Source organism: Molothrus aeneus, chromosome 3 (assembly GCF_037042795.1).
Source record: "Molothrus aeneus isolate 106 chromosome 3, BPBGC_Maene_1.0, whole genome shotgun sequence".
NCBI classification, from domain to species: Eukaryota; Metazoa; Chordata; class Aves; order Passeriformes; family Icteridae; genus Molothrus; species Molothrus aeneus.
The window spans coordinates 58,313,249-58,385,337 of NC_089648.1; the positions used below are offsets into that span (position 1 = coordinate 58,313,249).

The window sequence follows — 72,089 nt, forward strand, 5'->3', positions numbered from 1 at the left end:
CCATACCAATCTGAATTCCACCCAGCACTTTTCATCCTTCACAGGCACTCCTGTTCTTTGGTTCATGCTTCAGGGTCTGGGAAGGATTTGCATTTCTTGCCACTTTCAGACTATGGTAAGGAAAGTCAAGCCAGTAGTGTTCACTTCTTCCTCCCCAGGGAAATTGTGGTGGGATGGGCAAGTGGTGCTCTAAGAGAACACTTCTGAGCCTCCACTTTTCTCAAGACTTTGGCTCCAGAGGCATGATAGATTTGCTTGCTTTCCTATTGATAGCCTGTCACCCAAAGGTAGTAACTCCCTCACTGCACAGTAAGGACAGGAAAAAAAATCTGTACTTACACACAATTGCACGTGAAAAATCCCATCATCCTACGTACAAACATTGCAGGACCAGTGCAGGAGGTAATTTTTTAAAACAGCCCTTTCAATATTTATCCATTGACACTTAAGGGAGGATGTCCAAGGTAAAGGGTATTCTGTGCCACTTCAATGTCTGCTCTGAGCTTTGAAACTACTTCAGGGAGGTACTGACAAAAAGCTAGTGGTCTCTATAATAAATATTAAGTGAACAAAAAAGGTTTGTTTTATATGGTGACAGTCTCACAGAGCCAGGGTGTGGTGTTAGGGAAACAGTAGCACTTAGTAAAAAAACCCCATCAATTAAGCTTTTCCTTGCTCTGCCTTTTCTGGGGCAGGATAGGCTGTTTCCCTTGCCTAGTTTCTATCATTATTACTTGGCCTTGCTACAGAGAAAAGACTACATATAGGTAGTGCCAAGTTTCTATATTTGCTTAGAGATTTGGTTCTAATACTCTAAAATTTAAAGGACCCAAGCATAAGAGAGGGAAGCAGCAAGGTTCTCCAGAACTCAGATTTTCAATGTCTACAGGAGCACTCAGTTTTTTTAGCTTAAATAATGGTCTATGGAAAATCATGTTTTACAGGATTTACATTTTTAATTCTCACATGGAAGGTGGCTCAGAGAGCAGAGACTTGGCAATATCTGCTTTTGCAGTCAGCAGATTAATTTGTGGCTTTTCCACTGCAGCTTTGGGAGTTTCAGAATTGGCTGAAAAACACAGAAACAAAGGGCTTACCAGTTTGGAAAAGCAATACTCACATCCCCTAGGAAACAGACATCTGAAATATCCAGAAACAGCATAATTTCCTAAATCTCAGGACAAAGCAGAATGATTACCAAAGAATGATTATGTTTTTAAATTAAATATTATGTGTTTATTTTGTGTTTTCTATTTGTTGTTACTTTAACTTTTGAATTTTTCAGCATTTCAGAGTAAAATAACCCAAATCTATTTTATACGTTTAATCAGTATTCTTTTGTCCCACTCTTCTACTGTGAGAGTGTAGATTTTTTTACTTGAGTTTGGGTATGATTTACCACAAAGTGAAAAAAGAGTCATGTTCTTAATTGGGGCAGTTTAGCAGAAGTCTCTGATTTAGGTGGGCAGACTTAAGATGTCAAAACATTGTAGGGTGGTGAACTGCAACTCCATGATGGTGTAATGGTTTCACTGAGATAAAAATCTTTATGTTCAGCTTGGTCCCACATCATGATTTTAAGATCAATATTGCTAAACTCTGTCTGGTGTGTGGGCATATACTGATCATCTTGAAGACTTTGGGAAATGTAGCGTCCTGTGGTGGGTTTGGATTCTTGGTGCTGAAAAGTTTGGAAGTTTAAAGTTTCATTCTTTAGGCAGACATAGCTCCTTCAGTCCACAGTTAATTTTTATAGATTCAAACATGCTTTGACATGTTTCTTTAAAATGCCCTCACTGTGCCTATAAATCAAATCATCAATTTTTTGCTGTATTCATTCATGATTATTTGTAAATGCACTTGGCAAGATTTGTAGTAGGGTAGTTCATCTCAACACTCTATTATGGGTGACATTTTTGTATTAGGATAATCTGGAAATTTCCACTGTCTTGTCCTACTTACCTGTCCTCAGCAATTATTTATATACAGCACAGTGTTACAAAGTATCTGTTTACAAAGTCTCTACAGAAAGAATGACTATCTGTTTTGGATGTTATTACTAATTTTGTGCTGTAATCTCAAGTTTAACTATTTAAAAATAGACACAAACATTTTGTTATCACCAGGCATTTGGAAATCATTGCAAATACAGGTAAATATCAAGACAAAATTCTTCTGTAGAGAATTTCTTTTACCTCTTCATGTTTAGAATGTTTTAAGATTTCTGAAGGGTACAAGAATATAGCTCATTCATTTCACTTGTTGCTAGCATAATTAACTAACACAAGTGGAAAACACAGGTGATGATCACTTGCACTGTATACAAACTTTTTGTGAGTCAGACTGTTTCCATAGGAATTAATAAGTGAGAAAGAGAAATTCAGAATATTTCAGGATGTGCTTGTGTTAGAGAACCATAACCTCTTTGATAAACACAAGGGAAAAACACAGACACTCCTCTCAAAGTGTTTTATTTTTCAACTCCATTGTAGAAATATTTTATATGCAATTCACAGTTCTGATGTCTCTGTAGTATAAAATATGTTCCTTTTGCATTTTTCTCAATCATTACTACTACTACTATTATATATATAATATCACATCTATTATTTCATGTATTTTTAGAGTAATATATTCGTTTTTTCATAATAAAAATATATTCTGTATTTTGAAAGCCTGGCTCAACAATGATGATTTAATTCACTTTAGAAAGTTTTATGTATCATTTTTATTCAAATTTTATTGGTACAAAACACAACTGAAAAACACAAATTTGAAAAGTACTCCCACATTTCCTCCCACATAGGAAATCAGTGAAATCACTGAAATTTTCTTTCTTCCAAGCACTGACCCCTTTTCCAAAGATCATCAGATACTTTCAGTCTCAAATATTGGCAAAAATGTCTTTAGCTTCAAGATCTCAGAAACGGAGTCATTTCTTTCCTGGTAAAAGTCAAGTCCAGCTAGCAACTCCACATCCCGAACACGTGCAGAATGAGCCTGAACTCTTTCTTCAACCCATTCGGAAAGTGTCTTGTTTTCCTGTCAAAACAAGCAAGAACAATGTTCAAACACATAAAAGGCCCTCTTGTTTGGTGGCAGTGTTAGGCAATTGCCAGTGTTTGACCTGGTCTGACAGACTAAAAACCTCCAGTTGGTAAAACTTATTTCAGGCTTTCCAAGGCATCTTTACAGGCTTGCTTTTAGGGATCTCATTTAAATAGAATCAAGCAGATTCTATTTAAATGAATCTCTTCTACTCACCTCTCCACTTCCACAGTGACAGACAAGAAGAATTATGCTGACATAGCAATTGTGACTTTTAAGTACAAAATGCATGAGCCACGTTTCAAACACACACATAAGGATAGTTTTAGTTACAGCACAAATTAGCTGCACTGCTCAGGCCAGTCAAGCAACAGGCACCTGACAACTCACAAAAAGTCCTTACAGCAGCTCATCTTGATTGCTGGACAGCAAGAATAGTTGCTGGTTAGATGAGCAAAACAATGGAAATATAATCACTAATCAATCCAAAATGTTATTTTCTGTTCTTTCACTACAAGGATTGTTTTGCAAACAGCTGGTAATTTGCTTTTTCATTAACAATATCTGCTTCTGAGGCAAACAATTCATTAAATTTATGTTACTGCCAAACATGATGAATATAAAATGAGAAGATTTGAGGTTTACTGCTAAACTTTAGAAATTACAGTCAATTTCTAAACTATAATGACTAATTTGTTCTAATAATTAGTCAACCCTCAACTTCTAAAAAGATCTCACTGGGAAGTTGTGGATTATCCACACTACAAATGGGGAGACACAGAAGTTGTTTCCAAGTAGGGCAAGCTTGCACCAGTCTGGAGTTATGAGTTCAAAGTCATAAATAAACTAAATACTGTCTGTGAAGATCAGTTCAAGTCTGTGCAGCTGTACTTGTGCAATATATATTTATAGTTATAGCTATATTTAATGATATAAATACATATTATATATTATATATAAACACTGAGTTTAGGAACCTTCTGACCCAGAGTTTGTGGAATAGGCACTCAGCTGCCTCAACAATACATATTACACTCAGATAATGTATTTTGTTTGCTACAAGTCATAAGATTCACACTTTTAGTGGTAAGCAGAGATTTCATTTAATTCAAGTATGAATTTTAACTGCAGGACCGTCCATCCAAATGCCTGCTGTCTAATTTCTCATAGAGGTGGAATAAGCAACTGAAGGAATTTTCTATTAACTGAAGGGAATAATACTCAAAGTCTTCTGATACCTCTAAAGTAAGTTTATCCTGCAGTCTTCCAAGAAGATACCTCATGTCCCTGTTGCCTGTGCTGCTGTTCTCAGCCCTTCTCATGTGACAGCATTTCCCAGTCATCTTACCTCCCTTTCTTCTTCCTTGCTTCCTATCAGCTCATTAGTTTCCAGCTACCTCTCTGGACTCCTTGCTCTTCTGGTGATTGCTTTATCTCTCAGCTCACTCCCAGCTCATGGGGAACGAGTTAATTCCAGAGACTGATAAAGATTCTCTGGATGACCAAATTCCAATGGGAATCAGTTCCCAAAGTTCGTCGGCACACAGGAACATAGAACTATACTTACAGCACAGCTTTCAGAGTTGTCAGGTCGATGAGGAATGATAAAAGACAAAGCATCCAAGGACCCTGAACAGTTCAGTGGAGTATAGGATGTGTTGTTGCAGCTTGTCAGAATCACATAGTAATGGGTTGGGACAGGGATTTTTGTATTGCTTACATACCTACAAAACAAACATTAGTTAAGGCATTTTTTTGAGATATCGAGTATTAACACCACTGATACAATTAGAAATCTATAGAGTTTATCTCAATATATATCTTTCAATACTATATGACTTAAATTTCTTTTGTAACTGAAAAAAATACCTGATGGGATACACAACCTTGCCATTTATTTTATGAACATCCAAACATACATGGATTACTCTGTGTGCTACAAGCAGTCTCACTGAAACAGGACTGTTTAATATGGTCAATACTCTATTTTGCCAGAGCCAGAGATCTCTACATCTGGAAGAGTCAGAATAGAGCATCATATTTGCCCTTCATTATATGAAGAATTTCAACCATGTGAATTGGAGGAGAGCGATGAGAAAATTAACTTCTGACTCCTTGCCATTGAGAAATGCCAGAACAGTGATTTGTGGCTGTGTGCTGTAGAAGTCAGTTTAGGATACTCAGTTGAAAATGTGTTTGCTGCTCTTTTCTGACTATTCTGCAAACATGGTCACTCTTGTGTACAAAGAGCTGAATGTTTCCCAGGCTTTTTTGTTGAACAAAACGCTATCACTGAAATTATTATACTTCTTCATATGACTGCCTAACCATGCTGGCTAAAACATGCTTATTCCAAACTGGAGGCAGCATTATGTGGTCAACTGGGTATTACAGCATTTTGTTTGGAAGGAAGTTGTAGTCTCTCCTCCCTTCCACCCTCCTACTACGTGGCAGGCTGATTTTCCCATTCTCAAACCATTTTTGTCAGATGTGGTCAAGTCTAGCCTGAGTATAACATCTCCAGTGATAGATCAGCTGTACAGATTTCCCAGCACCTTTCTACTCCATAAATGCTCTTAGTCTCAGAACGTATTTTCCCTAATCTAAGTTTTCCTAATTCTGTTTTTATTTCCTTGTATCCTTATTCACTGACATAAATAACTGGTCTTTATAATTTATGTGTAAACATGTCAGATGTTGCAGTAAGCTGTGTAAGCCATAGTTATGCAAAGGTACCTCTCAGGAATGTTACATTTTGCACTTCCTGTTATGTGATTCAGTGGAGGCAAACACACAAATCTGACCTTTGGTGAAATACATCAGTTTGAGACAATAGGAAGAAACAACAAACAGGTGAGTGAGCACAACATCAAAGTGAGAAAATCACGATTAAGTACGTCTTCTGCCAGTTTAAAAGTCATATTCTCCCAGCATTTCTGATGCAGAGGCCCAAAATCTAAAATCTAGGCATCATCTTGGGAAACTAATTACTACAGACTAATTACTACTCTGTACCTTTGCTTGTGTACAGAGATACACAAGTAATGTACCTGTGCATGTGTATAGAGATATACATGTAACTACACAGCTTTTTTACTCTTTACTTCAACTTCCATGGGACTGTATCTGTTTGCAAGAGCACTTCCTCTTGTATGAGTAATAGCAGATGTGGGATTATAAAGAGAATACTGCATTCTTCATGATACTTGTTTCTTAGTCTTTCTACATAATAGGGGATTTTTGTGTGGAAACACAGTTGAAATCATATAGAGTTTGACTTCTGGCTTTTCCATGTACTTACTGCTTAATTTCATCAGGGCTATCAAAATGGCCATCATAATTGTAATCAAACACTGGTCCACTGATAACGTTTACCCCATTCCTTTCTCTAGCATACTTCTGAAGAAGCACATTATGGAAATAGTCCCATATGTCTGTCATAAAAAGAAAATAAAAGCAAAATTAATACCAATTTAAAGTAATTTCACCACTGAAGAAAAATAGTGTATTTGTGTTTTCACTGAAGATTAATTTTAAAAAGTTCAGAACTAAACTCTTTGTTACACAAAATTTCGATTTAATCAGAAGGGACATACTCCCACTTGCCATTGAAAGAGGTGCTGTAAATCCTATTATAGTCATGCAAGGCAAATTGCACTACTGGAGTGTATATTGATTTGATCTAAAGCTGAAGCTACAAACCTACAGCTGAGAGGTCACTAATTTCTGGCTGATGTGCCTGATCAGTGTTACAAATAGTAGGAACTGACATAATGCTTTTGTGAGAGGAATACTCACCACCTGAGTGTTAGTTTAACTCTCTAGAACTCATCACTAGACAATTTGGCTTATTTCACAGACGTCAATCAAGAAAATGCAATTCATAGGATATAAAATAGAGAGATTATTCAAATATTTACAACTGGCATGCATAAAAAACCTTATGGGTTTGGAGCATTGAGGGCATCTCCTATTGATTTAGCTGTTGCTTGCAGTCTGTTGAAACTTCTTGTTGTTTTCCTTGAAAAATTGGATTTTTCACAGTCTGTGATTTACTTGGAAGATGAAAGACACTTAGGTCTTCTGGATCTCTGGTTTTTATATGAATGAATGAATAAATGAAGTCCAAATGTATTAGAAAGGTAGTTACATAATCGGGTTTTTTCCAATTTTTTCCTTACACAATTCCTCTTTTTAAGCATTTTCTAAGAAAATTACCCTAGGCCTAAGAATAAAACAGGATCATAAGCAGTTATAGAAAATTTCTTATCAATGATTACAAACAAATGTGAGTCAGGCTGGATGGGAAGACGTTTTATTATTGCATAATAAAAACACCTGTTATAGAAATGGTATTGCAAAATTAATATTGTTGGGGTTTTCCCTTCAGATTTTGAAAAAAAGAAGTGCCATTTTCATTCACCTAGAGCATATTCCCAAGGGAATAAGAGTTTCATAACAAGCATTTTATGTTAGGATAACCCAGAGGAGACAAAGAGCAAATTCAAAATCAAACAGGTAAGCAGGGATAAACAGAATCCAGAGGCCATTATACAAAGAAAAAAAACCCCATGTAATTGTGCTATAAATTTTCAAACATCTATTCCCAAAATGTTTTAGGGATATTTTCACAACATCTGGATATACAGCAGGCCATGCATTAATGATTTAAAATTTTGTGATAGCTTTATTAAATCCAGAACAATAATTATAGAAAATTAATCATAAATAATCAAAATTTTGCAACCTACCTTTGAAAGCTTTATACATGGGAGCAATATTGCTGGTGAGTAAGGCATCATACTGTTCAAGATCAGATGAATTGTAGTCTATATAAAAAGACCAAAATATAAGTGAATGGAATACTATGCAAAGACCAATTGATTCATATATCACTATAAATTGTAGGTGCATGTAGTTCAAATACATGTTACATTTGAGCATGAGTGTATGATCCTATTGCAAACATATCTCCAAATTTGTTCAAGAAATCTACTCAATAAATAATAACTACTACATTTGAAAATAGGAAACGAATATTTATGCAGAGGAAGAGGGAGAGCCTTTCCCTTCCAACCCTCTACATCATTCCAACCGGTTTTCATCACATTCAAGTTGTTCCATATTTTAAAAAAACCCTTTAAGATTCTAAACCGAAAATATTTAGATACAAGTAGCAGCTACCCTACTTTTGGTCAGTCTGCAAACACTGGAAACCTTTTTCTGCCCAACATGCTGATCCAAAGAAGTTTGTTTTGGTGTTTGGGTATACGTTTAAACATAAACCCACATCCAGCTGATTAAGACTTTCTAAGGTCTATAAAAAGAACCATGCTCACTGGGAGGATAGAGGAAACTGTGGGTCAAGGTCAGCCCTTCTGGGTAGTCAGAACAATTTTGGCTCCAAGCAGCAGGGATTCTAACATCAGGCCGCAGACAGTCTGAAACAGTGGGAGGAAGAGGAGATGTGTTTTCCTGTGAAAAGGAAAAACAAATCTTACACCCACGGCTGTGGCTAAGCCAATGCTTTGTATGGTTTTACTTTCTAGAATGGACTTCATTGAATCTTCTCCTATTTTCATAGTGAATCAGGTCAATGCAAGTAATGGACACTAATGTTTTCTGGGTAGTGTTTTTCTTCTACTCCTGTTTTTAGGTAATTCAGGGAAATCCGTATGCACTGTGTAAAACTGTAGCAGCAAAATAAGGTTACACCTTAGGCAAAAACAGATTTCACATTTGACTCATTCGTCACTTTTACATATTTCTGGAAACACAAACTCGATGTCACATCCTCCTGGAAAGCAGCTGTACATAAAAGTGACACTATCACCTCATTTGGCATCTGACAATGCAGTCTCCATAAGAATTTGTGCTGCTGAAGAGTTACAGATAAAGAAATGCACAGTAAATTTGGAACATTTTCCTGGCTTTAGTAACTTCACCAAAATATGCTAACATGCTAAGATCTGGCCAAAAATTATTCTGATGACTATAATTCTTTCTATAACCTTCACTTTTTTTTTTCTAGAACCTTTTCTACACACTTTTTCATAATTTTACAATAACATTAGATCATCTGAATATGCTTTTTTGTGTTTAACTCTTGTTTTCATCCCCCATTACCTGTAACTTATTTTCATTTTGGTAAGACTGGAATATATTTTGCATTATACCCTTATAAATAGAAGATAAACGTCTAATTTAATTTTCAGTACATTGTTTGTTTTGATCAATTAAAACCAAGCAAAAAAAAAAAAGAACTGTAATGCTCCTCTTGTTTTGCCTCTTTTTACTCCTTGATTTAATTTCTTTAGTTACTTTTATCAGAATTCAAGTAGATGCCATATTATGGTCAGGTTGCATATTAATGGAAAACATATATATACCACATGGAATGAAATATAAAAGACAAAAGTCTTCCTTTGACTCCTGAGCAGATCACATGTCAAAAAAACCTAACCAAACAAACAAAAACCAAAAAAAACATTCATCATCAATTTGGCTCCTTCTATTTCAGGTCAAAGAACCATAATGTCTCCTGAAGAAAGCAGTTAAAAGTAAAAATTGTCTGTGCCTATCACATCATGAATTGTCCTTTTCAATGCCATTTATTACTTTTTGATGAGCCAAATTTTGAGTAATTAATGTCAAGAAGCAAAAGTTATTTGCATTGCATAACAGAATTTGAGCATCTGCTGTGGTCTTCTATGTCAAATGCAGCCCCCTTCAGGTGTGTTTGTCTTTTTGCAAGAAAATGTGCCTTCCTCTGTGGAAGATGAGTATAAAGCCTCAAGAAAACTAATGTCCTTCAATCTTAAATTTCTCTTATTCCTGAGAATAAGAAGTAATCAAAATGCTGACATTTTGATTATTTAAGATCTGCAAGTATATGTTATTCAACCAGTTTCAAAACTCCCAAATCATGCAAAAGTCCAGCCTGCATTACCTAGATTAATATTTAAGCACTTCTTTATAGCTATATAATTATGAGATATACCCCAACTTACAAATTGTGTCAAGCATTGCACAGGCTGCATCCAAACATAATTAACCCAGGGTGCAATAAAAATTCTGTAGAAAGGGCAACTTTCTGTCATTCCCAAGTATTGCAGCCAAACCTCACCGTCAAAGGCATTAGCTCTATCCCTCTGTCCTTCCACAGTTGTTATAAATTACAAAGCCTATTCCTCTTGATTAGCACATGTAATGAAAAAATCATAATGTCAGCTTACTGTGCAAGGTAAGTCAGTATGTGAGCTCACACTCAGAGCTGTTGTGCCTCTGACACTATTACAGATGGAATTTATGATTTCCTATTCTTCCTAGAGAAAACATATGTCACTGTCTTGGAGTCTGCTGTGACCTATATCCTCCGATACTTCAGTCTCAGTCATTCACTGCTTCCCACAATGTTGCATAAACTGCTATAAGGTACTCCTGCAAAATATGTATTTCTCTTAAGTTAGATGTTAAGCTGAACAGGAAATTTTCCAGTATCTGAAGGGAACATACAAGAAAGACAGGGAGGGACTCTTGGTCAAGAGCTGTACTGATAAGACGAGGAGCAATGGGTACAAATTGAAAGAGGGGAAATTTAGGTTAGATATTAGGAAGAATTTTTTTCACATAAGGGTTGTGAGACACTGGAACAAGTTGCCAGGGGAGGTTGTGGATGCCCCAACCCTGGCAGTGTTCAAAGCCAGGTTGGATAAGGCCTTGAGCAATCTGGTCTAGTGGGAGATGTCCCTGTCCATGGCAGGGCTGGATTGGAATTAAATTATGTTTAAGGTCCATTTCAACCCTTTAAACTTCTATGATTCTTGGCTGAGAATTTGTTTTTCAACAAAGGAAAACATCTGGAAAGTTATGTGGGTTTTGAGCATTTGTTAAGCTCAATATTAAGAAGACTATAGCTCTGATGGGACTTTTCAATCTTTTTAAAGCAAAATCAGACAAAAAATATGCCCACCATTTACTAGTTTTCAATTGGGTAATGCACTTTCATTGAAAGCTTTAAGGGCAGATCTTCAAATATGAAGTATAAATAGTTCTTGTTGAAATGGACATTTGTTTAAATGATTTTTAGCCTTCTTAGGATTGGATTCATGATACTTCAACCAAGATAGTGAAGAATCAGTAGAAAGCATGGAGTTAAACTTTCTGAAATACTATCATCTTAGCAGCATACATTTGTTTAAAATAATTTCTTCTTATTTCAGTAAGAAATCACTGAAATAAGAAATCACATAGACATCAATAACAGTCCTCTTCAGACAGAAGATTCAATATAGAAGCTATTTCCTCAAGGCAACTTAGAAAAAGGGTCAAATTATAAGGACAAGTAAGCCCATGAATGTCCATTAGTTTACTGACCCTGAAAACTCAAACAATTTATTCTGGATCCACCTACCCTTAAACACTCAGAGGTTCATTCAACCATAATTACATTTTTCAGAAATTATATTGTGTAACAGAGAGCAAAGAACACATATGCACCAGTGCAAACTGTCTTGTGGAATTGCATAGAGGGTATTTAATAGGAAAAAGGTCATGGTACTCATTGGAAAGCTTAAAACTTCTGATTTGGGAAATCACAGCCTCCTTTTCCCCAGGAACTGACTGACAGGAGAGATGGAGAATTGTCTTGACAGCATATCCCTTTTACAGGACAGGCTTAATAGAACCAGTTCACCAGCAGCTCCTATAATCTTTCATCTCCCTAACAAAGGGTCATTCCCACTTCTCAAAACTTTATTTTAAGATAGCTAAAAGTTAAATAATATCAAAGACATTTTTTCTGACACAAGTGCCTTAGTCACATGACATCCACCAGCCATTAAACAGGGTTCCTGATGAATGGACCACATTTTTAACCCATTAGATCCCATAGTTAAGAGTAGTAGAGATACTTGATAACCTACAGGCTTATTCACAGTGTATGCAGTCCACAGTGGCATCCGGATATCGTAGCTGTATCCACTCACATACCGATGATGGGAAAGGAGGCAGTAGACCTTTTCCTTCTGAAGAACTCTGGGTCTCCCATATGGCAAATGAGATGAGCTTGCCTTCTTTACTAAAATTTAAATAATAATTATTGATTTATTCTTCTATAACATTTTGGATGGCACAAGGGGAGAACAGACAAAATTGTTAACTAAAACTTTAGCAAATACAAATAGATCCAACAGTAAACCTAGTTGTGGTTCTTTAGGCTTATAAGTAGAATAAAAATGTAGAAAATAGTTTCCATATTACATTTAATGTACAAAAGTCAATAAAATATATCAGACTTGCAAACTCCTGTTTCTTTGAAGTTTTATACCAATGCAAATATTTTGAATTTATCTTGCCAGTGGAGCAAAATTTACATCTTATTTGACTAGGAGGCATTACAATGCTTCCCAAAATTACCAGAAACCCCATAAAAATGTAGAAATAAGTATCTATGGGAATTTTTCATCAGAGAAAGGTAAAGTTATGGATACAGGGTAAGGAACAAGAGTTATGTCACATAGCCTGATAGTGCTCACATTTTCTTCAAGACCATTGAAATCTTGATGGTTTTCTCCAAAATTTTAATGAGGTTCAGATCCTATTCCTATGTATACATGTTGCTGTAACAGAGTCCCTTAGCATTTTTTTAATACACGAAAAGGAAGAATTTTTTAAAAAAGGTGCTTCTGACCTGATTTTCCTACTTCACTTTCAATTGTAATTAATGTTGCAAAAATTCCCACTGAAACCAGTGACATAAAATATAAACCAAGTGTGGATTTTAAAATACAGCTGCTCTTTTCATTTTTTGCTACTCACTTTCTTCTGTGGTGAGATTTAACCTCTTGTTTAGCTCTTCTGTTGACCCAACGGGTATCTGTAAAAAGTCAGAGAATTGTTCAAAATGAATCCATTGTTTAGAGAAAAAATGAAGAAAGAACACACTTGACAAAGATGATTAAAAGATGCCAGAAACCCCTATTTACTTGTGTGCAGTTGCATCCCAGGTAATCAGTAGGAATCAGACTGGAAACTGTACATAAAGAGGGAGATGAGACTTCCTTTGGATGTGAAGGATTGTAAAAGGGTTTCTTTAAGAGGTGATTCAAGCTGCCATGTGTTCCATTGTTTTCTGCTGGTGTTATATGCAGCAAATCTGTTGAAACATTTGAAATTTGTAAACATATTTTAAGACTAAAACAGTATTTTAAAAAATTATTATCTGTCCAAATCTACTAATCTCCTAGTAATTTTTAAAGGTAGAAGAAATAGCTTATTCCATTATTTAAACTATTACAGTAACTACTCCCACCAACTTGCAGTTTTCTAGGTCTGAAGGTTCTTTGCTATCTTCCACAGCATCAAGATTTAGTAACTATAAATTTGAGTATCGTTGGTACAGTTTTATACATTGTCACAACATTCACAAGATTAGACAGTTTAATGCAAAGTATAAATGTTATTGCAAGGGCATCACATTGTGAAACCTAGTGACCTATTGCATTTTTGTGTGATGCTTTAATCCATATTTTCTGAGGTTCATGCTTCCTAATTGTGCACTGCTGGGACTACAATGGTTCACCCTAAGTTATGAGCAAGAGCAGATACTCTCTGCAAGATTCTTATCCACAATTCCACAGGCATTAGTTTGACAGCAAACCCACATGGCATGGTGTGGTTCCCTCTGATTCTTTAGTGGAATTCTTATGCAATCAGAAAAAACCTTCAAAGCAGAGCACCTTCTGGAAGTCAATTTCTTAGCAGTGTAAAGAAGGCCTAAGAGCATGGCTTCAGTGTTTTGGTTTTGAATGAATTCACTCAATTTTAGCTACGCTTCTTTTAGCTCTTATAACACTGGTATTTGAAAATACTAGAACTTTATAGTCTAAAGTACTGGATTGTTTCTACTCACCACACATTAGGTTGTAAACCTCAATGTTTTCAAAAGCATCCACTTCTGTTTTCTCTTTAAAACTTGGGCCATATGCTAAGAATATAGCCTAGATTGTAATAGTAAAAACGAAAAAAATAGTTACCTAAAGGAACCCAAAGTCAAAACCAATTCAGTTGCACTTTATGAAGACTGGGACAATGAAACAAAATACAGTCTTTTCACAGTCACAGAAGTTAAAAGTACAGGATTATTCTGGTAAGGAAGGCAATTTTCTGCCATTGCACATAATTTGAAGAAAAATGCAAAGCAAAAATTCCAATTTTAAACTATATAATGAATCTCATTTGGTTTTGGGGTGTTTTTTAATACCTGTTGCACTCTGAAGTCTTTGGGTCACTTAAGAGTCTATGGCCATGGTTAAAGCAAGGAGCAGGGAACTGCAGAGGCCCATTCCAAACTCAGCAAAGACCTGCATCTGTACCACCAATGGCACTGTGCAGTGCTGGGCAGCCCTTCTGCAGCCTGCAAGCCCTGTAGTTGAACACTGATACTATGTACAGACTCACGGGAGTTTCTGCTGCTTTGTGAGCCTCCTGAACTGCCTGCCGGGAGATATGGGAAACATGACTAACAGGACAATGATCTGTTCAAAAATAACATTATGTGTCCATAACAGAAAAGGAATTTTCAATTTATTATAGAAAGGTGAAATATTGCTCTTTTCTTAAAAAAAAAAAAAAAAAAAACTAACAAAAAAAAAAAGCATCAGTTGTGGCACCTGTGCAAGGTTATCTATTATTGTAAAGATCTGGAAGGATTTGATTCCTAGGCACAGAATATGGGACTTAGAGTGGCATGCTTGACCTTAGCTAAAGGTTCACATCACAGAAAGTACATGAAACACCAAAAGCTCAAGACCTCAAAATATTTTCACTGTAACCAGAAGCAAAAATGAGATGAAACTCATAGGCTATGCTAACACACAGTATAGCTAATTAGTTTTTTGTTCTGGTGATATGATTAACTCTTGTAAGATAAGGAGAGACAATCAGATTTAGTTTATTTGAGCATACAGGCTTCCAGATGCTCAGATGAACTCCCAGAGCCTATGGAGATTTTTTGGGTATTGTCTCAGTGGAGGAATGAAAGAAAAAAAGAATTCAGTAGCAAAACATGGTACACTTGGTTTACTGCAGTCTACCTGTCTCCAAGCAGGTAAGGTAAGCCCAGACTGTTTTTACTACAGGACCCCAAAGAAACAGGCTTTATACACATCAATGAAAGGCAATACAAATATTTGGACCTAGTATGTGTTTACAATTTACATGCCTTGTGACCAGAAAAGAAAAAGCTCACTGCAAAAACTGTCATTGTTCTGTATTCTGGTGACTTACCTGGCACATGATGATTTTGTACATAAGAAAGTGCAAGAATGAAATAGAATAGAAATCATCTTACCTCCATACTTTTGAATTCGTTGTTATAGCCATGGTTACCTCCATCACAAAATGTGTAACTTTTATCCCTTAGGAGAAACCATCACAGAGCGTAAATAAAAATGACACAAATGGAAGCACTTAGTAACAGTCATTGTGGTTCACAGACTCCATCATTCCTTGAGAACTGACTCTGCCATCATATTGTAGCATTTATGGCTCATCATAGCATTCATTTCTATGAAGACCTCTTTCTCCTCTAACAGAAATTGCTATGGACAGTAATAAATTATCCTAACTGGCTATGAGTGTACAGTGAAACAATATTTTCAAAGCAAGTTGAAAAAATGGCCATTTTTGAACTGAGGCCTTTGCCTAGCTACAGGTTGCAGAAGAAGTGTAATCTATTTTGGAAGAATTCCTAGTTATATTCTTTGGCATTTTAATGGAAAGCTTACAATGGGAGAACTGCTGTCAGCCTCTGTGGAATAATATAAATAAGACTGCAAGGGATTTTGCCTTACAAGACAATGCATTTTCGTCATAGAGATTCTGAAGGGTGAAGAGACATGGATAATGTGGGGATGGGTTATAGAATTAGCAACACAACAGAATACTCTGACATGGTGACTAACACGTATTTTTATCTACCCATTTCTAAGACACATGGAAAAATTAAGAGATAGCTATGCACAGTTGTCTGGTGCAGATATCCTGTTTTCAGAGGCCCAAGAACATTTGAAAACAGTTTAAAATAGGGTGATTATAAGATTTTTTTTCAGTGCACATTTCTTTTAGTATGTCCCAGACAGTGATTTAGTTTCATCCAAACAATCATGTTTCCTTTTTATGTATAGTATGATTTTAACTGTAAGAAACATGGAAATGTAACAAGTCTAAAGCAAAACAGGAAATGAAGCAGCTGTGAAGGCAATTAAAGGGATGAAAGTGGGATGAAAAAAACAGCATAACAATCACACAAATCATGTTACCTCACAGCCAGCCACTGTCGATCCACCAGAAGATGAACTTTATCAATACGAATGTTGTTAGCATAGTGGAATCGTTTGGGTAAGTCAGGGGTCAGGTAGGGCTTGAAGTGCTGAGGGGATCTTCTGCACTGTGCGAGAGAAAGGAGTCCAGTCACAAGTTTCACTCAGTTTCAAACAACCACCCATCATTCAAAATTATCACAAATATCTTAGTGATAGGAATGCAAGCACAAGCCCATTAATCATAGATAGCTTCTTACATGAGCCGCAGATGTCATTTTTGGCCCCAGAAGCAATGCAAGGAAAAGCGACACACTTGGAACTCTTTGAAAATAGACTACATACAGTTTGTATACCAAGCCCACAAATACTGTGGTGAAAGTACATCTAAGGCTTAAAGACACTCAGTAGAACTGTTTAGTCTATATTTCCGTACTAATGCCATCAGCATCTGATTGGTAGGATTACACTTCACAGGAGAAAGTTCCCTGGCAGTTTATTTCTGCCACCTTCTGTCACTTTACCATTCAATAAATAACAAAGCAAGCCAAGCATACACAATTTAGCACGGTCTAGGGTTTTAGCTGCAAGCCTGAACATGTAAATGTCCATTGCTCAGCTGTTAGCTAAAGATCTTAACTTTTACACCCACATTTAGTGTGTTCATATAACTGCTGCATTAGCAGGCACGCCATGGAAGAGCTTGGAATTTTGAGCCTAATGATAACCATACAACATACTGCAAAGACTTAACTATATATGGCCATTAGAAGCCATTCCAGCTGGCTGCAAGCATCATGGCAAAGTTTCAGAAGTGTTGCTCCAGATCAGGAATACAGCACTGGGATAACCCAGAATATCTAAAATGCTAAAGGAAGAGCTGCTAGGAAGCTGCATAGGCCACAGAACTGGACCTGTTTTACCACACAGGCTGTGCAAACTATACCATGCTTGGAGCCTGTTCTGACTTCTTCACTTCTAAATACTAAAACTGTTCGCTCTGCATAGGATACAGACTTTAACATGTGATATGGGAGTAACTGTGCCTCAGTAGTCATCAAAGAAGAACAGAGGAATCCAGGAACATGAAAAATAAGGATTCAGTGTGTTTGCTATCTCGGAAGAAGAGGTCTAATTAAAAGGAAAAATAGAGGAAATCAGCATATGACTTATGTCTATTCATTAGCAATAAATATAAAACACACAACTACCTTATCTGCAAAAACCCCTTCATTCTAATAACTTGACAGGGACAAAATACACCAACCATTTATGAAGAGGAAAGAAAAGAGGGCACATCCTGGTACCAGACTATTCCCATAAGGCACAAGATGTCACATCTCCGTAACTATTAGCAGTAGCAGTTTCAGCTGAATTTGAGAACATGCAGGTTGTAATATTCCCCTCATACCAATGCTCTTTGATATGACAGACTCTGCATCGTACAGCGAGGCGGTGGATGTAGCACTGAGAAAGCTCCTTCAGCTATTCCCAGCCATTGATACTACTCCCGCAAGTACAACAGGTTAACGGGAGACCTCTAGTGGAGATTTATCGGAAATATATCCATTTTGGAGCCCGGGATTTTGACAAACTAAGAGCATTTTTCTAAATGTACCACAACACCTGTCTACTGCTTGGCACAGGACAAGCCACAGAATAGAAAACAAACTGGCAATGAAGAAAACTGGGAATTTATGACAGCACACTGAGAGCAAGCAGTTTTAAATGTTTAACTCAGTGTAAATTGTAAAAGGAAAGAAATACAGAAAGACAACTGTCCTACAATTTTTTTAGTTTAGCCAGCGCATTCATCCCACATGTATTAATGTATATCTTGAACACTACAAAAAAGTGACAGAGACTGAATTATCTGTCTAAAAAAGTATAAGGAAAGAGGAAAGCACCATGCATTGTCACATCACCCTTTAGTAAAATAGGTTTGGTCTTCCTTTGGTTTGCACTCTGTTCTGCTCTTCTTTATTTGAATCCTTCAGAACTCAGCTGTCAAAATGTGCCCACATGGGCAACAGGCAAGCTTGGATCTGCCCTCAAGTGCTAGATCCATTCAGCATAGCTCAGTTCCAAGCAGAATTACCATTACAGGACCCTGTCATGGTGCAGCATATGTAAAAGCACTGCAACTATTTCAGTGATATGTCAAATGATCCTAAGACAGTCATACTGCCTGATGCCAAAGGCCTATCTTGCCTAGTGCTCTGTTTAAAATCAGACCTCCAAAATTCCTAGAATCAGACACTTTGAGAAAGTGTGAAAGAACAAGCCAAGTATTGAATGAAGTTTCTTTCTCATACCTGCTTAGTTTCTTCTAGGCTTAAGGGACTTTTTAAATAAGATGTTCCTTGTGGATCAGATCTAAAAGCCCTTACAGTGCTGTCCTGCATTAATGTGCCTAAAATCCCCCCCTCCTACTTATATTTCCAGCCTCTACAACACTTTGTGCCAATGTACTCTACAATCTCTTGTGTGGTTACTTTAGCCTAGCCTGAGTGCAGCACTTGCGTTCCAGTGCTAAGAGATGCCTATTGTCTAAAGCATCTCTGTGCTGTATTCTCTTCTATCATGAAGATATACCCAAGTTTCTGCCCCTGAACTCAGCCTCTTCTCTTTCAAAGTGAAGTACAGAGCAATTTTCCCTGAACAGAGATCTCCTATGGCAAACCTTTGTGCATCATCTTTGAACAACTTCCAGAACTGCCTCTCAAGGTAGAGTGGAGTCAGTACACTATTTAAACTGGCACCATAGTCTCATTTTTTTACAAGGTGTGGTTTTCCCTCAGATTCTTATTAAGAGTAGCTATGAGTAAAAGTTATGAGAATATTTACTCACTGTGAGGTTTTTAACGATTCCTTCCGAGTCAACTGTCAAAAAGAAAAGATGAATTAATATACATTTGAATGGCTGAAGGACAAAGCCTCATGAAAAAAACTTACATATGCTTTTTGTCTATAAAGTTGGTTTTCTTTATTAGCTTGTGAAGGTAGTGGCAACTATCACCTTCCACAGGTAGGAATGTGGTTTCCAATGGTAACTGTCTGTAAGTGTGCCTGTGGAAGTAACTAGAACACCAGAACTTTGGGTACATCAGGACAGACTGTAGAAAACTTCCATGCCGATGACTGCCTACACCTAAAGCTGACAGATCATCAGACCCAAGGTTTTTTTTCTCTTATCTAACCCCTGTTTGAAGTATAACCTTTTTTACATTGAACAGGACCTGGAGAACTTGTCTTGTATTTTGCTTCCAGCAACAGTCACACAGGAAATTTCAGTCTATCTCAGTATTTTTGCCTTGCACATTTTGAAAGACTAGTTTAACCATTTGAGATTAACTTTCTAAAAAGTAAGTCTGAGCCCTTCATGGAAGAAAAATTCCTACAGAAAATCTAAGAGTATTAGAGGAAATGGGTCAACAATTTTATTGAGATTGAGACAGAAAAACTATGAGTATTCTTTCCTCAGCTGCTTTGGTATGACTTAAAACAATGAAAGTTTGCTTTATGTCATATAAATATTGTGCCTTCAAATATAAGCACAATTATAAAATATGAATTAAAAGTACAACGGGATCCCAGCTCTTATTTGCAACCTGCAATAACTATCCCTTTTACAATACTTTACAAATTCTTCTAAGTCAATACATAGAGAATTTCCATTATTTTATCTCCACTGTTTTTCCTGATACGGAAAGTTCTGGGATTTTTTTTCCAGTCTGATAGCATGGTATCTATTTCAAGTCAGAGTTAGCTCAAATGGTTTCAATTTTCTGGTTTTTTGAGACACTAGGTATAATGTCTTAACCAAGACTTAGACTCCACTGTGCTAAGGTTCAGACTCTGTAACTTTGTACACACAGAAATATTCATTACTTCCAAAAGACTGACTCTGCCAGTGTTGCGCAAGAAATCTGTCAAGAGCAATGCACTTATGAAAGACCTGAATTCCAGTTAAAAAAAAAAAAACAAACTACCTTTACTTCATCTTTCCATGTCAAGAAAATACAAATTAGAGTCTGCAACAGTCTTTTCTAACCTTCTAATTCATGTAAAGTGGTCATTCTTCCAAAGAAAATTCCCAAACAACTTCCATGGATGTTGAAGCCAAGTTAAGGGAAACAGAAAGCTGCTCACACTGCTGATTACTACTGATTATGCATTTCCTTATTTATTTGTTTGTTTGTTTGTTTGATCAATAGTTTATTTCCTGCTACATTGATTGCTCAGTCCCAGGATTGGTCCAGACTTACAGGTAAAATAGTCTTTTGGAACATTCTTTGCTCGAATGCGAGCTGCAGGCCCAGCATACAGGTAGAAATCCACCTTTTTGAAGTAATTAGTCATGTATTCTAACTTCTTGCAGTAGGTCTTCTCCATCCCTAAAGGGCAACATAGAAACAGTTTTTTCATATGGCAAGGAAGATAAAGTGATTTATAAAATAGATTAACACTACTAAGCCCACATATTTCACACAGGAAGAAAACAGTGACTCAGTAAAGTTAACTTGAAAAAAGAAGTATATACATTACCATGATCAGCTAAAACAATGAGGTTTACACATTTGTGCAGGTTTCTTTGTTTAAGTCCATCCATGAGCATCCCCACTGCTTTATCTGCTGCCTGTAAGGCTTTGATTACCTGTGAGATAAACCAGTTACATCTAAGATCCTTAAAGGTTGAACTTCCTGCCTTCATGCAAGTAAAAATGTAATACTATTGGGTTACAAATTAGGCAACATTGAAGTACAGGGTAAACAACAGCTCTGAGGATTTGCCAGGCCATGTGCTTCTAAATATCACATAGTAATATAATTAAAGTTCAGTCTAAATATAAATATTAATTTTTTTTTATTAGTATGATCTGAAATTATTTTCTGCCTGTCTGTTTGGTTAATGGTTCTTTTGATTCCCACACAGTATCATAACATTAGGCTCAACCACAAGCAAAAGTTCTTAACAAAAAGTCATAAAACAGTCATGGCAATTTTTCATCTACTATCCTTTTCAGGTCTATAAATTGGTTAAGTTCATACTACAACACCATTTTTAGTGCAATTAAGTATAAGAAAAATATAGAAACTACTTACACCAGCACTAACTGGTCCAAATGAATGTCCGGAAGAATCTGGTTGTTCAATATATAAAGTGTATATATCAGGCCTTGAGTTAGAAATAAATAAGAATGGAACATTATGAGAATTTAGAGGCAGCACCTAAAGAGAACGTTTTGATTTGAAAAAAAAGCAATATTAAATGACATTTTAAAAGGAATTATGAGTAACCTCATTAAACCTTGATAACAGTCCATACAGCAAATATAATCATCCAACTTCCTCTGAGTTTTGTAATTAATCAACATGGGCTCTTTGAAGTTACACTTTCAGAAACAATATCCAGTGTCTTAACAGGTAACCAAAAATCACCCTGGAAAAATTCAAGATCTCAGACACCAGAGCAAACAATCCTTTTTGAGATGTAAATGGAACTACCATCTGAAAGAGCTCTTCCTGACTGAGCAGGGAGACTCTAGAGAGCATCTCCTAACTGCAAATACATTAGGATTTTATTAGCAAATTGCCATATAAAATATTTCATTTCTTTACATGTCACAAAGTTAACACCACGATCAGGACTGACATTTACTTTTCTTCCTGAATTACTTACTGCAATTACTTTCATGTATTTAACCTTTCTTGTGCATTAGCCTTCATATAAAATCTTTCATCGACACATTTAGAATAAAACTGAATCAATGTTTCCTACAGGACATGCACCAAGAAAAAAGACAGAACAATCAAATAAAACTCATAAAACAGTACATCCTGTTCAGATATATGTTCACTTTTTAATCTTTTGTACCTACAGTCTTATCATAACTATGATAAGATACAGAACAGGCTTAAGTTCAGCAAATAATCATTTAAAATGGTGAGGAAGATTCCATGTTTCACAAACACCAACATAAATTTCAATTGCTAAGCATTAAAACCTTTCTAAGCTATAGTCTCACAAAGCAGGTAGATATTACAAGGTGTTACCTCTCAGGTTGGGCATTATCAAACCACTTCAGTATTCCTGAAATTCTCTCTTCATATGGAATAGAACTGAAAAGAAAAAAAAAATACATAATAAAAGATATGATGTTAACAAGACTTTCTGACTAGCACTTCTACTTCCTAGATACAGAGAAAGTGTCCATACTCTAGTAATATATCAAAGTCACAGTTCTGGAACTAAGAAGGATGCATTTTAACAAGGTATAGCAATTAATTTTATTAATCTCCTTTTTAATTGAATATAAGTCACTTTAAGTGATAAATTAGACAGATCCTGATTTTGCAAACACAAACCTGTGTTGGTGGGACCACTCTTATATTTAAAAATACATGCAAAAAAAGGTATTTTAAGTTGAGGAAAAATAAACCTGAAATACAAGGTAGAATAAAAAAAAAACCATACAAGAACTACGATTCAACAGGTGTGTGCACATTATCAAACATGCAAGCAAGACCAGAGGAAATTTAGAGCCCCTCTTCTTTCAGTTGCTTCCCTACCCAGCGGTCTCTCTCCAATAATTTCTGTCTCCCATAGCCTCTTGCCATGGCTTCCTAGTTTGTATTTGTTGTCTTAGGGTATAGGTTATCTGTAAGCTTATTCTCAAGTGCAAGTATTTTTAGAGTGCTATATATAACATATGTTGATTTTACGCATGGAAATATCGCAATCATTGGTGCAGCTTAGCAGTGGCTACTAATCATTTCCAGGATGCTCTCCTAGTGTTTTGCATTTGGCTAAGACTTCTAAACTGTCAAGGAGACCAGAATATACAGTACCCTTTGACTTTCTCATTGTGAATCCCCTGAATGGTTTTGAAATTTTCAAGTATTTTTGGTCATTCCATGGCATAACCAGGATAATGTGACATGGTACTTATCTGTCAGACTTGTTTAAAAATCTTGTATTTCATTTCTTTCAACTGTCAAATAGCAGTTTGGATTTTTGGAGTAATCTGCAGGAATTTAGTACAAGCTGTATCAGATCTTACCCGTTGTATTTGATGTACAGGGTGGGGTATCTTCCCCCAATTGGAACATCAGAGCCTGGCCAAAAGAAGGTGCCTGCTTTCAAATTTTGGGACATTGCTGTCAGCCAGACCTTTGGGTAAAGATACAAACAAATGATTTTTTGTCACCACTGGAGGACTTCAGATCACAAAAGTAGAAATATGTGCTGCAAGCATGCATTTTTCCTTCTCCTTTCAGTTACCTAATGACCATATCTGATATGAAGTTTTGTTTCCTACATGCACATTCTGAAGAAAAACTAGCATGGAAACCATGATGTTGTAATTTCCTGGAGAGTCTCAGCATAGAAAATGACATAGGTATTTCCATAAATGCCAATGGGCAGTGATCCCTTTTCCTGTGGCAAACCCCAGGATCATGAAGATGGAAGAAGCTGCCTTAGGGATATTCAGACTTGTCATTAGGAAACATTTTATTACACATACAACACAGGAACAGGCTTCCTAAAGAGGTTGTTGCTGCCCTATGTCTGTCAGTGTTTATGAGGTATTTGGACAACACCCTTAAAAATGTGATCAAATGTTTGGGCAGCCCAGAGTTGGTCAGGCAGCTGGACTAGATGATAACTGTTAGTCCATTTCAAATGAAATATTCTGTTATACTAGTTTCATTTTGTTTTGTATCTATTTCAGATATAGACACTAATTGTACGACTTTATTATAAGAGGGCATATTTATGTTAATCCTAAAAAGTGCAGCTCTAATCTAAAAAGTGCAGGTTGTGTTACAAACCTGACAGAGTCCTTCAGGAAAAAAAAACAGCACCAGAATCTGGATATTTGGGTATATTACAAACATTACTACATAGATGCACAGACACAGACACAGACACACATATACAAAGGTATATTAAGTAAGTATACTACATATTGCATATAGTTAGGGGTTTTTTTAGCATTATTATTAGAGCTTGATGTTACTAGGAAATTAATAATATTAATCATAACCCTAGGTACAATTCAGGGTTGTTATGAAATGTGTCATATATTATATATAATTGACTTTTTTTCAGAAATTAAGTTTTTTGCTACTCGTTTCCTTGCTTTTAAATGCCTGGATGTTTGCAAATAGATATGTGTAAATAGATGTAACTTGGAAACCAATTTCATTTTGTAGCAAGTCAAAAGACAAGCCAAAAAAAAACCAACTCCAAAATCAAATCATACTGAAAATTTACTGTGGCTGCTTGTGGCAAGAAGCCCATTCCAGTACTAGATGAAATAGTTCAGTTTTTTTTTTTACTAACTGCCACATGGAGTGAAAATTTTAAGTCTCAGAATTAACATTTTAAGAGTCCTTTTACTTTTCATAACAAGCAAATCATTTTGTAGGCAGCCTATAATATGAAGCCTACAGGTTATCTAGTACTTTCTGCAAATATATTGTGTAGTTTTTAATTTTATTCCCTTTTTGTTTTGTTTTATGATATGACACAAACCACTCTGGGCATAAATACTGTATGACAAACAAACCTACTGGTTGCCCTTTCCACCACGCAGGTTTGAACTTTTCCTCCCCTGAAAGTGAGAAATGCGCATCCAAGCCTACATCATACATGTTGTTATCAATTATACCATGAGATTCTGGATACAATCCCTGTAAAACGAGAATAGACAAATTAAGATGCTTAGTCCTGAAATTAAATGGACCCTAAACTATGTTTCAAGGCACACTGCTACAGTGTTGCAATTTTTAAAGAAAGTTTTTTCTCTTAGAAGCAGAACGCTTTCCTAATTCACACAGATCGTCTTCCTGCCAATGAAATCAGAGTGCCCATCAAATTCCCTTTTCCATATTTCCTTCCCAGCCCAATTAAAGCCAATGTGCTATAGATTAAGAACCCTGTGTGTCATGTGGCTGCATGTCAGCTGCCAAACCCACCCTAACAAACACTATCATCAAAAGGCTGCGTCCTCACCCATGCTCACCCATATCCAATTAAACTGACAAGGATCAGGAATAAGCAGCTCACAGACCAGAGCAAGATGTATAGCCACACAGATCATGCCTGTATGTACCATCTCAGCATCTCTATCTCTCTCTGATAACTTAGCATGAGTTCCCACGTCCCACAAAAACACAGGCACCACAAAATCCTTTCTGTGTAATCCAGATAATGAAAAGGAAAATCAAAAATTCTCACTTACTGTGACAATAGTATAGTGGTTTGGAAAGGTTTTTGTGGGGTAAACAGCTCTCATGTATTTTGAATGTGTGCCACATGTTTCTGCAACAGATCAGGGTATTAATATACATTTTCTTATATTTTTTTAAGTTGAAAACTAACAGTCTTAAAAACAAACAAAAATCATGACTATCAGTTGCTGCAGTTTTAGATGGAGAAATGTCACTCCAAAACAAGACTCATACAATCCTGGTGTCTCCTTGTGAGCTAAGCCTACTGTCCCATTGTAGTCAGTGGACCTGGACGCCCAATTCAGCTGCCTAAATCCTAGAGGCGGCCTATGGTCCTTTAAGAAATCTTTAATGATCCTGTCTGGCCTTCAGATGCTCCTCCTCCATCCTCCATTTATTTGGATTGGTCTGCCAAGAATATGTCTAAATGCAAATGTTCTGCCCAGGAGAGAATCCCACCCCAGATGTCCTACCTGTATCTCCAAACATTGCATTATTTTTTTATCAATCAAAGGTTCTTAGCACACAAACATCTGTAATGTCTAAATCCACTGTAAGATTCAATTTATTTACCCACAAAACAAATACATGAAGACTGGAAGATGCCTTAATGATGTTTTTACATCTAACTCACATAGACAAAGTTCTATATTAAGCTGTAACCAGATGATTATTTCATTCATGATAAAACACACTTTTTTCATTGATGTAGAGCATTTCAGCCAAAGAACAGAAGCTGATTTTAACTAAGCAACCAAAACAATGAAAATGTGAATTTTTCCAATAAAACTATTCCAGTGTGATACAGAAAAAAAAACAAAGGCTTAATAAAGAGCATTTGAAGAATGCCTGAATAATTGAATAATTGAAAGATATGAGAAAATCAGCAAAATTTTCTATGGATTTCTCTTGCACAATAAAGGATCTATATTCATAGTGTACATATTCTATAAGCTTGATTACCTTTACTGAAAGTTCTAGGTTAAAGGAGTTAATAGAGAGGAAAGGTTTTATGCTACCAATGAACATTTCATTTTTTCTTTTGTAAAGAAAGAAATTTCCCTTTCCTGTAGATTTCTGAGAAATATAAGCATGAGTGTGCATAAACAATTGCTCAAGTTGACCACAAATATGAGCAATGCTGAATTAGATTGGTTTCAAAGGATTTCTTGGGAACAGAGACATAGAATGGTATTCGCTCCTTTTTCCAGTTTGGCATTCCCTTTTCACCTTGTTTCAAAAGACTGGAACTGACTACTGATTTCAGCATTCATGACTCCTTCACTGATTCAAGTTCCATCCAGTCAGAATGATGTCACAGAATAAACAATTAGCCAGAGAAGTCAGGTTTGCACATTAGTTCAAGCTCAATTTTCTGGATGCTCTCATTATCCTCAAACAAGATTGTTAACTATTCCATAAAATGTAGTACTTCATAACATGCATGTGAAATTTTCAAAGGAGCACAATAGAAACATAATGTAACATACTCAGGACTGATACAAATACCGTCAACTTAGACTATTGCTGCTGAGAAGAAATTACTAAATATGGAGACATTTTTTCCAGGTGTCTGGAGATCTGAGTTCTACAATATTCAGGAATTTTAACCAAGTATGCACTAATGGTCTCACTTTTTAGAGCTCTTTAAAGCACAATCTAAAGATCTTCAACTTACTCTTCCTCCAGTATTCAGAAATGCTGGAAAATGGTTAAGGCTCAAAGTTACTTGAGCCTTACTGCAATAATGTCAACATACCAACATCTTAAAATATCTGACTTGAAAAAAAATTTCCCCATAACGCAATGCATTATACTTCAATGTTCCACTCCTTATCAGCAATTCAGCTACTTTTTAATGCAGTACTGAGGGTGCAGGAAATGCTTATCTGGAACTTTTTCTCAGTTTTAAAAAAAGTATTTTAAAGTAAATTTCAAAGCCTGCACTTAATAAAAAGCTGTTGACCAATATTAGAGGCCTTGTTAAAAAAAAAGTCATGTTTGCTGTGCAAATATAAGAAGCAATGCAGAATATATAAAATAATGAAAAGATACAACTAATGAGAGAGGCCTGGTTTGTGATTTTTTTACTGCTGAGCAACCTGTATGCATGACAGTAGCAAAAGGGACCAGAGAGGTTGCATGCAGACTTTGAAAGAAAACAGTCAAAGGACCCTTGATAACTTACTGAGTTTTTCAATATTTGGCAGCAAAGAACTCCAAGTTTCCAAATATTCTGCTCTAAACCCATCCATTGAAAAAAGGATAAGTGGTGGGAGAGTAAATCTACAAGAAAATATAAATTTATCATTATAAAGAAGTTCGGAGAGTTGGTGACTTATTAAGATTTCTAACAATATAAATTCAGCTTTAATAAGCAGGATCTAGTGTATTCATATGCATCCCAGAATGAATAACACAGTGTGAGATAAAGAAATTGTTCAATATTGAGAGCAAATAATAATAATAATCCTTCTGGTAAGAAACCAGAGGAGGAATAAAATACAAGAAATCATTTCAGTTATAATACTTTTTAAAAGTTACATATTGCCATCAGGCAGTAATCACTATCCCAGTTTGTTCTTATTAACAGTGGTCTTTCCAAAACACAGAAGCACACTAGCATCAATAGTTTGTACAAAGACAGTCTGCATAAAACAGCTCACTGATTTGAAACTGAAATTAAATGGATCTTTATACTGCAAAGTGGTGTACAGCACTTAAAGAAGCCCCTCTCCACTACTTTCCAAGCTTTAGCCTACAAAACTCTGTTAACTCAATAAGTTATTTGTTAACCTAAAAAGTGTACTTTGATACCTATTTTGGGAGGTGCATGCAGGAACCACAGAGATGTCACAATGCTAATGGTCTTACTGTTATAATTAACTAAGTTGGAAGTAAAATCAAATAAAATCACGGATAATGACACAAATACCATAACTGAACCAGAAATTAATTAATCTTTCTTCAAGGACAACTTTTAAATGTTGTTTCTGTCTAGCCTCTACCCACTACTCTGAAATCCTGCACAAATAGCAATATTTTTTCAGCATTTGCAGATATACAGCTACTTCATAGCTGTCTTATCTTCATAGCTACCTTTCTTCCTGCAAATAATTGGAGCAAAATCCCCTGAATAACTCTGTTGCCTAAAGAATTGCAGTCACGGATTCTATCTGTTATTACAGACTGCATAAGGTGACTTATCTGAGTTGTCAAAGATACAATACGGTAACATAAAATGGACTATGAACAATTTGTGATAAATGAACCTTGAGATAACTCTAACAATTTTTCCAGGTCTTTGATGAATTTCAATCTGAATTTGAACTTCTGCACTCTGCCCTAAACTCTAAATGATCAATGAATGGCAAAGGTTTTAAAAAGAACAAACATTCCTAGTCACAAACCATTTCTACAGAATATTCCTCAGGGCAGGGACTTTACTCTCCATAAATATGAAAACCTGTTCCAGAATACTGGAGTATTTCTGACCATTGCAAAGATTTTATTTGCTAAGAGGACAAATTCCTTTATCCTACCCGTCTGGACACCGAGGAGTTTCAACAGACACACATGGTTCTTCTACCCAAGAGGTTTCACCTAAAAGGAAAAAAAAAAGTACTGAGTTAGCACTGAACCCCACCACCACCACCAAAAAAAGCAGCTGCCTGGATGATCTTTTTAAAGCTCTTCCTGTAACATTTTCTGCTTCAACAGAAATCTAGATCTAAAGACACCTTTACTTTAGAAACAATTTGGTGCAACCCATCAAGCCCTCAAACCCTGAAAGGACTAGTGCTCGCAACTGCAAGTCAAAAACAAAGAACATATGCTACACAGAAAAGCAAAGAAACAAAATGAAGAAGAAAACACTATGAAAGCTTAGCCTTTTATTGAGTTTTAAATTAAAAATATTTAAACTGTATCCTGTCCACACTGGGCTACTTATTCCTTTTTCCTTTTCTGCGTACCACTGACACACTTAGAGACAAGCCCAGGGCTCCCTTTAGTACTTCATTTCTTTCTGTATGTTGTGGTTTAACTTTTTTTAGCTTTAATCTACATTTAGTTAACAATTATAATTTTGCAGGAGTTGCCTTAGATTTATCCCCTTCCGCAATGCAAAGGAATTCTGATAACAGATACCATGTCATCATCATACTCCTCAAGTGTCATTCCTATAACTGAATTATACCTGCACTATTCTTTCTGTGTTTAGCTGGAGCCAGTATCAAACAATTATCCATGAACAAAGATATTCAAAAATAAGTAAAACGTAAGAAATCCAATCTAAAACCAGATTTGTAATAAAAAGGATGGGAAATTTTAAATTAGAGATGACTACTACAATATATACTTCATATTGTCTCCATCTATTTTGGAGGGAAAAAAAGAAGAAAAAAAAAGAATAAAAGGAAATAATCCAAAGCCCCCACATGGTATACTTCTGCAATATCCAAATCATTCTGTCTATCTCATGAATGACATAATTCACAGCGTCCTGCAGAAACAGCATTTTTCACAATGAAAAATACCAAAATCTTCATCTCAAAATATTAATTTTTCAAAATGCCAGTCAGACCCTGGTCTTGAGAAACAAATTCATCTACCTTTATATTTTCAATGTTGTCTATCTATTTCATGCAAAAATTTATACCTAAAACTTTTTGATTTTGATTTACCTTTGCAAATGCTGTAGTAATTTACACAGCAGTCTTTTTTCTGCAAGCAGTCATCCGAACAAGAACAGTGACTTCCAGGTATTCTTGTCTCACCACAACGGAAATTAGTGCACATCCAAGATTGGGCTTAAAATTGGAAGGAAAAAAACTATGATTCAGTTCACCTCATGTGAACTTCTTTGCATGGAAATCCTTCAAACGGGTAAAGAAAAACAAATTGTTATTTATGTGTACTGTTTGAGTTGCTTTAGAAGTTTGCTCTGGAAAGAAAACTCAACATTTTATTCAATGCAAAAAGACAATTTCTTTGGCCACTGAACAGTAACACAGAGTCATAAAATAATTTATTTTACAAAGGTATCCCCAAAGTCATCTCCCTCAAAGCCTTCCATCTTTCCAAAAAGATCTAGGGAAAAAAAACAAACCAAACCAAACAAAACAAAACAAAAAAAACCACTACTCCCTATTTCGTTTACAGAGGAGAAAGAGAAGCAAACTGATCTTTTTCATGCTCTTGCACATGAGTTACAGCAGAGAGAAAAAAAAGAGAAGTAAGGGCTGAAGTGGGCAGAAAAAGTAATAGGGATGAGGAAATGTCTGAGCAGCTGCTGGGAAAGCAGAACAGTAACTGGAGAGGAGCCTGGCCTCAATGCAGAACCAGGCTATTCCCCTGGAAGATGAGTGGACTCCTCCCATCCCAGGCACCCACCAAGGTCTGCATGAGGCTGGAGAGCACAACTGACTGGGACACACCCCCTTATTTTCAAATGTGCAAGAGGTGGTGGCACAACAGGGCCGCTTCAAGGTCCCTGTTTAAAGATAACCCATTATTTCTGCTCATGCTCATCTTCAGCTTTGTAAGTGCAATGAAATATGCATGGCAAATGCTCTGGTTATCAATAAGGGGCAAAAATACAAGGGTCTGATTTGAGAAAGATGCAGGAAGATTTTGTGTCCTGCCAGGTCACCAAGTTACAGCTCTCTAGCCACCTGTTACAGAGGCAGCTTGACTGTACCACATCAACCTGAACAGGAAGAATAACTTTACTATGAGGGTGACAGAGCACTGGAAAGATTACTCAGAGAGGTTGTGGAATCTCCTTTCCTGGAGACATTCAAAAGCCACCTGGACACAAGCCTTATGAGTATGTTCTAGGATCTTGCTTCAGCAGGGAGGTTCAACTAGATTACCTCCAGTGGTCCATTCCAACCTTAACTATTCTGTGATTTTGTGATTTTTGTCACATTTCCCTCCCTAGGAAATGTGGCATGACTTCTGTGTATCTGCATAAACATGACAATTACCCATTTTCTATTCCAGTCACATGAAGAAAAAAATTCAAAATAAAATGGACACCAGTGAGCACTGCCTGGAGAGGAACTTACTTGGCTCTACGCAGGTGTCCTCATAGTCCCAGCAGCAGTCCTGACGCTCCTTGCAGCCGCTGTCACACTGGCAGCCAGGCACATCTTTCCTGTGTGGCTCACTGCACTTGTGTCTGCAGCTGACTGTAGGGAGAAGGCAGTGAGGCTGAGTGCTCAGATAACCCTATCCCCCATCATGGATACGGGCTGCAGAGAGAGATGTGCTGAATAATTCCCCAAATCTGATTCCCTAGCCATTTTCCAATATGGTCCTCAGCACACGGGCCAACAGGGTGGAAGCAAGGCTGTAGGAATCCCTCTGGGAGCTGAAGGTCTGGCAGCTGTTGGGACCATGCTGGCCCAAAGCCTGGGGCAGGGCTGTTTCTGCAACAGGTCTCTGCAGGACCACTGGCACAGGAGCAATGCCAGGGTGTCCCACTTATTGCTGGCTGGGGGCTATGTACAAATCACAAACGGGACGGGACTGCTAGGAACGTGGCTTGAGCTGTTTTATTTTCTAGCATCAGTCTTATTACATGGTTACAACAATGGGAAGAAGATGCTATCAGCTCACATCTCAGGCAGCAGACAAAGAACTTAATGTACAACTTACTTGAAAAGTTTTTTACTAATCACACAAAGTAAAAGCATATTGACAGTAGTTTTATCTAACTGCTATAAGCACAAGTACCTTCTGTTAAAACAACGCTCGCTTATTTCAAATACCATACCTGCTTCTAAGCCTTAAAACACAATGCACAGAGCTCCATTATTAAGCTTAAAACTTCCTAATATCTTGCTAGATATACTTTTCTGCAGCTTAGGTAGTTATTCTAGACAAGCGTTAATACACAGACCATTGTTCTATTTGTCCTTACTTTTCTACTTTTTACATAATTTTTTCTACTGACTTATCTCATGGGTACTGCTTAGCTCTAATCACAGTTCTGCTGTCTCTGAGGCCTGCCTTTTGCAGCTTTCCCAAAACCCTCTGATTTTATGGATTCCCACACCACTCTGCCTGCATGAGGAAGGGGAGAGTGGCATCTCCCCTGCTCATTTCTCGGTCTGAAATAAAAGAGGAGGACTGATTCCCATTTTGGATGTTCTGTAATAGACCTGCATGGGACAGAAGCTCCCTCAGGGCAGGGTACCAGAGCCATGGGGGCTCCCCAGGGGCAGCAATCAGGAGCCATCCCACCACTCCAGCCTGGAGCAGGGCAGGTGAGGCAGCACAAGGGCAGCCCCACACCAGGCACTGGTACTTCTGTGACAACAGGGACAGGTCAAGGCCAGGTTGTTGGCCCATGGACGGGACTGGATCAGCAGGACTCATGCTGAGCAGGGCAAGGTTGGGGCAAGCTGGAGCCATCCTTGCTGGGACAGTGCTTGGACAGGGGCAGTGGGGCCCTGGGCAAGGTGGGGACAGCCCAGGGGAATCTCCTTTCCTGGAGACATTCAAAAAGCTTATTGGAGCACTCAAGACTCTGACAATCCATAAAGCTTATTGGAGCACTCAGGACTCTGACAATATCTCTGCTACTTTATCATTATCATGTCCCTTAAAAATCTGTATGTTGAGCTATTCTAATTAAAACAAAGAAAAGGGTCCAAAATACGGGCCTGGCATTGAAAGTTGAGACAAGTATTCCACAACACATCTCTGACACCTTTGAGCAGGGTGAAGGGACAGCTCTGGGTCTCCTGAGGACACCTGAAGAAAACCCCAAATCTCCAAAGATCACTCAGAGTTCCACACCAGCCTCCACATGGACAAGCCTTGTATCCACATTCTCTGTACTCCACTTTGCAGAGCCAATGCAGAGCTAAAATAATTTTCAAATTATCAAAACCCAATTACGGTTCCATTTCTTCTTATTTGCTAGGGCCCATGCTATTGAAAGTCTTCAGAAGGGTCTAAGACTTGATGAGCTACTAGGAAAACAAGTACAATATGTGTTGATTAGCAATGAGAAATGTGCAATGAGAATGTGCTTCCTTGAACTCCTCCAGAAGGTATTACTATTGTGTTGATTCTAAAGAAGGTGTTTTATTTAATTCACAGTGTGCTGCATTTGTTTGTTCTCACCTAGGCTGACCCCCTGACATCAAACATTACTTTTATTTCCTAACTAAAAAATACCATTCCATTGAATCAAGCCACTACCCCCTTTTTACTGTAGCTTTACAGAGTCTCAAGTTCTCAAAGAATATTCATAATCTGTTTTAGCATCAGCCCACTGAACTATGACAAATATACTGAAGATGATCCTATGATATTACTTTCATGAAATATTGTTTAAGTAATAATTATATATAATAGGATATATTAATATATAATTATATATAATAGGATAATTGCAATAATTATATATATAAATATATATAATAGGATAACATATCCCAAATTTTCAGGAAGTGATAACTTAATAAAGCTTCCAGTGTGCCACGAACTAGGCTTCAGACATTTGGAAAGATTCAGCAAGTCAGTTGGTGATTTAGGATACGTTTTTCAAGTATAGATTGTGAGTGTTCAGTTTTTATACAATCGAACTGGAAAGAACTTCGCAAGAACTTTATTTTCACAGGTGGTGACTTTTCACAGATCATTTACATTACACTATATAAAAGAGCCTTTGCTGAAAGCCTTTGCCAGATCCAGATCGTTGGTAATTATGCTGAAAGTATCATAAACATACCTTGCTCCTGGTTTCCACGGTTGAGTCCTAGTCCTAAACCTAGTCCCAGGGATACAACCACCAAAGCACACAGCAGAACCTGTCACACAGACACAGGGAAACCAACGTTACAACTGTGATAAATTGTTTTGTTTATTAGAAATTAACTCTTACTAATATTTCTATGAATGCATGATTTAAGAACTAATCATTTCTCTGAAGTTCTTAATCAAAATTTGAGCCTGAAGATAAGAGAGGCACAATAGTTATAACCTTAGAATCTGAGGTCCTAATGCTGCACTTTTAACCTGTGGCCTGTTGTGATGTTGTAATTGAGGAAAACTTTGCTGGAGAAAAGAAAGCAGGAAGTAATCAGTGTATTTCTCTGTTTTGCATAGGCTTTGCCTGTACAAATAAAGGCAATCACTTTTATTTGTCTTCTGTATTTACCTGATATGATCACAAGGATTTCTTAAGAAATTTAGCTGGATTGAGGCTGCAAGTGTAAAATTTCACATGCCAGTTTCTTAAAATAAGTCACCTCGTTTGTAAGGTTAGAGGAAATTGGAAGGAGACTAACAGCCCAAGGAAACTCCATAACAGAAAGCAGCATAACTTTTGGGAGACTGGGGGAGAGCTGAGAAAGCCTCTATTCATCAATAGACACAAAGCTCAATAGACCAAAGACAAATGGCAATTCATGCTGGCTGAAAGGTGCAGAGAAAAGTGGCAACCTTCTCAGAGTATTTTGTGATATGTTCACTTTACTCTTCGCTAAGATAATCATGGGAAAGAAAATGCATATCACAGAAAAAATCACCATGAAAAAGCCCAGTTTATGTCCCATTTTAGCCTCAGAGCTTTTGTCTTCTGCCATTTCCAGTAATCAAACAGCTGATTCCTGGAAGTACTAAGGTTAAAAATAAAGTAGAAATGAGGGAGGATTACTCTCAAGCTCAGTATAATTGTAATGGAGCCTCTTCTCTGAGACTACAGCAATTTTAAGGAACTGAGAACAACTGCCCATGCATCCCTTATCTTTGTTGCTGCCTGTCCTGCCTTGCAGGTGCTGGGCCAAAGTGTGGCAGCAGGGAGGGCTGCTCAGTTCTCAGGTGGGTGTACAACTGATTTATTTCTCTGGCAGCACCAAACACTAGCAATGCCATAGTTACTTCCTTCATACTTTCTCCTTCTCAACTTTACTTTCTTCCCGCTACTTACTCACAGGTTTTTGTACAGATGTACCTCAAAAGGAGTGGAAATGGGACTGGTGAGAGAACTGGATGAGAGAGACAGATGGAGTAAGGATGTGTGGAAAGATTACCCAAACTAGCAGAAATGCTGAAGTCCCCTGAAGAGAGACCTCAGGTGTGAAGGCAGCAGTTTAATCCTACAACCAGACAGCAGGCTCTGAGAATAAGGGTGTTAGGGTGTTCTTTTGGGCTAGACCAGCAGGCACTCTTTCTGGGCGGGGAGGCTAACACTGCCAAGTGTTTCACTGAGCACAGATAAGCCTAATCACCGGGGCATGTACTTTTCACCTCAAAGACACTGTGGTTTTACCCTTCATTTGACTAAAACTCACATTTGTAATTGAAATAAATCGATCCTACTAAATTGAAGTACAAGTTAAAATACAGCTACTATAGCAACAAACATTTCCACTTCTTCAAGACAGCTGAAGTAAAACCCAAGAATTCCTATTGGGTATACAGATAAGATGATGCATTTATTATAACATTTACATAAACACCCTTGATTTTGGGACATTCATTCTTCAGGTGAAATAACTTTGGAGCACCTATTCAAATTCTCAGGCTTTCCACAGCTAACTTCTATGACCAAATTCAGAATTACAACTACTTATTCTTAGAAAAGTTGTTCCTAGGGCATATGCTCTGTTTGCTGGAGGACTTACAATGTGACTCCTCTGCCTAAAGTTTCAGGAAGAAGTTGCCAAGAAAGTATTTCATGCATTAGATTTAGCAAAAACATAAATTGTGTGGAATATTAACATTTTACACCTCCAATATGTAGATTGTGAGTTTTGCATAAGCAGGCATTTGAAAACTAGCACATCTGAAAGAATGAATATGTTTTAGGATACTTAAATTTCTCACTTTACTCTTCCAAGTACCTCTTGAAGGTATAATTTACTTTTCTTTATAGTTATGCAGTTTTCCCACATTCTTTCTCATGACTCATTTTTAATTGATGACTTTAGGAAAAATATGTCTGATATTTCATCTTTTTTTTTTCACAGTTTCCAGTATTTCCCTCATATTTTATGCAATCCTTGCACAATGCAGCCTTAAATAGGAAATTGTACTACGTGAAATTGTTCTGATGACATAGAGCGGAAAAGCACAGTAGCTTGACTCTCTTTTTTATAGGGCTGTTTTCAAAATTAAGTTGCAAGTTTTTCTAAAATCAGTATTTGTAGTTTTCTCTAAATTTCAATTTACAAATGCAAGAGCTTGTGCAAACATATATACATATTTAATCCTTGTTTCTATTGTGGTCACAAACAGAAGATACATGAAAATATTTTAAAAACTTAACAAAAAGCCTATACTTTATTGTTTACAAGGCAGCTGCATAGCTCTTAAAGCCTCAGGGAAGAGGTGAAGAGTTGACACGATATTTGAGATGTTGGACTGAAAATACTGTACAAAACATTTCATTAGGCTTTTCCCATGCCTTGCTTCCTGAGTGTTTTTTGCCAATGACTTGACTATAGGTTCTGTTTTGTTAATGACAAATATAAAGATACAAAAGTAAGCAAAAAGAAAGTGTGGTTGCTTTGGCCACAAACACATCTGTTTTGAGACAATATCTAAAACAAAGTATCAAAGCAATGTCTTCACTATGCAGAAGAACTGTCAGGTTAATGAAGTACAGCAAAAACTCCCAGTAAAAAAAATCGCTTCATAGGTACTAGAAGAACTTTAGAAATGTGCCAGTGAAGCTAGTGCAGTTTCAGTGACACACTCATACAGTAAAATTTTAACTACCAATTACTAAGCTACCCCAAATGATTATACTGATACAATGAAACTTCAAAATATCCTGCAGATTTAGAATTGTTAAAGTGGCAGCCCTGAAGAGCAGCACCTACTTACAGCACAGATGACTTTGTATTTCAAGACGGTTTTTTTCTTCACATACTCTTCTGATTTTAAAGACATCTCCTCTGGATATTCTCTGTGATCCTCAAGTTCCATTTTGTCGAGGTCTGCCACTCGTCTGCGTCTCCTGCTTTCCTCACTCCCCCAGCTGTGTCAGCTGCAAGTGAGAGGCTACTCCTTCTTCAAGAGTTCTAGTACTTTGCTCATAGGTCTTTTTATGAGATCTCAGCTCTTGCATCCGTGTTAGGCTTGCAGGAAGCCAAAGCAAGCAGGAAAACTACTCTGAAAGGTCAAAGGCTGAAAAACACTTATCTGCGTTTAGGGAACCTGTCTGTTCAAGATAAGAACGGCATTAGGCAAACACTTAAGTGAAGATTAGAATTAAGTGTTGCTAAGCAATAAAACGCTAAAATACTCAAGTACTCAACTATTTGGTTAAAAGCTTGTCATCCAGAGAATTTATCCTCAAAGAAAGTGTTAAATAAACGAAACCAGTACGAAAGGAGACGGTTTCTTATTTCGTGTTCTGTGTCACGCCTATGTATTCAGATCTCTTTCCTTATTTAGCATCAGAGGATTTCTCCCTGTTAGTTTCAATCCATCTTTGTCTCAACTTCTTTCCCCTTCTTACACCGTTCTATTCCCAGCACTTATAACTGTGCTAATTAAAAACAAAATGTATACAGCCAAATAAAATTCAATAAAAAAATAAAAAGGTTTTGTTTAAGTACAATTTAAAATCTATTTGTTTTTCATCTTGGTGGTTACTGGAAGGATTGGCTGTTATGAAAATGTACCTTGAAAGCCTACTAGGACTATGATGTATATGTAACTATTCAGATGTTGTTCTGAATCCAAATTTGAGCATCACATGAGCTGCAACTTATAATAATCAAATTTATAATGTTTATAATTATATAAAAAAATCCAAAGCTTGAATCTATACAAGTTGGTATGAAGAAAATTACCTCCACTGCAACCCAAATTTGTAATCTTATTCTATACAATTTGTATTATGCTTAAGTCCCACATTATACAGTACCTCCCCATTAATCACACTCACACACACACACATCATCATCATCATCGTCCTTTAATTTACAGACAGATATCACTCTCTTACTCTACGAGATGTTTTACCCCTGTTAAACGCCCATTGAGTTCCCTTCTTCCATGACCAGGGTTCCATCTCTTGTGGTGATTTCTCAGGAATGGAGGTGTGTTGTGAGGAGCTACTGGTTGCCAAAACCTATTCATGTTGGGTAAAACCTGTAGGTTGTGATGCTCACCCTCTGCTCATGCGGCTTCTGCTATAGTGCTTCCCATACAACACGCAACTAAAACAATGAGTTACAACACTTAAACATTGTTTCCACTTCAATTTCTACACCTGGGACCCTTGAAGGAGGCTATAAGGTTCCTTAATTAACTCCTCCTCTTACCATACTGGTATGGACTTACTCCCAGGCTGCAGACTTTCCCTTGATTGGAAAGCTGCTCTGCAGAAGAGGACCTTAGGGTACTGGTCAACAGCAGCTGGACATGAGCCAGTGTGTGCCCAGGTAGCCAAGAAGGCCAGTGGCATCCCGGCTGGGATCAGCAATAGAATGGCCAGCAGGACTGGGGCAGGGATCATCCTCCTGTTCTCAGCACTGGTGAGGCCACACCTCCAGTGCCGTGTCCAGTTCTGGGCCCCTCACTGTAAGAAAGACATTGAGGTGCTGGAGCGCGTCCAGAGAAGGGCAGTGGAGCTGAGGAAGGGTCTGGAACACAAGTCTTAGGAGAAATGGCTGAGGGAGCTGGAGGTGTTTAACCTGGAGAAAAGGAGGCTTAAGAAGGAAATTTATCACTCTCTGCAACTACTGAAAGGAGGTTGTAGCCAGGTGGGCCTCTTCTTCCAGTTACCAAGTAACAGGACAAGAGGAAAAGGCCTCAGGTTGCTCTTAGGAAAAATTTCTTCCTCGAAAGTATTGTCAAGCATTGGGGCATGGCTGAGTCACCATCCTTGCAGGTATTTAAGACATGTACATGTGGTGCTTAGGAACATGATTTAATGGTGGACTTAGCAGTCTTTTCCAACCTAAATGATTCTATGATTCTATAATTTAAGGGTTTAACTGCTCTGCTATGGACATATCCACAACCCCAGACACTTTGGGGTTTACCTGCTCCAGCCTGGTGTTATTCAGAGCTCACCTGAACCTGAGTTCAGACTATAGTTACAACATGCCTACAGCAGTACAGGAACAGCAGTAATGACCAGGCCATCTGTCAGCCCAGGCACGTGGCCAGTGGTGTTATCAAAATGTTCCTAGGCACAGGAAAGAGAAGATAAGGACTATAGCATATGGCAACCACAATCGCTCCATTCTAATATAGCGCAAAGCAAGCAAGTTCTCTGGTGAGAGCAGCAGCCTGCCAATAAATAGCTCAAACAGCTTTAACAGCTGTAAATCCAGTGGAGTGCATTCCTATCAAATCTCTCATTATCTTCAACCCCTCTGGCCCCACACTGGGTGCCAAAAAGCACACTTGTGGGTTAATCTGAGCAGGCAGCACAGCCCCCCACACAGCCATTCACACTGTTCCCTGCTGCAGGAAGCAGGGAAGAACAGGAAGGGTAAAAAAATGAGAAAATTTGTGAGTTGAGACAAAGAATCACAAAGACAGTTTAATAGGTAAAGCAAAGCCTTTCAAATAAACAAAGCAAAATCACTTCATGGCTACTTCACATCAGCAGGCAGGTGTTCAGTCACTTTCAGGAAGGCAGAGTTCCACCACATGTCATAATTACTTGGGAAGGCAGACACCATCGCTCTGACCATTCGCTATGCCTTCCTTTTTTTCCCCCAAAGTTTTATTGCTGAGCACAGCATCATATGGTGTGGGGTGTCTCTTTGGTCAGCTGGGGTCTGTATCCCCTCCCAAGAGGGGGATACAGACCCCAGGGTACAGAGGATATCCCAGAGGATACAGAGGTCTCTATCCTCTTGTGCACCCCATGCTACTCATAGAGAAGGCTCTCAGTCTGTTTGAGCACTGCTCAGCAACAGCTACAGTGAACAGGATGTGATCTCATATACCTGATTTTGCTACTTTTACCCAACCATTGCTCTAATTTGACATATGTTATTGTTCTCATGATGAATTACAACATTCTAGAACATTTCTCACCAATAAAATCTGATGATGAAACTTAATAAATATTAACCAAGAACCCAAACTTTTCTGTTTCAACATCAAGGGCCTCATATGTTAAAAATACTTATTTTCATTCCTACCAAAAGAAAATTTGCATAAAAAACCCCAAACAACCCATATGATCAGTACATAAGACTAAAAAAACAGCAAGGAAGAAGGAAATAATTATCCTTTTTGCTCTCAATTACTAAATTACAACTTTGAGTGACCATTCTGCATACAGACTGACACTATGCGAATGCAGAGTGAGGGTATGGAAAAACCCATTCCCCCATATTTACACTGCAGTCCCCAGTTCATCTGACACTTTCAGGAAGAAGAAGAAGGAGTTTTTAAAGAACACAGGCAGGATATGTCCGCCATATACATGTTAACAAGCATGTCAGGAAAATGGGGAGAGTCGTTTCTGAATAGCACTGTGTTGTAGACACTTTCAATTTTCACTGCTAAGAAGCCACAAGTCTTCCAAGGCCATGAAGAACTAGACAGTCTCTACACACCATGACACTAATTTGTCATCTATCTTCTAAAATGAATGGCACTCACTCAGGAAAAAGAATTTCTAAATTTAACCATTTTTCTCATAAATGTTTCTTGTCACCCACAAGCATAAAATGATTATTTTGATGAAGGTGGTTTTGCTAGAGTAATATGATATTTACAATAATTTTGAAAAGTGCATTTCTTTTTCTGTGTCTGGGTGAAGAGGGCCATTTCATTCTCACCCAAATGCTGCTCTTCTGCCTTGTTTGGTGAGGTATGTGGCTCTGTTACTCAGTACAGAGTCTCACAGTGGTTCATGCCTTGGCAGACACACCCGGGTGCAGTCGCTCCAGGGTTAATTAGCTGTACAGTTTCTCCTCCTGGACACTTGGCTCCCTTAGGCAAAGCAGTATGAGCTTTGCTTAGGCCTGACCTGCCCCAGCACCCCTTGCTCCTAGCTCCATCCCAATAACAAGATTCTTTGCCAAAGTGTGACTGAGATACGTTAGTCAGGTCCTCAAGTGTGCCCTTCCCCATACACACCCCTCTCCTTTACAATTGTGTCCAATGGGAAATATGATTTGTCCTAAGATAAGAATACCAAGTGAGAATGGTACTAAGATAAGAACACCCAGTGAGCATTCCAGGAGGAGCTGTCTGGATGTTCCCATGATGATGAATTTCAGAAACAGGGAGGTGCAACGATTTCAACTGACTTTGGCACACATCAACCTGCAAAAGTGTTTAAAATACTGCTGGAGACTGGGCCAGCTGGGCAAACTGGTCTCCCAGGATTCAGGCAGCTTCCAGGCAGATCCCTCTCTCCTGGAAGGGATGCCTCCAGGGTACATCCAGCCCAAAGAGGAGGAACACTCACTTTTGGGCAGGTGAGTAAAAGCACCAAAGTCCAGTCAGATAAAGAGATAAAATCCTAAAGCAGCTCCACAGGTGCTTTGATGCTTTGCCATTGTGCATTCTGCAAGGCCAAAGACTGTAAACCTGTACATTTCTAGCTGGTTATAATATAAGCTGGTTATAGTATGCATATATATTATTACATGCTTATATTGTATACTGCTTTGGCAATATTTAGATACTGTATTGGCAATAAATCTAATCATAATCAACTACATAATGTGCCATACTTCTTGTGCCTGACCAAGAACCTTCTTTATACTACTCTTCTACACAAAGGAAGGATCATAGGTAGTTCAGTTTTGTTAAAATGAGATCTGGTTAGACAAGATGTTCATTCAGGACAGAAATCACCATTTGAACCTCTATGGGGGTTCAAGGCTATTACATGGTCGAGTGGTTCAGTTTTAAAATTTGAAATTTGCTATAGTATTTGGGACAAGTTGTGAACTAGGACCCTAACTAGGATTAGACCACTGTCTACTAAATATGACCAGCTAGATTTAGGCTTGCATGCTAAGTGCTGTTTAGAATGTATGTTGGCTAATGACTTAAAATCAAGGTAAAGTTGTATTAGGCACAAAGTAGTGGACAGATTGTACATTGGTACGGGTATGTATGTTGGTATTAGGATTGGATAGGTATGGCTGTTAGCCCAGGAGTGTGACAGAGCAGTAAGGCAGAAAAAACGTAAGACTGGTAGACTGGTCCTCAAAATAATAATAAGACATTATGATGAGTAAAACAACTCCTTTTTGGATCAGTTACCAGTCCTCTTATGGGTCACTGTTGGAATGGATTTGGAGCTTGGCACACAATTTGGGTAGACACCCTGTGCGTTGTCATTTTAATAAAATATGAGGTGGTCTGTCCAGGATGGACAAGTACTGGGTCTTGACGGGACACACATGGGCATGTCAGATTGTTGTGCAACACTCTTTAAATAAACATACAATGAAGAGTATAAAGATTTCATGTTAAGACTAAGAGCAAGACAAGCAAGCACAAGCAGACCTTCAATTGCATCCCCTCTATTTTCAATGATCATCTGTTACATGTATATTTAGGTAAATATGTAAGCATTATTTGTTTCCTAACCAGATATTTCCGATTGCTGAAAAGCAAGCACTGACTTCACAGCATCCTGTGCCTGTTGGCTACAACACATATCTCTGCTAGCTGTGCAAGCATTGATGCCCCATGTATCACTGCCTTCTGTTGTACTTCATAAATTTACGTATAACATTGCTCATTGTTTATGTTATGTATTCTTCCAGGCCTATTTACACAAAAGCTGTTTACATTTAAAACAAGTAATTGTCTACCCAATTCCATGTGAATGTTTCCCCCATGAGTACACTCTGCTATTTTCCACTCAACTCCAAGACTGAAAATGTTAATTTTTCACTGCTCTGAGGCCTCTAGTTATCAGCTTGATAGTTGATCAGACAGGGAGTTGATCAGCTTTATTTTTCTGTTGAAGACATAAGTTTGTAGCTGTTTACCAGCACTAGCTGGATGTTTGCAGCCAAACATCTACAGATGGCTCAGAAAGTACAGTGTCAGCATCAAACACACACACAATTTTAGAACTGTCTCAATTCAGCTTTTTACATTTCTTTCTAGTATAAAAAACTCTGCATATACATATATATATATATATACATATATATATATATATAATGCTTTCTGCCAGATAGGAGGCTGTGGAGAGGTGGAGATCAGCCACATCTCCCAGGTAGCAGGACAAAAGGAAATGGCCTCAAGTAGCACCAGGGGAGGTTTAGATTGCATATTGGGAAAAAAATTGTTACTGAAAGGGTATTTAGGCATTGAAACAGACTGCTCAGGGAAGCAGTGGAATCACCATCCCTGGAAGTGTTCGAAAAATGTATAGATGTAGATCTTGGGGACATGGTTTGGTGATGGGCTTGACAGTTGGATTAGATGTTCTTAGAGGTCTTTTCCCACCATAACGATTCCGTGATTCTAATGTAATACTATTGTATCCTTTTTTAAAGGTAACACTATTGCATTTTACTGTGTCCAGTTCTAGCAAGAGTGACATGGAGCTCCTGGAGTGGATCCAGTGGAGGCCTAAGAGGATGACTGGGGGACTGGAGTACCCATCTTACAAGGAAAGGCTGAGGAGCCTTTTCAGCTTCAAGAAGAGATGACTGAGAGGGGACCTCATCAATGTCTATCAGTATCCGAAGGGAGGGTGCCAAGAAGATGGAGCCAGGCTCTTCTCAGTGGTGCCAAGCAATAGGACAAGAGGCAACGGGCAGAAACTGATGTACGGGAAGTTCCAGCTGAACATGAGGAAGAACTTCTTTACTGTGTGGGTGACCAAGCACCAGAATAGATTGTCCAGGAAGGTTGTGGAGTCTCCCTCACTGGAGATACTCAAGAACTGTCTGGATACAATCTTGTGCTGTGTGCACTGGGAGGACCCTGCTTGAACAGGAGGCTGAAGCAGATGAGCCTGTGAAAAATGCCAATCTCTTGTTTTTGAAAATTTTAAAAGGTTAATAATAATAAAATGGTTATAAAATAGAAATACAATTAGAGTAATAATAATTTGGACAATTTGAATTAGGACAATATGAGACAATAGAAACAAAGAGTTACAGTTGTATCTTTTTATGGGCAGCATAAGCCCCAAAAAAGGACAACCGTTAACAAAGGATTAACCCTTAAAAACAATAACCTGTTGCATATTCATACACCTCATACATGATACCTAAATTCCATTCAAATACAGGATTCTGTCTGGTCATCGTCAGCTTCTTCGTCTGAATCCTATCGGCGCCTTCGAGGTGGGAAGAAGTTCGTTTCTTCTGATAAGAGGGCAATAAATTCTTTTTCTCTGAAAGATTTAGGTGTGGCTGCTATCTCGCTGTGAGTCCTTTCTTTAAAAAAGTATCTTACATAGCATACTTTTAAAAAGTATCTTACATAGTTTCTACTTTTTTTATAACTGAAAACTATATTTAACACACTACTTAAGAGAATTAATACACCATTACTTTCTAACACGACACATGTAATATTCATTTTAATATTTGCGAAAAGCCAATCATAAAATATGCATTTTTCACAATCCACTATGATTCCTTCCAACCCAACCCATTCTGCAGTCTGTGATTCTGTATTCCTGGATATATTTAGATAAACGCATTTTCAGATTGTTCTGTGACTTACTACAGGAATTAATAACTCCACACTAATTACACCAAACTGGGGGCAACTAGAAATAGGGAGAGTGGTGGCTGGAGATTAGCCCTGCAGAGAGGGATCTCATCATAACCTAAGGGGTCCTTGCCGGAAGAACCAGAACCAGCATTTCGCCAAAATATTCTACGAAAAGATTATTCAAAGAAAATATTATTCAAAAACCAAAGAAGCCTAGGCGAATATTTTTGTAAAAAGAAAAACAAAACGAAGCGACTCCCAGATTTTAAGACGCTATTATCTTCCCCCCGCGGCGGGCGGCGCCGCCCGGAACGGCCGGGCCGAGCAGCCGCTTCCCGGGGAGCGGGATCCGGCGCGGAGCTTCCGGCGGGGCGGGAGGAGGAGGAGGCGTGGGCGCCGCCGCCTGCGCCTGACAAAGGGCCCGGCGGGGCCAGGCCGGCCCCATGGCGATCCCCATGGTGCCCATGGAGACGCAGCTGCAAAGCATCTTCGAGGAGGTGGTGGTGAGTCCGTCCCCGGAGCGCCGCCGCTGCCGGAGCCGCGTCTGGGTCCCTGCGGCCCGCAGTGCTCGCTCGGGGGTGGGGCCGTCCTGACGGAGATGAAAAGCAGGTGGGAGAGGTGCTTTTGGTTTTCGTGGCGATGGAGCCCCGCCGCCGTTCCCGGCCGTGTTTGGCGCTGTTCCCGGCGGCGGGGCAGCCGGGAAGGAACAGGGCTGCCGTCTGCCCCCGCTGGGCTTCATAGGAAAGCTGGGACAGAGTAGGACTGGGCGTGAAACAGTTTGCTTGGCCAATACCGAATTACAGAGCGCTGAGTTTGCTGTAAAATAAGCAGTTTAAGGAGTTTTGAAGGAGACTAGGAGAAGATGGATGTCCCGAGCAGGCGAGCCAGCATAATGGCATGATCAGATTGTGGGAATACGCAGGCACGATGCTGCCTGCAAAACGAAGTACAGTTAGCCCAAAGGCCTCCTCCATTTTCCCTACGACATTCCGTCCAACACTTTACCCAGCTTTGCTGCCTATCCATGGATGCATTCAAGGCCCTAGAACTGCTCGCGCTACTCCAGGTGTGGCTGTACCAAAGCTGAGTGCAGCAGGATAATCACCTCTTTTGTCTGAATGGTTGAACACAGGGTTTGGTGCATCCCAGGATGGGGTTTGCCCTCCTGGCTGCCCAGGCTCTCCCTGCTGGCTCACACTGAGCTGCTGCTGACCAGCACTCCCAGATCCATTTCTGCAGGGCTGGTCTCCAGCCACTCCTCTCCCAGTTTATGCTCGTGCCCAGCATTACTCTGTCCCAGGTACAGAATCTGGCATTTGCTAAATTTCTTGCCACTGACTGCTCAATGCTCCAGTCAATCCACATCCTTTTTCAAGGCCTCTCATCCTTCAAGAGAGTCGACAGCATCTGTCAGCTTAGTAACATCAGGAGATTTGCTAATGGTGCATTCACCCCCTGCAGCATTATATAAATACGTTGAACTCTAGAACTGAGCCCAGAGGAACACCACTGGTGACCCATCACCAGCCAGATGCAGTCTCACTGACTGCACCCTCCAGCCATTTCTTCACCCAGCACACTGTGAACCTCCTTATCCCACAGTTCAACAGCTTGTCCAGAAGGATGCTGTGAGGGGTAGTATTAAAAGCATGATCCAGAAAAAGTACTTCCACTGCCTTCTCTTTGTCCTCTCTAGGTGGGTGACCTTATGATAGAAAGATATTAAAATTAGTTAAACAGGACTTTCCCTTTGTGAAGCCAAGTCAATGGGTCATTAATCACACTTGTGTGGAGCACAAATGAATGAGCTTCTTGATAGATACGAGACATTCATAGTTGAAAACACTGGGCTAACAGGAGCTGATCCTGAATGGGAGCCTGACTGACATTTCAGAAAAAAAATAAGCTGATCGAAATGTCTGAAGTGGAAAGAATCCGTAGCTCTCAGAGCAATTGAAAATTATTTCCATGTGATGAATTTCAACCTTTCTGTTTTAAGTTGGCATGATAAAATGCATGATGTACTTTTCTTTGTGTGGTGTTTAGTTGCTTGTAGCATATTAATTGTCTACACGTGACTGATTTCTCATTTTGGCATTGCCATTCAGATTGTTTTTGCGTTTTTAACATTGTCATTTGCCTGTGTTGTCACACTACCTGTTTTTATGCACTGTTATTTGCCTAAAATTCATAAGGAACATCAACAAAGTAGTTCCTGAGAAAATTGCTCTGTATTTTTGGAGCCATAACTGATAAAATAGCAACTTACTGCTTTCCCTGCTGCTGGTATGGACTTGGTGGGCAGCAGCAAACCTTACCTTCCTTTCTGTGCAGATCAGATGAGTGTCAGATTCTGCTCTGCTTCTTGAGTAGCAGTGACAGACAGTTCTGAGCCAAATGATGGAACACCAACAAGTTGATTTTGTTACATGCTTTTATGTCTGTAACGTGACAATGAAAATGCATAATGGTCAGTGATAGATCAAACCTGAGTATAATATGAAATTCTTACAAAAGGTAGGAAAGGCTTTAGAATAATATTTTCCAGAACCTATTTGCTGAAGTTTTAGAATAATGATGTAGAAGCCTTTGAGCAAAATAAAGTTGAAAAAGGTGGGCGGGAGGGGATAAAGCAAGGTCTTACAGGAGATAAATTGAATATTCATGTTTAGTTTTTTACCTAGTACAAGATCATTACATTATTCAATAAAATTTAAAAAGCAGTAGATCTAAATTTGGATGAGAAAGTAATTGTATTTAGTTGATTTGTGTAACTGAACATAAGAGGGGCAAAAACTTAATGGAATTCAAAAATACTAATTTTTCAAATGATGAGAAGAGAGCTGTAATAATACAATCGAACAAGTGAGAAGTGAATGAATCTCTAGGTGTTTAGAAGATTAAAAAAAAAAATGCAAAAAACCAACCCAAAACAAAGAAACAGAGCCTTAATCTGGATCCACAACTTTTATATATCTGTGTGAAAACAAAGCAATCTCATCTTTGGAGTAGTGTGATTTAGCAAAGGCACCTACTGTTCTCTGGTACAGTCCCATAACAATGTGACTTTGTCTTTTGTGCATCATCCTGGGGCCATGATAGTCATAGAAAACCTTCTAACAGTAGCTCACTTGGGGTTTTTCTCTTACAGAAAACAGAAGTAATTGAAGAAGCTTTTCCTGGGTAAGTGTAATACTGCTTTATTTGTGGAAGGTTTTATGTGTAAATGTATTTTTCTACTTGTTTCACTGGGTACTGCTAATAACTAATGTTCTTGTTTGCATTAGGATGTTTATGGACACTCCTGAAGATGAGAGAACCAAACTGATCAGCTGCCTGGGAGCTTTTAGACAGTTCTGGAGCAGTCTTTCCCAGGTTAACATTTGATTTCTGCTTATGTCTTTGTACTTTATGTACTTTTTTAATATAAGGATACCTTTTCTAGTAGACAAACACTTAAGCTGTAAGGTCTGTGTCTAGTCATTCAGAATCTGGTTTCAGACATGGCATAGTAAAGAATATAGGAAGACTTTGCATGAAAAGAAAGGTAATTTTGATATTTGTAAGGTTAAATAGTTATTTGGCAGAGGTTGGTGTGCAGTGCAAATAAAAATAAGCAAATAGAAGTGTAACAGTAAAGAAATAAACAATAAAAGGTAGTTTCTTACAGAATTTTTGATAGAAGTGAATAAGTAGGTAAAAGAGAAAAAAATAAAATAAGATGGTTGAGAAGTTAAAAAAATCACCTTTCAAAAGCGAGATACCTTCAGACACTGCTCCATAATTGGAGGCCTATTCATCTTTATTTTCACTGAATTTGATTATAACTGTGAAAGGGAAAAATAATGTAGAACAGTTCTATTTTACTTTAGTCTGTGATAACTTGTGAAAACAAAAGTTGACTATAGAAATCAGTGGTTAAGCTAGGAAATATTTCCTCTACTGGACAACTGAACTTCTGCTGGACAAGTGACCTTCATCAAAATAAGATCAAAATACTTGTAGGAAAAACTATAGGTTGGGCAACTGGATCACTTCTACTGATTTATAGTCCTGTTCTTGTGTTAGTTTCATTTTTTCATGGGAGGATACTGTATGAATTTTATAGTTTGTTTCACTACCTGTAAATACATTCTTTCTCCCCCTGTTGTTTTTTCAGGAGTCCCATGAACAGTGTGTCCAGTGGATTGTAAGATTCATACATAGCCAACATAGTCCTAAAAGAATTTCTTTTCTTTATGACTGCCTAGCAATGGCAGTAGAAACTGGACTTTTGCCACCTAGGTGAGCCATGTTGGAGTAATTTATTAGCTATATGGAAGATGTTATATTGGAGGTATTTTTGCAATGACATTGTACTGTTACTGCTGGAAAACATGTGCTTATTATCTGCCATTCATTCTTGCATTGTCTTCTTCTGCTAGGATGGTGTGTGAATCTCTGATAAACTCCGATACACTCGAGTGGGAAAGGACTCAGCTGTGGGCATTAACATTCAAATTGGTTCGGAAGATTATTGGAGGTGTAGACTACAAGGTCTCTTCCACTCATTCCTTTCTCTTTGCAAAGACATGTTATTTGCTACCTTTGTTTTTATGGTTTTATCTAAGAGACATCCAATTTTCTTGAAGTCTTCTTTTCTTACAAAAGAAAATTCAGTGAGCACTTTTAATGCTTTTTTGAACTTTAACCTAAGAGATAATTTTGTGTTCACAGTGTAACTCTTCAGACACTTTTCTGTTACAGTCCCTTTCCTCCATTTTCAGGTACAAGCTAAATAACTCTAATACAGTTGCAGAAGTGGTAAAACCTGGAAAATAAAAACTATCAAGCATTAAGGCTGGAATGCTGTCATCTGCTTTACCTCTGTTGCTACACAGCAGAAAATCTCCTGAAAGCTGAGTCCTTGGCATGGTACAGCCTCAACAGAAGGAGTAGGAGACCATGCGTGTCTTGCAGAGAATCACCTCACTGCATTGTTGATGATGTTAGAGCAGAAAACACAAAATACAACATTGTGCACTGGTCAGGCTCCAAAAGGCTTTGTAGGTTGGATGTCTCTGGATGCACATCAAATTACCAACAGTTACTTCCTCTTCTGGAGCATATTAAGACTGAGACATTCCATAAGGAATTTAATGTAATTAGTGTTAAATTTTAATTTATTCAGTATTAATAGTCTCAGTAGCAGTTTGTCGTCTGACACTTAGCAGCAAGAACTAATTTTTCTGTCAAAATATTGTCTGAGCATATTGATTGTGTAATCTTTCTCCCAGAAATAAAGAATATCTAGCAACATTAATTTCATGTGCTTTCTTTCAGGGTGTGCGTGATCTGCTGAAAGTGATCCTAGAGAAAATCCTAACAATTCCAAACACTGTGAGCTCAGCTGTTGTACAGCAGCTTTTAGCAGCAAGAGAGGTAACTATATGGATTTTATACTGCTATAGAGGAAGATAGGCCTCATTCTCTTGTTACAAGTGAGTTTCTGATGGTTGGGATAGCTCTGGTTGTTGGTATAGTTCAACACGAAAGTCTTACACTTTGTGTTCAAATTCTTTACTGCAATTGCAGTTTATGCAGTAAACAAAGTGCTTTTGTGGGATATTGTAAGTAAGTGATAAAATCCCTAATAAGAGAGTCAGGCCCAATATTTATATATTATATAAATATTTTATCTATTATAATAAATATAAATTATATATTACAATAAATATATTATAATAAATTTTAATATATTATATAATATATCCTATACATCCTAAGGTAAGATGTATAGGATATAATAACAATTAATAGTTTTTCCTTAGTGAATAAAAATAGTATTTTTTTTCTGTACTTCATGGGCAGACATAGAGGTGTGGTCTTAAGACTCAAATAGTCTAACTTATGCTTGTACAATTAAAAACAGGTTTGAGAATTATTGAAGTATTTTTATCAGAATACAACTTAAGAAAAAGTATTTTCTTGTATCTGTTTTAGTGGGCTGTTTCAGACTATTAGACAGATTACACATTCATTTACCCTATCCAGGGTCTTTTACACTGATGTATTTTTTTATTTATAGGTGGTAGCCTACATCTTGGAAAGAAATGCTTGTTTGCTGCCTGCCTACTTTGCAGTCACAGAAATCAGAAAACTATATCCTGAAGGAAAACTTCCCCACTGGGTAATGATATGATATACAATAATGTACCCTGAATTTTGTTGCACACAGCACCTATATTTTAAAACAAAGTTCATGTGAAAATTTAAAATCTGCAGATTTTCTTCAAAAGCTTTGTGTTTAGTCACATAAATGAAGATACAAGCTTGATGTGATTGCAGCAGCAGCTCCCTGTGTTCTTGCATAAAACTTAGGATATAATTTTGACCTATGGTCTGATGTTCAAAACTTTTGAAGCACTGAATTGTTGTTGAATACGTTTGCAAATGCAGGTCGTGCATACCTACCACTGTGTGCTTTCTCTATAGCTTCAGGATAAGAAAAATCACTTTAAATAACTGACTAGGGTTTTCTCTGTTTAAACTCAGTTATGCAGAGATATTTGGGGCTCTGGTGGAATGAAAATTGTCATTGTTTCCAAAAAATAACATAATATTGATCCAGTTTTTAATTTTGCGTTCTGTTAAAATATCTACGTTTGGAAAAGGGTAAAATCCCAACTCCCCTGTACTACTGGGAAAATTGTTACTGTCTTTTGAGAGAAGATTTAAAGTAGATTGTATTAATTTGGGTCGTTTTTCTATGTGGAATTGTTATTCAGCGGCAGAGATTTGTTGTGAACAGAAATTATAGTTCATTTTAAATAATCTGTTTCTAAGTGTTATGCATTCAAATAACATAGTTTGCATAGGAGACACTTCTTGTATAAACTCCTGCTTGAGTGCAAATGGGGAAGAGTTCTTCCTGCGCCTCCTTGCTAATGCCACAGTTTTCATTTTGTAGTTTTGTGTTCCAGATGATTTTTCCAACTGTTTGAAATAGGAAGCTATTATTTTAGTCAATTTCTGCATATTTTATTAAAGTCCATACATGTATATATTTTTAAGTCTTAAATATTCCTTATTAATATCTGGAACTTAAACCTTAATTTTTTTCTCCTCTTCTCACCCAGTTACTAGGTAATTTAGTATCAGATTTTGTGGATACCTTCAGACCTACAGCAAGAATAAATTCTATTTGTGGTAAGACAATGACTTAATGAATGACTTTAAAATGAATTAATTTATTTTGAACTGTTTTTTTCCTAGAACCTCTTGGGACCTATATCAACTAAGCAAAATAATTCAGATCTTATGTTTCTTCTAGTACCTCTGCCCTTGTTAGTTTGTTCTCAGACTTGGTTCCTTTCAGTTTTTGTTTTGACAGGGAAAATTCACTGATGAGATCAAAATAATTCTTTCTACCTGCTGGTAGGAAGTGTGCTAGTTGTTACATGGTCATATGGTTTGTAACTATGGGTCACTAGTAGAGAAAGGAAATTGTAGGTTTTCTGTGCCCAAGTTAATACATATCCACTGGGATGTTAGTATTGAAATGTTTTGACTTCAGTTTCCATTGGAGCTTTTGTAGCTGCTCAGCCTCTTCTCTGTTGTTGCTGGCTTCTGGGTGAACATTTCCTAGTTCAGATGGGTACTCTTCTACTTTTCTGTGAAAGAAATGCTCATCTTCATTTATTGTTAGAAATCTGGTGATCAAAATTTGGCTTTGTTTTAATATGATTCCTGCTACATTTTTCTTCAAAAGATAAAAATGTCTTTTGTTTGCTTTGAGTAGTTTAATAAGAGCTGCATTAGTTGCATTAGTTTTGAGCAAGGTTTATTGTGATGGAGCTTTTTTAGTGCAGAGATTAAAAATGTAAATTCATCTGTAATGCTCCCAAAGCATTTTGTTTCAGAAGCATCAGAAGTATTGAAAGTGTGGCATAGCTTTTATTTATATGGCTGACAGGGATCACATTTTGTTTTTCCAAGTGTTGTATGTGTAGATTACTTGTATAGACAAAGTTGAAGGGAAGAAACAAATATTTATTTACTTCTTGTTTTATCTGATAAAAATATGGCCAGTTTGGATAATAGACGTCATGGAATTTCAGCTGGAGAGAGGTCAAAATTGAGGCACCTAAATTTAGATGCTGACATACAGGTTTGCTTGGGGCTCAGTTCAGATGCTTATCTTTAAGCAACTAAAATAAAGTTGTTTAATCTACACTGACTAACAAGTGTAAATTTAGCATACCAAGCACACTTCATGTGTTCTGGTCTCACTGGGCTATGCTGACTGAATTGACTGGATCTTCATTGACTTTAATTGGAATACACACACTTGTGTTTGACTGCTTTACTAAATGCAATCTTGCCCATAGAGTCAATGAAGGGAAGTTGAAAGACTAGATTGTGCTTAGGTTATAAGGCTGTTTTCTTTGTGTAAAGGGTCAGTCTGCCAAAATCAAATCCCTAGGTCAAGCAATGGCAGGGGAACAATATTCTGGTAATATCTAAGATATTAGATATTACTTATAGATTGATATTTGCAAAAACTTTTATTTTGGAGGTACCCGATGTCAATAAATGGAGACTTTACTGCATAGATATTTTATTAGCTGAAAGTTGGTTAGAAAAATAAAATCAATTTGAAGCAATCCTTGTGGTAAAACCTTTAAACAGTGGAAATTAAAGGAGAGCATAAAAGTGGCCGAGGCCATTTTTTGCATCAAAATGATTAGGCAGTGGGCCAGTTTCATTAAATTCTCCAGTTGAGAATTTATGTTTCATTGCATATAGGTCGCTGCAGTCTCCTTCCTGTGGTAAATAACTCTGGTGCCATGTGTAACTCATGGAAGCTGGATCCTACAACCCTCCGTTTTCCTTTGAAAGGTCTCTTACCATATGATAAGGTACGCCTTATTAAACTTCTTAAACCTGTTATATTCAGTAAAACAAAATTTCTATGTCATTAAAGTGGGGAAAATTTTCAACTGTGACTATCTGTTCCAATTAGGCTAACTTTGAAGGTGTAGATGTTTAATATTTCAGTGATTTCAAGCTATATACAGAGGACTTGGAAAGTAGTGTTTGGTATAACTGCTGTCCAGGTTGTTGAAGAACTTCAGACATAATTTAATGTTCTTTGTGGGTGTGTGCATGTGAGAGAGCAAGTGAGAGCAGAGAATTGATTGGAAAATTGGCTAGATGGAAGAGAATGGGAAAGTAATTTCTTCTTTTCTGTGCTCTTCATTATTCCACAGGAAAGATAATTTACAATTCAAACTTAAAGTTTGCATATTTAAACTTTAAACTCTGAATGTGAAGTAGTGATGTATTGAAAGAATTTAAAGGATCAGGACAAAAATCCATGTTGTCCTGCATCCCATTCCCCATACCCTAGATGTCTAAGAAAGGAAATCCAGTATGTCTAGTGCCATGTATAGTGCTTGCAATCTACAGCCATTATAATTTTGTGTGTTTCCTGACACAGATGTGGTTTCTCTGTGTTTAGTAAACCTTCATCTCCCAAATACTTGTTCAGACTCTTCTTGAGCCCCTGTAAGCTTTTAGTATTCTCAACATTCCTTTGACAAGTAATGTCACATTTCAGCTTCATGTTGCATGAGGAATCAGCTCCTTCTGTTTGTTTTGAACCCAACTCCAGCTAACATTTTTATTTAAAATGATTCAGGTTGTGGGAAGATGCAATGAGCAGTTGTTTCATATCTGATTTCTTCACATCAGTCCTGATTTTTATGCATTTTGGTGCATTTCCTCAGTTGTCTTACCTTGTTTCCTTTGAGTTCAAAGCTGTTCCAAGAAGTGTACTGTCCTTCTCTTGGATGAAGAATGTTCTACTTGGACTTCATAAAATCTGCCACTTCTTAAGAACTATGATTATCTCCTCACTTCTTTTAGTTACCAGAGAGGAAGACAATTTCCCAGATGATACATACCTGCATAAATTAAATATTCATTCTTACATTGTTTATTCAGTTAAATGTAAGCTCAGTATTAAACATAACCTTGAGGGAATATATGTTTGTATGTGATTCCTTGTTTCTTTTTCAAGGATCTGTTTGAGCCACAGACTGCTTTGTTGAGATATGTGCTGGAGCAACCGTATTCAAGGGATATGGTCTGCAATATGCTAGGTCTGAATAAGCAGGTACTGTACTGTGCTGTAACATGTGATTTAATTCTGCATAGAATCTGCACTATTCTTTTTCTCTTTTCTTTGCTATAGCTAACTAAGCAAAACAGTTTAGGTACAAAGAGTGATTATTTTTTTTATGAGATCATATTAGGTTAATTGGACACTGTTATTCCTATCATTTGTATATTGCTTTACGAATGTTAAATTGAAAAGTAGAGATTTAAAATATGATTTTTTTTTGCATTGCTTTTTTTTCCTATAAGGCCAGCCTCAAGTACACCTTTGACAGACAGTAGGAGACTGGTTGTTGTTCGTTGGTTTTTAAAGCATTGTTGTACTCTGTTGTATTGGAATGTTATAGTACTAGAATAGTTGGAAGCTGGGGTTTGTTTTGTTACTTTTTTTTTTTTTGAAACTTTAGAATGGGGGGCTTAGTCTGACTTGGGGATCCTTGAGGCTGGCCTCATAGTCACTGTTTTGTCTTTTCTTTTTTTCTTCCTTTATTTTTGTTCTGTCCTGTCTTGTCCTGCCCATCCTCCAATGCTCTAGACCTTGAACATTGCTCAGGTATGTTCACAACCTTACTGTTGTATTGTGACTAACGATACGCTGGCCGCTTTGTAGCCACTGATTCCAGGTAGAGAATACATGTACAGTCAGGGCTTGAAATTGGCAGGACCATTAGTCAAGGGCAAATTTTCACTACAATTCTCTAGAGATACAAGGGATATAGCATAAAGCTGACAGTCAGTGGTCCTTTGATACTAACATTTTTTCTTGGAATGGACTGCTACCACTTCCCTTACCAGTCATAACTTCAACTTTGCTGGAATTTTCAGATGAGGAGAGATTTTTAGTTAAAAATTTCTTTCCTTAATCTGGTGGAAAAAAACATCCACTGGACTTAATTTTAAAAATATAAGGCTAAATACATAATTTAAAAAAAGAAAGGTTTACTAGTGGAATTTTCTTATCATTAGGAAGCTTCTGTAAAGAACTTCCCAACAGGCAATTATAATATTCTCCAATCTAGGTGAAAGAAGAGTAGTGCAGAATACTGCACAAAAAGTAGTTCCTTAAAATTTTAACTACTTGTTTAAATGAATAAACACCTGAGCAAGTCAACCAAGTGGACTTCTGCTTGAAATTTTAAATTATGGGTGTTATAGTTTATCCCTCATTACACTAATAATTGCCACACCTACTTTAAAAAAACAGTGTTTTAAGATTTATAAAATAGCGTTGCTGTTTGCAATACTATAGTGAAGGTTGTGTCAGTGTTTCCATTTAAGAAACTTTTTTCAGGTTTGTAACTTGACTATAAAATTTACATGATCCTGAAACCTTGTGTACATTTCCCAATGTAATGGAATACCCCAGTGCATTTTCTGAACTGGGACAATGTTTTTGAATGCACAGATTCCTACATCTTGGCTAACAGTACTCTGTGTTGTATATAATGATCTTTTGTACCTGAGACTTAAAGCAGCTGAAATGTTAAACCTTGGAATTGAGCTGCAAGGTTTACTGTTTAAATGAGTAGTATTTGTTTGTCTTTCTGTGTCTGCATTGAGTTGATAAACGAAATTATTCTTCTATCCATCTTGTAGCTGGTAAATAATACAAGATACAGACAAAAATTATGTTGAACCCATTTTATTCTCCTAACTATGGATGGTATGTTCTTTCATGTAAAAAAATATCATGTTAAAAATGCTGGGTTTTAACTCCTACTTCACCGTCCTCTAAAAGTAATTGAAGAAATAAAATGTATTAAATTATACTTTTAAAATTTGTTTGCTAGTATAGGAATTCCTACACAAAGTTTCATCCTGGCGTGAACTTTTATGGCCAAGCAACAAACATGAAGAATGTAGCTTATAAAGGAAATGCTGACAGAACATGAACTATAGCTGTGCTACTACAGTTACACCAGCATAAAGATGTTGAAAATTTGTGAGTTGAAAATATGTGAGTTGAAAATACAGATATAGAGGTGGGTGGTACAGTGGTATAAAACAGGAAATATGTTCCATTTAAACGTTATTATACTTTGCATAAAACTGTGGAAAACATTGAAATTTTACTTGTTTTTAGGTACAAATTACCTTTGTGTTACATTTCAATTTGTTAATGTAGCCACCTGACAAAAATAGTAGCATGCTTTTCAGAAATTGTATAACTATATCAATGCTTTCAGTAAAATGGCTGATATTGTTGTATTTTATTATTAGAGAAATTACTTGCAGAAATTGAACTGTCACTATAATAGAAGACACTTAGAAATGCAAATAGTGCCAAGTTTGTTTCAGATTAAGTACAGAAACACCTCAACGCAATGATCATTATTTATTTATGATCATTAATTATTTATGTGGAGTTGCTTGTATGCCCTGTCAACTATTTACACAGATCCAGTTGCAGGATTGGAGCCTTCATTTGAATCTTTTGGCATCACAATCTAGGTATGGTTCAGCCAGATTTGTCCTAGTTCTTGAAGATGAACAACGAAATTTTGTGGTTCAGTCTTAACTAAGCAGATCTGTGTTAGAAAACCATTCACTCAAGCCATCTCTGAGTTGTGTAAAAAATACACAAATCCAGCTCTCCTGTTAACCTTGCAGGGAGAAAAATGAAGGTAAAATATTGTATGTTTAAAGATTCATGCGTTCCTTTCAGGATTCTAAGTTTTCTTGTGGGATGAGGTTTTCCAAGAACCTTATCAAGTATATGGTTTTAAGTCCAAATGTAATAATCTAGACTTCAAAATGTTTCTTTGTTGGTGTCTGGGGACTCTGAGCTTTTGCTACTGTGTACTTCTGTGTGGGACAGTACATACTCTCGTATATCTGTTTGAATTGGTCTATAGGGAGTAGAGATTTAAATTGTATTTTATCCTGTATATTATTATCATGGTTAGCAGTTGAAGTCTTATCTTAAGGGTCTTTTTGCAACCTAAATGACTCAATAATTCTATGTCAATTTATATTCTCCTGCTAGCTGAGGTGTCAATTTCAATTCTTAGTTATTTTTTTAAATAATTTTTTGAACCATATAACAATTAGGTTTTTTTGGAAAATGATTAACAGTTCAGAGTGTCATAGTGCACTGATACAACATTAAGATTTGCTTTAGGGATCTTATGGTTGTTTCTTAAAACAGGACTAAAGTAATGTCTTAAGAACATGAACTCTCTTTGGAGGTTTTGATTTATATCTTTACCTTCTCTGTATATGCAGTCTTGTATGAAGAATATAGCATCTTGTTGCAGTCCTCTAATCAATCAAAAACTATTATTTTGGGGAATATTTGAGAGAGGAGGTAATTTTTGGATGTCTTGTTTCTGTAATGTAAAAATGTTTAATTAGCAGCTGTTGAATTAATGATTTGCTCTTTAAATAGTGTATTTGGCTGGTCACCTTTTAAACCAGCAATGGTGATCTGCAGCTTATCTATGCCTTACTCTGTGCAAGTGAATGTGTAGTTGTGTTCTCTGCTAGCTACAAACCAGGATAATTAGCATGGGGAAGCTGTTGTAAGCAGAGCTGTTAAGTGAAAGGAGTTATATAATGCAATATTTAAAAATTGACTTTCACTTTTATTTTTAAAATTCTGGTTGATGCTGGGATCTTACTATCCAATTTAACTGGTGATAATGTGGCAAAGTATTTAGTTTAAGGGGGGTGATTATTTTCTATAGGTTTCTGATTGTAAGGGTGTGCATTGAGAACACTCCAGTATATGTTCCTTGTATAAGTATAAAACTCCTTTTTTTTAATGAGGGAAACTTGAGAATGGCTGCCAAACTTGGGAGAGATAATAGAATCAAGTATAATATAAACAATAAGCTTTAAGGTTTTGTGTCCTCATAGCACACAGTTTTTGAAAATGCAAGTGTGGGAGTAGTTCTGTCATGTTTTAACTACTTTAGGCATTTTGAATTGGACTTTTGGAGACACCATTTACTTTTGTAGGGATCTTGGCCTCTGTGATTTGGTCTTCTGAGTCCATTTCTGAAGTGTAGATATCTACTAAATGTTGTTTGTTTAAAATACTGAAAAGCTATCATAGCCATCAGCCAGCCTTACTAACTACTTAAAATATTTTTCTTTATGGAAATACTTTTAATGCTAGCCATGCCCCTGCCCCACCCTTTGATACCCACTCTGTCTCGACATCCCAAAACAGGAAGGAATTAAAAATTCAAACCCGAATTAGAACAACAAGCCACCATCCAACTGAAGCTCTGATCCACTTAAAGAAATACCACGAGTCCATTAGAGGGCTGGCCTCAAGAAATTGTAGTGTCAAGTTGTCGTGGAAGCACATTTTCTCCCTCCTATTTCTTCATGGTTTAATAATGTTTTCAGTAAAATTATGTATTTTCAGATCTTTAAATGTTATTCTCATAACAAAATGGAGAATGTGTTTGTACAACCAAATTGTGAAAATTAGAGTCATATTTACTTAAGGAGAAAAAGTACAGTGATCTTGAATGCTACATTTTTTCATATGTAATCCAGAACAGCATTTGGAGGTTTTTTGTTGTTTGTTTTTGTTTTACTTAAACTGTGCCAAAACATGAATTCCTACTTATTTATGAGGGTAATCAGCTCTCACCTATAATTTTATTCATCTCGGTTTATACTGAGCTTTTCTTTCACTTAGGAGCAATTAATAAAACAAGGGCCCAATTCTGCAAATTCCTGTGCAGCACAGTATTTTATTTTCAAGAGTTCCGAAACTACAGATATAAAACCTTCGCAGAAATGTATATTCACTGAAAATGCAGAAAAGAAAAATTGCCAGAAAATTAAATTAATGAGGATAGAATGTGATGTACTGCTATTTTTCTGATTGAAGATTGTTTTTAACACAATGAAAGTGTGGTTTTCAGAATTAGCTTGAATTCATTTTTTTAATTTCCTGGCTCTTTTCCCAGTCTTAGAATTATTTGGAATAGCAAAAATTCCTACTGGAAATTCTGGCTCTCTTTTTAACAGTAATATTTTTCCTGTTGTATTCTTTGAATAACTTTATTCCAAATTAATATAGCCTAACATGGTTAGGTTTTTAGACATTAACCCAGTGCTTAGCAAACTCTTAAATTTCAAGCCCTGTACATAGTAGTTTTGCATGCTGGATTATCAACTAGTCTGTAGTGTTGTCTGTTGCACCCTGCTCTGCTTCATAATTAGTTGCTTTGGGAGGGGGCAAAAAAGGAGCCACAAAAGCCCCAAGGTGTTCTGAAGGGATGGTGCCAATACTGCTCTCTGTAACCTGTACTGTGGTTGGTCTGTGATAATGACATTGCTGACTGGGAGAAAAGGTATCATCGGTGCTTTCTGTCTTAGCTAGAGGTTTGTGTTAAGCATGCTTCAAGAAAGCACAGCTGGGATTGTAGCTTTCTGCAGTTTTGAGCTGGCAAAGAGCATGCAACAGGGGATGCTGTTCACTGTATTTTGTCAACTTTTCCAATTCTTGCATTTTAATTTTAATTGAAAAGAATCTCTTTTTTTTCATAGCTAAAGAGTACCATCAATGAAGGTAGAACAAGCATCTCCTTTCAGCATCTCTCTTTACTTTTATTATATCTTTATATTAGCCTTCTGTTAGGCTGCCTGGCTAGTAAGTCTAAGAATTCATCTAAGGCATCCCTGAAATGTTTTATGAGTATTGGGGTGATCTTTTAAAACTTTTTTACATACACCTTTTTGCCTCTAGAAAGGGATGGTGCATTTTCATGATTAGTGTTTGAGCAGCTCAGTTCCTTTTGTTTTGTATCATAAAGTAATAATTTTTTTCTTTAAGGCTGCATTATGTTACAGGCATCAGGCCAAATCAAAAAATGAATAAATGTGACCATTCCTGAGTACAGATTGCATTGAAACAAACAGGTTAGATTATTTCCAAGGTGCTAATACTTTCTGAGATAAGTTAAATTCTCCATGGGATTTTTTCCTTGGTTATAGTACGTTAAATGAGTGTAACAATACAGATACAGGATAACAGCAAAAAGTTGTTGCACTGAAGATCTTGTAACATGTGACATTATACTTGGTAGTGTTGAACTGCAGATTTATAATCTGAGTTCCAAATTACTGCTAGTGGACCTACTTTATATACATCTGTACTAACAGTATATATCTGAATATATAATGCATTCCTTATTTGATCATTATTAAAAATCATCAGAGATGGTGTGTATTTAAAATTATTTCTGGGTTTGCATAGCTCAGTGTGAAAACTGTGGCATTCTAACATCCAACGGGCTCCTCCCTCTGATGTGTAATTTTGTTCTATTTACAGTATGTAGACCACAGCAGTGATTAATTCTTAAGCTTTTTTGATGTTGTAACCTGTGGTGCTATGTCAATAGGACACCATCTAGTTATAGGGGTATTAACCAGATGTTAATTCTGCCGCTAGTTGCAGGCAGTAGGTGAACCCAATATGAGAGTGAAAAAGAGAATAGTCATCAAATACCTCCATCATGTATTGGGATGCTTGTCTGAATTTGATGGTATAATTGATACATTTTCTTTATGGTGATCCCTACTTTTGAAATGGACTTAATGGAGAAAAGAAGGAATGAAAAAAAAAAACAAACCAGCAAAAAACCTCAAACCAAATAAAAGAACCCCTACATGTGTGTTTAAAGAATGGACTTTGTTTTCTGTGAGTGTGCGATCAGAGAAATAATTTGGCCTGAATATTCTATGAAACAGCAAAAAAAAAAAAACCCAGATGTTATCTGTGTGTTAATGATCCGTGTTTTGGAACTGAGTAGGGGAATTATAGAATATATGATAAAATGTAAAAAATCATTGTGACCTGTAACATAGTGCAGCTTTAATATACTGGCTTATCCTTAACTTAAGTTCAGACTTCATCTCATGCTTCCCAGCCTTCTGTCAAAATACTGTACTGTAACTGCAACTCTGCAAGTTCTAGAGTTAATGGCAAGGCTTTTGGAATACTGTATCTGATCTCTGCCTTACAGCACAAGCAACGTTGCCCTGTGCTGGAGGACCAGCTGGTGGATCTTGTGGTGTATGCCATGGAACGGTCTGAAACTGAAGAGAAGTTTGATGATGGTGGAACCAGTCAGCTTCTGTGGCAGCATCTCTCCAGCCAGCTCATTTTCTTTGTGCTCTTTCAGTTTGCAAGTTTTCCTCATATGGTCCTGTCACTCCATCAAAAGGTAAATTGTTTGTATCGCACCCACATGGTAAGAGGGATTAAAAAGCAAAACCAGTATTTTTTTAAAAGTGTCACTCATCCCTGCAAGAAGTACTTTATGTGTAAGAATTAGTTAAGTTTTTAATCACTCTTCTCTCTAGAAGTCAAATTCTCAAGTTATGGTGCTGTGAGCTAGGTGTGTTTTTAGTGTATTCAGTTACAGGATGTTGCATTTTATTTGGATTCAAAGTCTGCTAATAACTAGAATAAAGAGATAAGCTGGCATAATTCAGAAGATCTAAGTACTGTGCTGTTGCATGCATCCAGTTTACAAACAAATTTTGAACAGAGTGAATGCCCTGTTCTGTTTGTGGACTAAAAAACTTGCTGTGTAGGAACTCACTGTTTGTCTAATCAATCTACTCAAGCAATCAAAGGTAATTCTTCCAATTATGGTGATACTGGCAATCACAGTCCCAAGTTATTATTACTTCCTAGTAATAATTCTATTTGAACTGATATGAGTATTTGCCCTTTTTCTCTGGTGCTCAGGGTTATGGTTCTAAGGGTGGTGATGCCAGTCCTCCAGAGCTCTTTGCTGAGGGAGCTGTATGCTGTTGATGGTAGGGTGAGGACGTTTTCTCCTTGCTGTAGGATCAGCTTGTGACTATTTAGATGCAGTTTCCAACATGCACAACACATTGCTCCATCTACATTTGTCTACAGTTCCGTGTTGTGTTCCACTTCTGATGGATTGTAGTTCTCTGCTGTCTTTGTTTTCCCTGAAATTAATTTTACCAGGGCTGTATTCCTGTAATTACTGTTAATAAAACATTGCAACAATAGGCATTATACAACACAATTGTACAAATCTATATAAAACTACAGCAAGTAAGATAAGAGTAGCATATTAGTTATTAGAGAGTTTCTGTTACAGATAAAGAAGTTAATTAACAAAAAACAGGTGAGTCCGGATGAAGCAAACCAAAGTTGTTCTGGCTCAGGGACTTCCTTTGTAGGAGTTTATAAAACCTGTGGCCTGATGCTAGCAATGGCAATACTGTACTTCACTACAGGGCTACAAGGTGACAATTTAAGACCAATATTTAAATGTTGCTAGTTTTTCAAAGCAGTGATCCTCAGGAGTTAAATGCATTTTAAGTCTTACCATTAATTGTTGTGGTCCTCACATAGTCCGTTCATGTATTACAATTAATGTACCTATTTCTCTTCTTTCTGAAAATGATGTATGTTTCTGCCTAAGTTCAGCTATAAAATTCTCTGCTGAAACTGTTTTAGTCTGCACTTCTAGTTTCATGAGAATCTTTGCAGTGATTTTTCTTCTGCATGCAGTATTTGTCTGTTACTGAGTGTTCTTGACAGTTGGCAGGCCGTGGTCTCATTAAGGGGAGAGACCACCTCATGTGGGTGCTACTCCAGTTCATCTCTGGCAGCATCCAGAAGAATGCACTGGCTGACTTCCTCCCAGTTATGAAGCTGTTTGACCTCCTGTATCCTGAGAAAGAAGTAAGTCTCTGATATTAAAAGGTGGTTTTTTTTTTAATTCAATTTGGGACCTTCACATGTCAATACTACTATCCTTCTTGAGTCACTGTTAGAACAGCGTGCTACATAGCTGGGAGATGTTTCATACATTTTTTGGAGGATCCATGTAACCACATTTGTTTTTAAGGGCAAGAAAGACTTGTGTTAACTCCTCTCTTCCTTGGCTTTGGTTTGACTAAGGTTTTGAGTTTATTAAAGCACTGAGGAGACTGTAAAGGAATAATATGTAATTCTATTGTTACATCTGGGCTGAAACAGAATACTATTTTAAATTCATTTTGCAGGAGCAAATCAAATCATATCCATGCTTTGTACATTCCTCTAGAATTAAAGTTCTTGAGGAAGGGGCACTTAGACAAAGTTCTTAAACTTTAATTCTGGCAGCATTGTCAGTGTGAAGTCCTGATTGCTTACTCTAATCATAGTGCTTTTTACTTTGGGTGAATGGATAGAAAACTACAGGTATGTGATGTATCAAACTCATATGTAACAATTTTTCCCCCTGCTACATTAGTTTTGACCCACAGAAATTCTTCAGTACAATTTGTGTCAGAAGATTTCAATTGCTTTTGTCAGCATCAGATATGGGAAGAGGAATAGGACTGCTTACTTCAGCTGTAGTGATGGCTCTAAGTTACACTTATTCAAAGTCTTTGTTTGACTAGTGATTTTTAAGTGCTTGTGAAACTGAATCCTAGGAAGCATTTTTTAAGATTCAGTTTCACAAGCACTTAAAATGTTATCTCTGGATGCTGCTCTTAAAAGAATCTGCCTTGCAATCCTGTTGATGATGTATTGGTGCTGTCTCACTTGGACTGTCGCTGGTCTTTGTGCAGCAGTAACTGTATCAAAAAGAAAGAAATGTGGATGTTGGCAAAAGGTGAGAGCTGGAGTTCCTTTTCCAATGGCAGTACTGTAGCTAAGTCTGGATACAAAACTTTTTAATTTTGGGTTGTATCTGTACCCTTTCATGAGAAGTGTATTAATGTTTGAGGTTTAGCTGTGTTGCTGAACAATTCAGATTTTTCAGGAAATATTGTTGAACCGCTGAATACCTACTATGGAAGCAGATACAATAACTGGTTTCTGAATAATGTGTAAGTGTGAGGCTGAGAGAAAAAGCATATGCTTTGTAACTATGTATGTCTGGAAACTGTATACTCTTAAGCATGAATTTCCTTTTGCCAGGGTCTTACACAATTTCTTAAAATTACTGAAAACCCGATCTTGTGAATACCGGCTATCTAAATTGGTTTTCTGCACATTAGTCCATGTGGTATGTCACATTGATGTGTTCTTTCTTTAGTATATTCCTGTACCTGACATTAACAAACCCCAGTCAACTCATGCTTTTGCAATGACCTGCATTTGGATTCATCTGAACCGGAAGGCCCATAGTGACAACTCCAAGTTGCAGATTCCCATTCCTCATTCTCTTAAGCTTCACCATGAGTGAGTGTGGGGGTTTTGTTATGTTTTGATTTATATTTAGGCATAATGAAATTGGCAGTTCCAAGCCTGTATTCAGAATGCATTGTGTGATGGGATGCTGTATAGAGGTTATCAGTAGAGTGACTTCAAAGTCATTCAGAAAGACAGAGCTCAAACTTAAAATATTTCATAAAAAGTGAAATGTTGTTATCCAGCTAGCAGAAATTATATATTTTATCTCAGAATAATCAGTCTTTATTACTGATAGAGAATCTGAGAGTAAATTGACAATTTTGTTTTGTTACACTGTGGTTTGGAAAGTGTGGATAAGCAGTACATTGGGTTAAGTTTATGTCTGGAAAGGTGATTTTTTAACTGTATTTTTTCCTGAGTTGTTTCTCCAATGTAGAAAAATTGTAACACAGTGAAACTGTGGCATAAGAAGCAGTTGTTTTGATGTAGTGCAATTAATAACTATTTTGATTTTTTCTACTATTTTATAATGGGTTTTATAACTGAGATTGGTGTAGTTGTATTCCTGGAATGCATGTGTATTCTTCTTTCTGCTTAATGTTTAATCTTTATGGCACACAGGTTTTTGCAACAGAGCTTAAGGAATAAAAGCTTACAGATGAATGACTACAAAATTGCCTTGTTGTGCAATGCTTACTCAACCAATTCAGAGTGTTTCACTTTGCCAATGGGTGTGCTAGTAGAGACTATTTATGGAAATGGCAACATGAGGACACCTCTTCCAGGGACTAATTGCATGGCATCAGGGTCTATCACCCCATTGCCAATGAACCTCTTGGACTCACTCACAGTTCATGCCAAAATGAGGTACAGTATATGCAGCTTGCTTTTCCTTTTTAACTCATAAATCTGTATGTAGCTAATTATCATCAGAAAGGCTTCCTGTGGCTGGACATGTCATATATAGATCTATTAATTTACTTTAAAAATGTGTTAAATTTCAAGTTCCTGTTTTTGATTCAGAAACACTTTCTCTCTTTCCTCAGTCTGATTCACAGCATAGCTACAAGGGTAATTAAGCTGGCTCATGCAAAATCTAGTGTGGCCTTGGCTCCTGCTCTTGTGGAAACCTACAGTCGCCTGTTGGTTTATATGGAAATAGAATCCTTGGGCATCAAAGGCTTTATCAGTAAGAAAGAAAACCTTTTTCCCCCTTTTTTTCTGTTAGGTAGTATTTGTTTAATGGAAACTGGAGGCTGTAATAAAATTGAAAATATAATGATGCAACATGTATAAATTAGTTTAATATAAAAAAACCTGAAAGTTGTCCTAGTGCTGCAGTAAATTCCAGACTAGTTGTGCTGCTGCCACTTTATGCCATCACTTGTATTGCTGGGACCTTTCCAGTTGTGCTGTGTTGTGTAAAAAAGTTCTTAATGGAAAAGTGTGAGCCAAGTTACTTTGAGACACACAGGATACATAATTGCTCTTGTTAAAATAATTTGCATGTCTGCTGTAGGTGTATATTCAAAAGATTATTAAGCTGTATACATTTACAGCATCTTCAGGCAGCACTTGCACGTATGCTCTTTAGAGGTAATACAGTTTTCAAAACAAATGTCTGTGGCTTATAGCCTAATAAAACCAGTGTACTCTGTAGTTATATTTCAAGGTGTGGTTCAGTTGTAAAACTTACCTTTCAAACTTCTTTTCCATAAGGTCAGCTCCTGCCAACAGTGTTCAAATCTCACGCGTGGGGAATTTTGCATACTCTGCTGGAAATGTTTAGCTATCGGATGCATCACATCCAGCCTCATTACAGAGTCCAGCTCCTCAGCCATCTTCATTCCTTGGCTGCTGTGCCACAAACTAATCAGAACCAGCTCCATCTCTGGTGAGTGATGTTTGCCATATTTGTCCATAAACTCAGATTCCTTCTTCTTCTTCTTCTTGTAGAAAGCTTCATGAGAGCTGTTTAAATGGCACTTCCCAGTCTTACTTCTGTGACTGACTTGTTCTGGGGTGTCTCAGCAGGGCGTGTTTCAGCAGTACTTTTCATCAGTTGGATGTTAATAGTAGTGCTCTGCAGAGATGCATGAGGTAGTGTCTTGCACACATGTGGCAGCAGTGTCATGAGTCAGCACACAGGACAGTTCTTGGACAGAACTGTCATATCCAAGAAGTGCTTCTTGCATGGTAGATAAAGGGCAATGCCTGCTACTTTTAATCAGTGCTTGGCTTGTCTGCCAGTGAGAATGTGCTTACTTCCTTCTGTAGAGGAAGATTAATTCCATTACAAGAGTTAAGTTGGTTTCACTTAATTTTTATGTAAGTTTGATTTTCAGTCAGGTCAGAGGGTTAATCTGGTTCACTCTGCATCTGAAAAAGAGTTTCTGCAAAGCAATGGTGACTGTACGTGCACCTGAGTGGAGTCCCTCCGATGGTGTGTGTCATGATAGCCTAAAACAGTGGCTAATTTGAATACAAGAAAGGTGGCAAAGCTGGTTAGAGAAGGTCTAGAGAGGTTATGCAGGTAATTCCAGGCAAAAGCTTTGAGTTTACCTTACTGTTAACAAAGTTGAAGAGCATGAGATTCAGTTTCTATGTAGAATCTGGGGCTTGTTGTCAAAAAGTTGGGAAAAATAGTGTGCATTGACTCTTAGAGTACAATAAATCTTGTGGGAGTATGTGAGACAGAGTAACTTCATTATTACCAGTTCATATAGACAAAATCTAATTATACAGTAAATTCATAGATTCATAGAATGGTTTGGGTTGGGAGGGACATTAAAGTTCATCTAGTTCCTACTCTTTTGTTGTGGGCAGGGACACCTTCCACTGGATCAGGCTTCTCAATTTCATAGTCCAAATTGAAATTGCCTAGTTGCTTATCCTTTACCAAGCTTAAAGAAAACATTAACACAAGTTTCTCCTTAAATTCAAGGCCTTGATGTCTTTATTGACCTCAATCTTGTTTTGTCACTTCATCTGTAAAATACAGATGTTCGTAAATTTTATTCAGCACTGCATTGCAACTAGAATAAACTAAACTATGGCTTTGGCATTTCAAAGACAATGTTATAAAAATCCTTCCAATGACTTCAAACTACCTGGTGTGAAAAGTGCTTCCAACTAAAGCACTGGAAATTAAAGTACTTTTAATCAAAAGTTATACTTCCTCAGCTTCCTAATTTCTTTAATAAGGACAATTTAGTGCTGTCTACTTGAAGATGGTAGTTAGCTTTGAAGCTTCCTATGTATTATTCATGCCGTTTTATTTTGGTTTTGCATGTATTTATTTATATTATCTTCTTTAGATGAAGATGTGCAAAAAATAATAAGGGGACACTAAATTGGAGATACTTGAGGCTCTTTATCAGGGTCTCTGCACTTGGACTTTTTGCTAAATCTACTTTTGAGTGCTTTATTTGAAAATAAGATGCTGAAATAGTTGATAAATGTATTAAACAGTAGAAAAAATTAACTTTTCAAAAGGTTAAGAACATAATTTTTAAAACAAAATGTTTCTGTATTATTTGTAATACAGAAATGGAGTAAATGGAGGGAAAAAGTAGGTATTTTTGGAATCCTGGAAGCATCAGCATAAGTATTACTTGCTAACTGGACTGTTTCCTTCTTTCAGTGTTGAGAGTACTGCTCTAAGGCTAATCACAGCTTTGGGCAGTTCGGAAGTCCAGCCGCAGTTCACACGCTTCCTCAATGATCCCAAAACAGTTCTTTCAGCAGAATCAGAAGAACTCAACAGGGCTTTGATCTTAACTCTGGCAAGGGCAACACATGTGACAGGTAATAGCAGTACATCCCAGTAAAAGCTGTAGTCAAGCTATTTCTCTAAAGTACTGTTCAAAAGAGTGTCATGGCAGTGACCTAGTCATAAAACATATCCCATGCACTTCTGGTTTTGAAAAAAAGTGTAATTTTAATTTCTAACTATTTGTTCTTAGGCAAAAAGCTATTAATGAAGAGACAATGAGATATTCTTAACGTTTATTCAGAGGTACACTGTGACACTAGGATCTAGAGGTTTTTTAGTGTCTTATTTTGAGTTTCATTATTTTAAATCTAAATGCTTGGAATGATACATGCTATTTAAATAGCTTGAAATGCAGCAACTGTGCTGATCATGCAGGAGCCACCCCCTCTATAGCTTGCATTTAAGAAAAAGTAGTCTGAATGTTGAGTTTCTTTTTTGGGGAAGAGAAAAAAAGGAAGCTTTCATTGTGTCTTTTGAAGTTTTAACAGTGTGCAGTGACATGGATCAGGTTTTTGTTAGATTTGAAGGAGATGTTTTCTCCTTGTTTATGGTTCTAGTCTGCAGACACACTGGAGAGTTAGAGCAACTGAGTCACAAAGACTGGAGGTGGAGGTGATTTGAAAGCGAAAGAACTTCTATGTGTTGATTTCTTTTTTATTTTTTTAACCATTTCTCAACCTTTGATGAAATCAGACCAAGGTTTGGGGGAATGAGGCTTTCATTTCTACAGCTGAATTGGGGCAGGTACTTCTGAGCAGCCTTTTTGAAGCAGTATAAAATGGCATCTGGCAATTTCACCATCATTATCTTCCTCAGAATTTTTTTCTAAAAGTCTAATCAGTTAATCAGCAGATGCTTGTTTTAGTGACATTACAGGAAATTAAATACAAAATATTAAAATCATGATTGCTTTATTTCTAGCTCAAACCTTATAAATAATTTTCTTATCGTTAATAGCATAAGAAAGGTAAGATCCAATGTCCTCTGTAGCCAAATAAAGTTAAAGAAAGGGGCTGGGAGAAGTTGGACAAAAAAAGGAAACTGTTGGACTAGAAAAGCCTTGATGCATATGATGACAAAAGGAGCAATTCTAATACCATCAATCAATTTTCTAGACTTTTTCACAGGCTCTGATTCAATTCAGGGAACTTGGTGCAAGGACATACTGCAAACTATCATGAGTTTCACACCACATAACTGGGCATCACATACACTAAGCTGTTTTCCAGCTCCTCTGCAGGTAATGGTTTAAACCTGAAGACTTTACAATTGTAAAAAACTGTGCATTTATTCTCTTAACAAGATCCTTTGCCTTTTGTGGGTTGGTGAGAGTCTTCCCCTCTCTAGACTGCATTAATCTCAAGTCCCTAAAGAATACAGCATGATTATAACGTTGCTATTTCTTTAGAAATGTGTTAGCTACATTCCCCTAGAGTTTTCTAAGGTCAGACTTGGTCAACTGATCAAACTTCTGATGCAAGGTAGATCAGATGGTTTAAAACCTAAAAAAAAAAAAAAAAAAAAAAAAAAAAAAAAAAAAAAAAAAAGAAGTTGGAAAAGCCATATTTTCTTGGGGCAGTTTGTCATGTAGATGTAGCTTTGTTAGTGACAGAACAGTCACTGAGGTATCACAGTGAAATAGCAACCCTCCCTAGTAGGCTGTATGGTACAGGCAAGTAGGAACCCATACAGTGCTAAATCAGGCAAAATTTTCCTGTTCAAGTGTTTTACTGTAGGCTCTCAGTCACAGAAAAGCCTACTTTTTTCAGGTGTTCTTCAAGCAGAACAATGTGCCTCAGGAAAGCCGTTTTAATCTGAAGAAGAATGTGGAAGAAGAATACCGGAAGTGGAAGTCGATGACCAGTGAGAATGAAATAATCACACACTTCTCTGCTCAAGGTTCATCCCCGCTTTTCCTTTGTCTCCTGTGGAAGATGTTGTTAGACACTGATCACATTAATCAAATTGGTTACAGGTGAGCTTAAAAACATGCTATTTCAAAGTTAGTACAGCAGCGTCCTCAGTTCTGAGGACATAATTAATAATTAACAGCTTGTTCTTTTAATTAATTTGGAGCATGCATAGCATGGAAAAAGAGAGGGAAGCTAGGGAGTAGCCAGTGTGCCATAATAATTGTGCAGTGTTCAGGATTGGTTCCACCATGCAGTGGTCTGCAGTGGATGTTTTTCCTGGTGAGAAACAAGGATGTGAGGTGTTTGAATTAAGCAATTTACTTGTAATAGCAGTGTTTAAAGGAATCTGAAAGAGTAAATAGAAAATAAAAAGCATTAATTTACTTAACATTTATACATGAATAAAGGACAAATATTTCTTTAGAAAACAAATGTTGGATTAAGATGAAAATTCATTACAGAAGTGGTAATCATCTGATTTTTTAACTTTGTTCCTGATAGAAATAGCATTAGTTTCAGCTGTGAAAAAGAGATTTATTTCTTTTCAGTCCTTCCTAGGTCTGCTGAAACAGTATTTCTGATAGCATCTGTTACTCTAGCGTGCAGTGAGGAAATAATTTATAATGCTATGGCTATATTAAAGTGCATAGCATAGGAAAATAAAGTTGAGTTGCAGAAGGTTGTCCTCAGAGGTGTATAAGTACAATTATATAAATAAAGCATGGGTTCTGAGCAGAATACCTCAGAGTAAATTGGTGAACTTGAAGCATTTCTCCTAAATAGTATTTCGACTTAGGAGTTCTCGGTGTGTTTTGCTTTGCTTTGCCTATTACTTCAGTAAT

General features: G+C 37.2%; 2 protein-coding genes across 3 annotated transcripts in view; one reads left to right on the forward strand and one right to left on the reverse strand.

Annotated features, from left to right (window-relative positions):
• Positions 1-2,688: 2,688 nt before the first annotated feature.
• On the reverse strand, positions 2,689-37,565 carry ENPP3 (ectonucleotide pyrophosphatase/phosphodiesterase 3). The gene is made up of 25 exons (XM_066547001.1): positions 37,461-37,565; positions 34,356-34,438; positions 31,682-31,800; positions 30,296-30,421; positions 29,153-29,213; positions 27,799-27,896; positions 25,622-25,701; positions 24,951-25,070; positions 23,435-23,544; positions 22,428-22,493; positions 21,477-21,549; positions 20,919-21,027; positions 20,639-20,767; positions 19,222-19,253; positions 16,371-16,498; positions 15,401-15,467; positions 13,961-14,048; positions 13,035-13,204; positions 12,868-12,925; positions 11,973-12,127; positions 8,388-8,523; positions 7,800-7,877; positions 6,350-6,482; positions 4,616-4,772; positions 2,689-3,042 (listed from the first exon to the last, which is right to left on the reverse strand). The coding sequence occupies exons 1-25, from the start codon at positions 37,560-37,562 to the stop codon at positions 2,869-2,871; spliced, it is 2,652 nt and encodes an 883-aa protein (XP_066403098.1). The 5' UTR covers positions 37,563-37,565; the 3' UTR covers positions 2,689-2,868.
• Positions 37,566-45,640: 8,075 nt separating this feature from the next.
• Positions 45,641-72,089, forward strand: part of MED23 (mediator complex subunit 23) — a 37,890-nt gene continuing 11,441 nt past the window's right edge. Inside the window, exons 1-20 of one of the 2 annotated variants that reach the window (XM_066547004.1) lie at positions 45,641-45,763; positions 48,412-48,443; positions 48,548-48,635; positions 49,420-49,544; positions 49,685-49,796; positions 50,583-50,681; positions 51,328-51,429; positions 52,379-52,448; positions 54,048-54,160; positions 55,324-55,419; positions 55,957-55,974; positions 62,411-62,611; positions 63,973-64,116; positions 65,462-65,607; positions 66,181-66,426; positions 66,606-66,748; positions 67,279-67,453; positions 69,203-69,366; positions 70,450-70,574; positions 71,104-71,309. In XM_066547004.1, the coding sequence (XP_066403101.1) occupies positions 45,704-45,763; positions 48,412-48,443; positions 48,548-48,635; positions 49,420-49,544; positions 49,685-49,796; positions 50,583-50,681; positions 51,328-51,429; positions 52,379-52,448; positions 54,048-54,160; positions 55,324-55,419; positions 55,957-55,974; positions 62,411-62,611; positions 63,973-64,116; positions 65,462-65,607; positions 66,181-66,426; positions 66,606-66,748; positions 67,279-67,453; positions 69,203-69,366; positions 70,450-70,574; positions 71,104-71,309 (2,465 nt within the window). In that variant the 5' untranslated portion in view covers positions 45,641-45,703. The remainder of the gene's footprint in view (positions 45,764-48,411; positions 48,444-48,547; positions 48,636-49,419; positions 49,545-49,684; positions 49,797-50,582; positions 50,682-51,327; positions 51,430-52,378; positions 52,449-54,047; positions 54,161-55,323; positions 55,420-55,956; positions 55,975-62,410; positions 62,612-63,972; positions 64,117-65,461; positions 65,608-66,180; positions 66,427-66,605; positions 66,749-67,278; positions 67,454-69,202; positions 69,367-70,449; positions 70,575-71,103; positions 71,310-72,089) is intronic. The other variant, XM_066547005.1, reaches the window with a different exon arrangement.

Bases quoted from the DNA above. Each gene is read 5' to 3' on its own strand.
- ENPP3 (XM_066547001.1), bottom strand. From the start codon at position 37,562: ATGGAACTTGAGGATCACAGAGAATATCCAGAGGAGATGTCTTTAAAA. The intron at 34,439-37,460 runs GTAAGTAGGTGC...TCTGTGTGACAG, and splicing joins AATACAAAGTCATCTGTGCT to GTTCTGCTGTGTGCTTTGGT. The intron at 19,254-20,638 runs GTAAGTCTGGAC...TCTTTTTGACAG, and splicing joins TCCAAAAGACTATTTTACCT to TTGACTCGGAAGGAATCGTT.